Source organism: Oratosquilla oratoria, chromosome 20 (genome assembly GCF_046742065.1).
Source record: "Oratosquilla oratoria isolate Oo_2021 chromosome 20, ASM4674206v1, whole genome shotgun sequence".
Lineage (NCBI taxonomy): Eukaryota > Metazoa > Arthropoda > Malacostraca > Stomatopoda > Squillidae > Oratosquilla > Oratosquilla oratoria.
In genome coordinates, this window is record NC_134796.1 from 51513752 (window position 1) to 51585840 (window position 72089).

General features: G+C 43.8%; 1 protein-coding gene across 1 annotated transcript; it reads right to left on the reverse strand.

Moving 5' to 3' along the window:
• Positions 1–21650: 21650 nt before the first annotated feature.
• LOC143036573 (2-oxoglutarate and iron-dependent oxygenase domain-containing protein 2-like) lies at positions 21651–60393 on the reverse strand. Its single transcript, XM_076204101.1, has 7 exons — positions 60182–60393; positions 52845–52886; positions 52329–52439; positions 49351–49569; positions 49006–49191; positions 34139–34317; positions 21651–22173 (listed from the first exon to the last, which is right to left on the reverse strand). Exons 1-7 carry the CDS (start codon positions 60305–60307, stop codon positions 22026–22028), a joined length of 1011 nt encoding a protein of 336 aa, XP_076060216.1. The 5' UTR covers positions 60308–60393; the 3' UTR covers positions 21651–22025.
• Between the last annotated feature and the right edge of the window lie 11696 nt (positions 60394–72089).

A 72089-nucleotide genomic window follows, 5' to 3' on the forward strand; every position in this document is an offset into this window, starting at 1 on the left:
TTAATCAAGATATATTTCCATAAGGCATATCCCAGCGGGGTGACAATTATTGATACAGGAAATTGATTATGGTACACGTATATCCATAGAAAACGATTTCTTGAAGGCGTGACCTTGCTACAATTGTATGGGTAATATTGGGTCACATGAAGAATTGTTACCCCAGAACGCCCACATGAATGATCTTTACCCCATGAGATCCCACCTGAAGAATTGTCACGCCCAGTACGCCAAATATCAACAGTGCAATAAATATTAGGTTAGGTTAGGCTAGGTTAAGTTGAATGAGGGTTATACTTATTGTCATCAACGTATACAACCAAAGAATCGTAAACCAAGGATGGCCCACATGAAGAATTGTCACCCTAGGATACCCCACATAAAGAATTGTCACCCTGTCGAAGAATGGGGTAACAATTCGTCAAGTGATCCGTAATATTTCATGTGCATCTTCATACATTGAACCAATTGTATTGTAATTCCACAAATGAATGACCTCAATAGCGAGTCCAACAACCGAGAGAATCAATCACCTCTTTTAGGCCAGCAGCCAGGACAAGGACATTACCTGCCCAGTCCCGGCCTAGTAAGGCGACACCAGTTCTGGCGATAGTACCTCGTCCTGTAATTCTGTGCTGTTGCAAGAATCGCCTGATACAATGTTAAAGCTAAATTACCTGGCAACCACATGTACATCAAACGGAACAGAAACACAAGACTCATCTGGTATGTAATCTTCACAGTGACTAGGCGGGATCACGATGATCCAGCATAGGTGAGTTTCTGTTTGGTTTCGATGAGTGATGAAAGTAGAGTGTATGATGGACTGGGTCTGTGGTCCTGCATTGTTTGGCATTTTCATGTTGCGTGTTGTTGCCTCTGCCTAATGTAGTTACTCACCTTTTCGCCCAACTACACACTATTGGACATATCGAGTTTTACCAGTGTCTGATGATTGAAGTAACGTGAGATCCTATCGCCACCCTTGTAGTACTGCTTCGCGCTTCACATTGTCAGCCTTTGAAGTCTTTGGGGTGGTATTCCGTCCGTTATTGACGCACCTGAGGTGGATCTCCACTGAGGTCATCCAGCTCTGTTCCCTCCATAGTCCAGTGTAGTAAGATGATGCTGGAGTTAGAGTTTGAGTATCCTGGGGTGGGTGGTCGGTCCGGAATCATGGCCATCCATGCGTCCAAGTGGTATTTGAAAGTGCTGGGTGATACACCACTCAGGTTCCTGAGTTTTGTCGGGATGCAGTTGAAGAGTCATGTTATATTGTAGGTGAAAGTGGTGTATCAAGGTCCTAATTCTTTGAGATGTTCCAGGGGTGGTCCTGACATAACACAGCCTTCCTCTTCTTGGGTGGGTCTTTTCTGTAATGTTGACATTAGGGACCCTGTTTTCTAAACTCTTCCAGGTATGGATGGTGTTGTACCTCTCCCTGCGCCACTGGAGAGATGTAGTTTTACAAGTCATTCCCAGTAGCTAAGGTGTTCTATCCCTTGGATCTTGTGAAGGATCGCTGTGGGCCCTCAAGCTCTGTTATTTCTGAAATTTTGTGTGGGGACCAGAGTTGGCAGCAGTATTCAAGATGGGGTAGCACCAAAGATTTCCATAATTATGCACTCTTCACTTCTTGTGTGGAAAGTTCTTAGGATCCAGCCTGATCTGCCTTGCTTTCCCTGTTATTTTTGTGATGTATGAGAAGGTGGTATTTTTGCTCATATTCACTCCAAGGTCCTTTACCACCTCCTTTGCCTCAATATCTTTTTGGCCACAAATGTATTTTGTCGAGCATATAAAGTTTTCTAGCTTCCCATACCATATACACTCAAACTTCTCCCCATAGAGACCATGTTGTCTCCACCCAATTCAGGATCCTGTCCAAGTCTTGTAGTAATTACGAGTCTTGTTGTGAACAGATTTTCTTGGATATACTTGTGTTATCAGCAAAAGATGTAGAAGCGGAGTGCTCCAGGTCCTGGTCTATGTCCCCATTCATGATCAGGAAGAGCATGGGCCCAGCACTGAGCCCTGAGGGACTCCACTGACGACGCTGCTGGTGTCTGACAGTTTACCTTTCACAACTATATATTCATTGTTCTCTGTTGGAGAGGAAACTATGTAGCTATTGTCTTAGTTTGTCACATATCATGAGAGCTTTGATTTTGCGAAGGAGAATTCCATGGTCCACTTTATCTAAAGCTTTTGTGAAGTCGAGATATATGACATCATTGTTTTCTCCATCTTGAATATCCTGTAGTACTTTCTCGTAGTGAGTCAGCAGTTGTGAAAGGGAGGAAGATATCACTGTAAATGATGGGTCTACTGGCCCCATCAAGGTATGAGGTATGATGCAACAAAATAGTCATTTTTTTCCTTCACATTTTTATGCAATTTTTATGGATTTCTATGGTCTTAGGCAATCTGAGATGTCCTCAGAATCTCATTTTCGAATCATACTTCATTAGCTTGTAAAGAGTACATTAGAGAAGAGCATAAAAACCTTTTCAGCATGCATACAGTTTCTTAGAGGAGGCACAATCATCGCAAGACTTTAGATATCTACCCTCAAGGCCAACTTGGAAGTCAGCCTCTTTTCTTTTTATGATGCTTCCCTCTTGAGGTAATTCAGCTGGGCTGATATACTATTGCCGTCAGCTGCCCAAGGTACAGCTGCATGAGGAATAGGTGGCTCATCTGGGACCCCTTTCAGGAACTTTTTCAAAGCTCTCTTGAAGACTTCAGAACTACACATTCTCCCACATTCTTCCATTGTTCCCTGCATTTTTCTCAGTTGCTATCAGGCAGTATATGATATATATATGACATACAGGTAATCTTGCAGGTGACAGCAGCAGCAGCAAGGGAGAGCAGTGTTAGTGCCCCTGCAGAGGTGGTTCATCTGAGCCAGAACCCAGCAGTGCCCCTGTTTCCCACCCAGGCCCTGCTAATGATGCTCCTTAGTAAAGACCCAGGAGATGGACTGTAAGTGTTGCAAATTGTTATTTATATTGGTATACTGCCATCATGTACTGTGTCTTGCTGCATTACTTCTGACCCAGGTCAGTGGGCAGGAGACAGGGATGATTCTTCATCCACAAGAGTGGTGGATGGGAGTGGAATGGGTGAAAGATAGGGGCGACACTTCATCCATGGTGAGCTAAGATGAGAGGGAAACTAGGGTGGGAGTGGGTGCATATCTTTTAACATGACTACCTCCCTTATAAGGGGGTAAAAACCCTTGGTATATAGGTAGACTATCATTATCATAATCATCATCATCACCATCATCATAATCATCATCATCATCATCACCATCATCATCATCATCATCATCAGCCACAAACATTTCACTGCAGGACACATGCATCTCCCAAATTCCTCCACTGTTCACTATATTTTTCTTAGCTGCTATCAGGCAATGTAGGGTACCTATGTGACATATAGGAAATCTTGTAGGTGACAGCATCAAGGGATAGCAATGCCAGTATCCCTGCTCCCCATCCAAGCCACAGCAATGATGCTCCCCCGTAAAAACCTGGAGATTCACTCTTAAGTGGTGCAAATTGGTGTTATGTATACTTATATACTGTGTCTTGGTGCATTGCTTCTAACAATCTAATTATTTTACTATCTAACAATCTATATATCTAAAAACCTATCTGACAATCTAACAGTCTAAATATATATCCATCTAACAATCTAACAACCTATCAGTCTAATAATCTAACAATCTACCAAACAGTCTGTGGTATGAATGTGGTGCACGGAGTCAAACATCGCCATGTAGAAGGGGGCGACTGGACGTTGGCTGATGAATATGGTCAGTGTGCATGTGGAGAGAACGAGGGAAACAGGACTCCACAGCAGCCACGGCCGCCCTCGACTTGCGAGTGAGACGGTGGCTGAATTGGAGCAGGTGACCAAAATGACAAAAAAAAAAAAAAAAAAAAAAAAAAAAAAATCTCAAAGGGCACCCAGTAATTTTAACGAAAATCCGAAGGTCACCGATTTGACCCAGAGGTACCTTACAGAGAGAGAGTTGGGCACAGTGCATGGCGAGATAGACGCGAGTAGTCTGGGCCCAAGGGCGTGGCCTTTTCACCTATGCTTCACCTTTTGGCCTCTGACGCCCGTACTGTTGGCCTGAGCGATGTCCAAGTGGATTCCACAGCACCCCTAGCCACCCTCGACCTGTGAGTGAGATGGTGGCTAAATCGGAGCACATGACAAAAATTACCCAAAATCGAAAATTTTCAAGTAGAACCCAGCAATTTTGACAAAAATCCGAAGGTCACCGATTTGGCCAAAAGTTACCCCACAGGGAGAGAGTTCGATACAGTGCACGGCGAGGTAGATGTGATGAGCCTGGGCCCAAGGGCGTGGCGGTGGTGCCCACCAAATTTGGGCCTTTTCACATGTTTTTCATCTTTGGGCCTCTGGTGCCCGTGCTGTTGGCCTGGGCTGTGTCCAAGTGGACTCCACAGCAGCCCTTGCCGCCGTCGACCTGTGGGTGAGATAGTGGCTAAATCAGAGCAGGTGACCAGAATGACCCAAAATCGAAAAAATCTCAAAGGGGACCCATGAATTTTGCCAAAAATCAGGAGGTTGCTGATTTGGTCCAAAGTTACCCACAGGGAGAGTTGGGCACAGTGCACGGCGAAGTAGACGCGAGGAGCCTGGTGTAGTGTTCTATAGCCAACACGCATAGTGCCCCCTTAAATGACTCGTGACCACCAAGTACCAGGTCAAGACTATGGTCACCCCTTAGCACGGCACTTCTATCCATTTATTTTATATATTTATATATGTATGTTTTCACTCCAACAATGTCATTTCTCTTGTAGATAGAATAAAAAAAAAATCCGTATATCCTATAAGGATATATATGTATTGTACAAAGATTGTAAACTATTGTATACCAAAATCAAAGAATTAAGAATCTTATCACCATTGTTGTACATACTATCACTGGCATTTTGAATGGACAGAGAGAACCGAGCAAGTGGGGCTGCCCCACATCTATCATATCTCTAACTTCCTTCCGTTTCATTCTTTCCTTCCACTAAACCCCTAATCCCCCCCCCCTCCCATCTTATTTACCCTGCCCTCTAAATAATGGACAGAGATCAGTCATGGGATTGACTTTAAACATCCTAACTATTATTCTGGAAGATAGCTGTTCTTTAAGGAATAGTACCAGCCGTTAACGCCGAGCACGGAAGTGTTCATCCCAAGTGTGCGTAAAGGTAAATATACCGCGGCGAACTAAATGTTTTGACAGGTACATTCCAACGATAACACCAGCTGTCGCCACTGAGCACGGAAATGCTCATTCCAAATAAGGCCAAGGGAATCATACCACGGCGAGCTCAGTGGTGTGTTCTGACCCCCCTTTTGAAAAACTTCCCTTACTTTTCTCTCCCTGCCACTCGATTCAGGCTGGATACTAGCTTACTTCACACTGGACTCGAAGCAACATTGGCAACCTTGGAGCAGACCTACATTGTCGACCAGGAGAGGAGTCTACACCAGGCCGAAGGGCGTGGCGTTGGCACCAACCAAATCTGAGCCTTTTCACCTATTTTTTCACTTATGGGCCTCTGTCGTCCGTACTGTTGGCCTGAGCGTTGTCCAAGTAGACTCCACAGCAGCCCTGGCTGCCCTTGATCTGTGGGTGAGATGGTGGTTAAATCGGAGCACGTGACCAAAGTTACTCAAAACCGAAAAAAATTCTAAGTGCTTAACCCAGCAATTTTGACAAAAATCCGAAGGGAACCGATTTGGCACAAAGTTATCCCACAGGGAGAGAGGTACAGTGCACGGCGAGGTATACTTGAGGAGCCTGGGCCCAAGGGTGTGGTGGAAGGGCGTGGCGGTAGCGCCCCCACCAAATTCGGGCCCTTTCACCCTTTTTTCACTTTTGGGCCTGTGGCGCCCGTTCTGTTGGCCTGACCTGTGTCCAAGAGGACTCCACAGCAGCCCTGGACGCTCTCGACCTGTGAGTGAGGTTGTGGCTAAATCGGAGCAGGTGACCAAAATAACCCAAAATCGAAAATATCTCCCCACTTGGACATAGTGCACGCCGAAGTACACGTGAGGAGCCTGGGCCCAAGAGCGTAGCGGTGGCGCCTCAACAAATCTGGACCTTTTCACCTATGTTTCACCTTAGTACCTCTGGGCCCCATACTGTTGGCCTGAGCGGTGTCCCAATGGACTCTACAGCAGCCCTGGCCGCCCTCGACCTGTGAGTGAGATGTTGGCTATATCGGAGCACATGACCAAAATGACCCAAAATCGAAAAAAAAAGAAAAAAAAAAAAAGTCACCGATTTGGACCAAAGTTACCGCACAGGGAAACAGTTGGGCATTGTGCACGCCGAGGTAGATGTGAGGAGCTTGGGCCCAAGGGCGTGGCGGTGGCGCCCCAACAGTTTTGACGAAAATACAAAGGTCACCGGTTTGCCCCAAAGTTACCTCACAGGGAGAGACTTGGGCATAGTGCACGCAGAAGTAGATGTGAGGAGCCTGGGTCCAAGACGGGGCGAGGCGCCCCACCAAATTTGGGCCTTTTACCCTATGTTTCACTTTTGGGCCTTTAGCGCCCGTACTGTTGGACTGAGCGTTGTCCAAGTGGACTCCACAGTAGCCCTGGCCACCCTCGATCTGTGGGTGAGATGGTGGCTAAATCGGAGCACACGACCTTAATGACCCAAAATCGAAAAAAAAAAAAAAATCCCAAAGGGTAACCCAGGAATTTTGACAAAAATCCGAAGGTCATCGATTTGACCCAAAGCTACCCCACAGGGACAAAGGTGGGCATAGTACACGCCGAGGTAGATGTGAGGAGCCTGGGCTCAAAAGTGTGGCGATAGCTGGCGCCGCCCCAACAAATTTGGGCCTTTTCACCTATGTTTCACCTTAGGGGCTCTGGCACCCGTACTGTTGCCCTGAGCGGTGTCCAAGTGGACTCCACAGCAGCCCTTGCCGCCATCGACCTGTAGATGATATGGTGGCTAAATCGTAGTGGGAGACCAAAATGACTAAAAATCATAAAAATCTAAAGTTACCGCACAGTGAAAGAGTTGGGCACAGTGCATGGCAAGGCAGACGAGAGGAGCTTTACCCCAAGGGGGTCGCGGTGGTACCCCAACATATTTGGGCCTTTTCAGCTACTTTCCATTTTTGGGCCTCTGGCGCCTGTACTGTTGACCTTAGCAGTGTCCAAGCAGACTCCACAGCAGCCCTTGGCCGCCCTCGACTTGTGAGTGAGATGGTGGCTAAATCAGAGCAGGTGAACAAAATGACCCAAAATCGAAAAAAAAAAATCTTTAAGAATTTTTATGAAAATCCGAAGGTCACCGATATGGCCCAAAGATAACCAAATGGGAGAGAGTGGGGCATACTGCACGCCGAGGTAGATGTGAGGAGCCTGGGCCCAAGGGTGTGGCGGTGGCGCCCCACCAAATTTGAGCCTTTTCACCTATTTTTTCACTTTTGGGCCTATGGCGCCCATACTGTTGGCCTGAGCGGTGTCCCAATGGACTCGACAGCACCCCTGGCCGCCCTCGATCTGTGAGTGAGATGTTGGCTAAATCGGAGCAAATGACCAAAATGACCCAAAATCGAAAAAAAAAAAAATCCGAATGTCACCGATATGGCGCAAAGTTACCCCACAGGAAGAGACTTGGGCATAGTGCACGCCGAAGCACATGTGAGGACCCTTGGCCCAAAAGCGTGGAGGTGGCGCCCCAACAAATTTGGGCCTTTTCACCTATGTTTCACCTTAGGGCCTCTGGCGCCCGTACTGTTGGCCTGAGTGGTGTCCATGTGGATTCCACAGCAGTCCTTGCCACCCTCAACGTGTGGGTGAGATGGTAGCTAAATCGGAGCGGGAGACTAAAATGACCAAAAATCGAAAAAAAAACTCAAATGGGTAACCCATCAATTTTGACTAAAGACCGAAGATCACCGATTTGGCCCAAAGTTACCCTCAGTGGAAGAGTTGGGCATAGTGCACGCCAAGGTGAATGCAAGGAGCCTGGGCCCAAGAACGTGGCGGTGGCGCCCCAACAAATTTGGGACTTTTCACCCGTGTTTCACCTATGGGCCTCTGGCGCCTGTGCTGTTAGATTAAGCGGTGTCCAAGTGGACTCCTCAGCAGCCCTGGCCGCACTCGACCTATGGGTGAGATGGTGGTTAAATCGGAGCAGTTGACCAAAATGACCCAAAATTGGTTAACCCAGCAATTTTAACAAAAAAACGAAGGTCACCGATTTGACCTAAATTTACCACAAATTGAAAGAGTTGGGCATAGTGCACGCCGAAGTAGATGTGAGGAGCCTGGGCCCAAGGGCGTGGCAGTGGCGCCCCACCAAATTTGGGCCGTTTCACCCATGTTTCACCTCAGGGCCTCTGGCGCACGTACTGTTGGCCTGAACAGTATCCAAGTGGACTCCTCAGCAGCCCTGGCCGACCTCGACCTATGGGTGAGATGGTGGCTAAATCGGAGCGGTAGACCAAAATAACCAAAAATCGAACAAATCTCAACTGGGTAACCCAGCAATTTTGACGAAAACCAGGTTACCGATTTGGCCTAAAGTTACCCCACAATGAAAGAGTTGGGCACATTGCACGGCAAGGTAGACGAATGTCACCGATATGGCGCAAAGTTACCCCACAGGAAGAGACTTGGGCATAGTGCACGCCGAAGCACATGTGAGGACCCTTGGCCCAAAAGCGTGGAGGTGGCGCCCCAACAAATTTGGGCCTTTTCACCTATGTTTCACCTTAGGGCCTCTGGCGCCCGTACTGTTGGCCTGAGTGGTGTCCAAGTGGATTCCACAGCAGTCCTTGCCACCCTCGACGTGTGGGTGAGATGGTAGCTAAATCGGAGCGGGAGACTAAAATGACCAAAAATCGAAAAAAAAAACTAAAGACCGAAGGTCACCGATTTGGCCCAAAGTTACCCTCAGTGGAAGAGTTGGGCATAGTGCACGCCGAAGTATATGCAAGGAGCCTGGGCCCAAAAGCGTGGCGGTGGCGCCCCAACAAATTTGGGACTTTTCACCCGTGTTTCACCTATGGGCCTCTGGCGCCTGTGCTGTTAGATTAAGCGGTGTCCAAGTGGACTCCTCAGCAGCCCTGGCCGCCCTCGACCTATGGGTGAGATGGTGGCTAAATCGGAGCAGGTGACCAAAATGACCCAAAATTGGTTAACCCAGCAATTTTAACAAAAAACCGAAGGTCACCGATTTGACCTAAATTTACCACAAATTGAAAGAGTTGGGCATAGTGCACGCCGAAGTAGATGTGAGGAGCCTGGGCCCAAGGGCGTGGCAGTGGCGCCCCACCAAATTTGGGCCTTTTCACCCATGTTTCACCTCAGGGCCTCTGGCGCCCGTACTGTTGGCCTGAACAGTATCCAAGTGGACTCCTCAGCAGCCCTGGCCGACCTCGACCTATGGGTGAGATGGTGGCTAAATCGGAGCGGTAGACCAAAATAACCAAAAATCGAACAAATCTCAACTGGGTAACCCAGCAATTTTGACGAAAACCAGGTTACCGATTTGGCCTAAAGTTACCCCACAATTAAAGAGTTGGGCACATTGCACGGCAAGGTAGACGAGAGGAGCCTGGCCCCAAAGGGCGTCGCGGTGGTACCCCCAACAAATTTGGGCCTTTTCACCTATTTTTCACTTTTGGGCTTCTGACGCCCGTACTGTTGATCTTAGCAGTGTCTAAGCGGACTCAACAGCAGTCCTGGCCGCCCTCAACCTATGGATGAGATGGTGGCTAAATCGGAGCAGGTGACCAAAATGACCCAAAATCGAAAAAAAATCTCAAAGGGAACCCAGGAATTTTAACAAAAATCCGAATGTTTGGACCAAAGTTACACAGGGAGAGAGTTGGGCACAGTGCACGCCGAGGTAGATGTGAGGAGCCTGGGCCCAAGGGCGTGGCGGTGGCGCCCCACCAAATTTAGGCTTTTCACATATTTTTCAGTTTTGGGCCTATGGTGCCCATACTGTTGGCCTGAGCGGTGTCGAAGTGGACTCCACAGCAGCCCTGGACGACCTCGACTTGTGGGTGACATGGTGGCTAGATCGGAGACATGACAAAAATGTCCCAAAATCGAAAAAATCTCAAGGAATTTTAACAAAAATGTAAAGTCACCGATTTGGCCCAAAGTTACCTCACAGAGAGAGAGTTCGGAATAGTGATAGATGTGAAGAGCTTTGGTCCAAGGGCGTGGCGGTGGCGCCCCACCAAATATGGGCCTTTTCAAATATTTTTCACTTTTGCGCCTCTGGCTCCCATGCTGTTGATCTCAGCGTTGCAACCCCACAAAAGCCCTTGCCACCCTCGACGTGTGGGTGAGATAGTGGTTAAATCGGAGTGGGAGACCAAAATGACCAAAAATCGAAAAAATCTCAAATGGGTAACCTAGCAATTTTGACGAAAGACCCAAGGTCACCGATTTGGCTTAAAGTTACCCCACAGGGAGAGAGTTGGGCATAGTGCACGCCGAGGTAGATGTGAGTAGCCTGGACCCACGAGCGTGACGGTGGCGCCCCAACAAATTTGGGCCTTTTCACCTATGTTTCACCCGAGGGCCTCTGGCGCCCATACTGTTGGCCTGAGCGGTGTCCAAGTGGACTCCTCAGCAGCCCTGGCCGCCTTCGACCTGTGGGTGAGATGGTGGCTAAATCGGAGCAGTAGATTTTTTTCGATTTTGGGTCATTTTGGTCATGTGCTCCGATTTAGCCACCATGTCACCCATGGGCCGATGGCGTCCAGGGCTGCTGTGGAGTCCACTTCGACACCGCTCAGTCCAACAGTATGGGCGCGAGTGTCCCAAAGGGGAAACATAGGTGAAAAGGCCTAAATTTTGTGGGGCGCCAACACAACGCCCTTGGGCCCAGGCTCCTCACATCTACTTCGGCGTGCACTATGCCCAACTGTCTCCCTGTACTGTAACTTTGCATGTTGGCTACAGAACACTACACCAGGTTCCTCGCGTCTACTTCGCTGCGCACTGTACCCAACTCTCTCCCTGAGGGGTAACTTTGGGCCAAATCGGTGACCGTATTTTCGTCAAATTTCCTCTGTCATTTAGGTTATGTGCTCCGATTTAGCTAATATCACACCCACAGATCGAGGGCGGCCAGGGTTGCTGTGGAGTTCACTTGGACACCGCTCAGGCCAATAATATGGGCGCCAGAAGCCCAAAAGTGAAACATAGGTAAAAAGAACAAAATTTGGTGGCGCCACCGCCACGCTCTTGGGCCCAGACTCCTCACATCTACTTCGGCGTTCATTATGCCCAACTCTCTCCATGTGGGGTAACTTTGGGCCAAATCGGTGACCTTTGAATTTTCATCAAAATTGCTAGGTCCTCTTTGAGATTTTTTCGATTTTGGGTAATTTTGGTCATGTGCTCTGATGTAGCCATCACCTCACCCTAAGGTAGAAGGCATCCAGGGCTGCTGTGGAGTCCAATTGGACACCGCTCAGGCCAACAGTATGGGCGTTAGAGGCGCAAAAGTGAAAAATAGGTGAAAAGGCCCTAATTTGTGTGGGCGCCACCGCCACGCCCTTAGGCCTAGGCTCCTCACAACTAACTCGGCGTGAAACATGACCAACTCTCTCCCTGTGGAGTAACTTTGGGCCAAATCGGAGACCTTCGTATTTTTGTCAAAACTCCTTTGATATTTTTTTTCGATTTTGGGTCATTTTGCTCATGTGCTCCGATTTAGCCACCATCTCACCCACAGGTCGATAGGGGCCAGGGCTACTGTGGAGTCCACTTGTACACTGCTGAGGCCAACAGTACGGGCGCAAAGGCCCAAATTTGTTGGGGCGCCACCGCCACGCCGTTGGCCCCCAGCTCCTCGCGTCTACCTTGCCGTGCACTGTGCCCAACTCTTTCACTGTTAGGTAACTTAAGGCCAAGTCGGTTTTTTTGTTATTTTGGTCTCGTGCTCCGCTTTTGCCACCATCTCACCCATAGGTTGAGGGCTGCTGTGGCGTCCAGTAGGACACCGCTCAGGACAAACAGTAGGGGCGCCAGAGACCCAAAATTGAAAAATAGGTGAAAAGGCCCAAATTTGTTGGGAGCCATCACCACTCCCTTGGGCCCAGGCTCCTCGAGTCTACGTCGCCCTGCACTGTAACTCTCTCCCTGTGGGATAACTTTGTGCCAAGTCGCTTACCCTCGGATTTTCGTCAAAATTGCTGGGTTAAGTACTTAAGATATTTTTTTCGTTTTTAAGTAACTTTGGTCACATGCTTCGAATTAGCCACCATCTCACCCACAGGTCGAGGGCGGCCAGGGCTGCTGTGGAGTCTACTTGGACAACACTCAGGCCAACATTACGGACGACAGAGGCCCAAAAGTAAAAAATAGGTGAAAAGGCCCAGATTTGGGCCTGGTGTAGACTCCTCTCCTGGTCGACAATGTAAGTCTGCTCCAAGGTTGCTAATGTTGCTTCGAGTCCAGTGTGAAGTAAGCTAAGCGTCCAGCCTGAAACAAGTGGCAGGGAGAGAAAGATATGGAAAGTTTTTTTCAAAAGGGAAGTCAGAACACACCATTAAGCTCACCGTGGTATGATTCCCTTGGGCACATTGGGAATGAGCACTTCCGTGCTCAGTGGCGACAGCTGATGTCGTCGGAATGCACATGTCAAAACATTTAGTTCGCCGCGGTATATTTACCTTTACGCACACTTGGGATGAACACTTCCATGCTCAGTGCTAACGGCTGGTACTATTCCTTAAAGAACAGCTATATTTCAAAATAATAGCTAGGATGTTGAAAGTCAACCCCATGACTGATCTCTGTTTATTCAAAATACCGATGATACTTTGTTGTTAGTATGGAATAGTTTACAATCTTTGTATATTACATATATATCCTTCCTACGAAATATTCAGAAACATTTTTTATTCCATTTACAAGAGAAATTAAATTGGACTGAAAACGTACATATATATATATATCAGAAGACAGGGGTGAATGGAGAATGGTTGTATATGGATGATGTGAGGTAGTATGTGTGAGCAAAATTTGACGCAGCCCGAAGGGATTTCTCTCCGTCTTCTCCTTTTATGCATGGGGGGACGGAGAGGGGGGGAGGTCGCCGATTTAATGAAGCGGCCTTGCTGTGGATGTGCTGTGTCTTGCGACACTGCTTCTGACCCAGGGCAGTGGACAAGGTGCAGGGATGACCCGTCATCCAGGAGGTGCTAAGATGAGAGGGAGGGTGGAGGGGTGTGGAGTGTATTCAGGGATGGAAGGGGTGGGAATGATTTTATGCCTTTTCTTTTTTGGCTACCTCCCTTGTATGGGGGAAAAACCCTTGGTATATATTTCACTTCCCTCCACCCTCTTATCTTGGCACCTCCTGGATGACGGATCATCCCTGCATCCTGTCCACTACCCTGGGTCAGAAGCAGTGTCGCAAGACACAGCACATCCACAGTAAGGCCGCTTCATAAATTCGGCGACCCCCCCCCCCCTCTCCGTCCCCCCATGCAGAAAGGGAGAAGACGGGGAGAAATCCCTTCGGGCTGCGTCATTTTCTTTTCTTTCTTTTTTTTCTTTTTTCCTCATACATACTTCCTCACCCCCCATCCCCCACCCACTCCCCCTCATGCATCACAGCATCATCTATACACAACCCCTCTCCATTCACCCCTATCTTCTGTCCTCTCCCGTCCTTCCTCAACAGACATTCCTCTCTTTTGTAATGCCCCTTTCACCCCATCCATCCACCTCATCCTAGGACGGCCCCTCATATTCATTCATTCCACCTCTGCCTTCCACACTTCTTTTACTAATCTTTCTTCACTCATTCTTTCCATGTGTCCAAACCATCCTAATACCCTTTCATCAACCCTATCTCCCAGTTCCCTTTCCACCCCTGTTCTCCTCCTCACCTCATTTCTCACTCTAGCCTAGTAACCCCTATCATACTTCTCAGACTTTCATCTCAAACACATTCAAACTCCTCTCTTCCTCTCTCATGTTCCATGTTTCTGCCCCGTACAATGCTGTTGGCGCAATCACTCCTTCATATAACCTCCTCTTAGCATCCATTCCCAGATGTCTATTTCTCATTACACTTTTCAATCCACCAAGGCATTTACTCGCTTCTCTCAATCTACATTCTACCTCCACCCCCACTCCTCCCTTTCCTGCCACATTTGCACCCAAGTATCTAAAATTATCCACTTCCTCCAGTCTTTCACCCTTAATGCTCACCTCCAGCCTGCTGTCACTCTGTCCCCTTGTACATCTCATCACCCTACTTTTACCCACATTTATCTTCAGCTTCCTTCTTTCACACACCTTCTCAAACTCTGTCACCAACTTCCTCAATCCCTCCTCTGATCCTGCTACAAGCGCAGTGTCGTCAGCAAACAACAACTGGCTCACCTCCCACTTTTCTCCATTTTCTTTAATCATCTCCAACCCCTGACCCATTACCCTTGCATTCACCTCTCACACCACCCCATCCATGTAAAGATTGAACAGCCAGGGCGACATAACACATCCCTGACGAAGTCCCACCTTTACCTCTAACCATTCACTCTCCCCATTTCTAATCCTAACACAAGCTCTACTACTCTCGTAAAAACTCTTGACTGCTCTTAACAGCTTTCCTCCTATCCCATATATCTGCAGTACCTTCCTGTCTACCCTGTCATAAGCCTTTTCCAGATCCATAAAAGCCAAAAAAACATCCTTACCTTTTCCTATAGTTTTCTCACATATCTGTCTTACCACAAAGATCTGATCTACACAACCCCTACCTGTCCTAAATCCACACTGTTCCTCACCAATTACTCCCTCTGTTCCTCTCCTAATCCTCTCAATCAAGACCCTCCCATAAGCCTTCCCAACTACACTCAATAAGCTGATCCCTATGAAACAATTACACTCACACTTGTCCCCCTTTCCCTTGTAAAGCGGAACTATACAGGCACTCCTCCAGTCCTCCGGCACTCTACCCTCTCTCAAATAAACATTAAACAACCTCACCAGCCAGTCCACCATCACTGTACCTCCTTTCTTCAGACATTCTGCATGGCATCCATCCAGACCAGGTGCCTTACCTGCTCTCATCATCTTAACAGCTGCTTTCACTTCATCCTTCCCTATTTCTCTTCCATTTTCCTCACTCATCACTCTCATTTTCTTAGCGCTTCCCACTGCAACTACCTTTCCCTCCCATATATATGAAATAAATGGATACAAGTGCCGTGCTAAGGGGTGACCATAGTCTTGACCTGGTACTTGGCAGTCACGATTCTTCTAAGGTGCACTTTGCATGTTGGGTACAGAACAATACAGAACTCTTCCCCTAGTGACAAGGTAGGAGGAACGGTATCTGTTTCTTCTTTGTAGTCTGCTTGTGGTTTGTAACTTGTGTGTCCGGTGCCGGAAGACTACCAGGATCTTGTGTGTTGTCCGAGAGGAGGTATGCAGGCTTGGCACGATCCATGATGATTACATCAGTGGTTGCGGCGGCGGTGGTGATGGAGGCGGCGGTGGCAGTGGCTGTGATTACAGCTGCAGTGGCAGCAGTGGCAATGGATGCAGTGGCGGTGGCTGCAGTTGCAGTTGCGACAGCGGCGGTGGCTGCAGCTGCATTGGCGGCAGAGGCGGTGGCTGCGGCTGTAGTGGCAGTAGCAGCGGTGGCTGTGGCTGTACTGGTGGTGGCTACGGCTGTAGCGGCGGTGGCTGCGGCTGTAGTACCATTAGCGGCGGTGGCTGCGGCTGCAGTGGCGGCAGCACCGGTTGCTGCTGCTGTGGTTGCAGTGACGGCAGCACCGGTTGCTGTGGCTGTGGCTGCAGTGGCAGCAGCAGCGGTGGCTGCAGTTTCAGTAGCGGTGGCTGCGGCTGTAGTCACTATGCCCAACTCTCTCCCTGTGGGCTAACATTGTCCCAAATTGGCGACTTTCACTTTTTTTTTTTTTCCAATTTTGGGTCATTTTGGTCATGTGCTCCGATTTAGCCACCATCTTACCCACAGGTCAAGGGCGTCCAGAGCTTTTGTGGGGTCTAGTTGGACACCACTTAGGCCAACAGTATGGGCACCAAAGGCTCAAAAGTGAAATATAGGTGAAAAGGCCCAAATTTGGTGGGGCACCACGCTCTTGGACCCAGTCTCTTCTCATCTACCTCGGCTTACACTCTGCCCAACTCTATCCCTATGGTTACTTTTGGATAAATCGGTATTGCTGGGTCCCCTTTGAGATTTTTTCGATTTTGGGTCATTTTTGTCCCCTGCTCCAATTTAACCACTATCTCACCCACATATCGAGGGCGGACAGGGCTCTAGTGGAGTCCACTTGGACACCGCTCAGGCCACCAGAGGCCCTAAGGTGAAACATAGGTGAAAAGGCTCAAATTTGTTGGGGCGCCACAGCAACGCCCTTGGGCCCAGACTCCTCCCATCTACCTCACTGTGCACTGTGCTCAACTCTCTCTGTGGGATAACTTTGGGCCAAATAGATGACCTTCAGATTTTTGTCAAAGTTGTTTTTCTATTTTAGGTAATTTGGTCATGTGCTCTGACTTAGCTACCATTTCACCCACAGGTCAAAGGCACCCAGGGCTGCTGTGGCGTCCACTTGGACATCGCTGAGGCCCAAAATTGAAACATAGGTGAAAAGGCCCAAATTTGTTGGGGTGCCACTACCACGCTCTTGAGTCCAGGCTCCTAACATCTAAGCCCAACTCTCTCCCTGTGAGGTAGCTTTGGACCAAATCAATGACCTTCGGACTTCCATCAATATTCCTGGGTCCCGTTGAGATTTTTTTTTTTTTTTTTTTTTTTTTTTTTTTTTATTTTAGTCATTTGCTCCGATTAAGGCACCATCTCACAGGTCGAAGGTGGTCAGGGTTGCTGTGGAGTCCACTTGGACACTGCTCAGGCAACAGTATGAGCACCAGAGGCCTTAAGGTGAAACATGGGGGAAAAGGCCCAAATTTGTTGAGCTGCCACCGCCACGCGTGTAGTATGCCCAACTCTCTCCCTGTGGGGTAACTTTAGGCCAAATCGGTGACCTTTGGATTTTCGTCGAAATTACTGAGTTTACTCCTTTTAGATTTGTTCAATTTCGGAGTCATTTTGGTCACCTGCTCCGATTTATCCGTAATATGACACAAAGGTATGGGCGCCAGATGCCCAAAAGTGAATAGTAGGTGAAAAGGCCCAAGTTTGGAGGGCCACCACTGCCACACCCTTGGGCCCAGGCTCCTCGCATCTATCTCGCCGTACAGTGTCCAACTCTCTCCCTGTGTGGTAAGTTTGGGCCAAATTAGACACCTTTGGATTTTCGGCAGAATTCATGGGTTTACTCCTTTCAGATTTGTTGGATTTTTGAGTCATTTTGGTCACCCGCTCCGATTTACCCATCATCTGACCCACAGGTCGAGGGCGTCCACAGCTCCTGTGGAGTCCACTTGGACACCATTGAGGTGCCACCGCCATGCCCTTGGGTCCAGGCTCCTCGCGTCTATCTCGCCGTGCACTGTGGCCGTCTCCCTGTGGGGGTAAGTTTGGGCCAAATCAAACACCTTTGCATTTTTGGCAAAATTCATTGGTTTACTCCTTTGAGATTTGTTGGATTTTTGAGTCATTTTGGTCACCTGCTCCGATTTACCCGCCATGTGACCCACAGGTTGAGGGTGTCCAGGGTTCCCGTGGAGTCTACTTGGACACCATTGAGGCCAACAGTATGGGCGCCAGAGGCCCAAAAGTGAATACTAGGTGAAAAGGCCCAAGTTTGGAGGGGCGCCACTGCCACGCCATTGGGCCCAGACTCCTCTCGTCTATTTCGCCATGCACTGAGTCCAACTCTCTCCCTCATGGGTAAGTTTGGGCCAAATCAGACACCTTCGGATTTTCAGCAAATTTCATGGGTTTACTCCTTTCAGATTTGTTGGATTTTTGAGTCATTTTGGTCACCTGCTCCGATTTACCCACCATCTGACCCACCAGTCGAGGGCGTCCAGGGCTCCCGTGGAGTCCACTTGGACACCACTGAGGCCAACAGTATGGGCACCAGAGGCCCAAAAGTGAATAGTAGGTGAAAAGGCCCAAGTTTGAAGGGGCGCCACCGGCAACCCCTTGGGCCCAGGCTCCTCACGTCTATCTCGCCGTGCACTGTGTCCAACTATGGGGTAAGTTTGGGCCAAATCAAACACCTTTGATTATGGGTCATTTTGGTCATTTGCTCCGATTAAGGCACCATCTCACTCACAGGTTGAGGGCGGCCAGGGTTGCTGTGGAGTCCAATTGGACACCGCTCAGGCCAACAGTATGGGCTTCAGAGGCCCAAAAGTGAAACATAGGTGAAAAGGCCCAAATTTGTTGGAGTGCCACCACCACACTCTTGGGCCCAGGCTCCTCACATCTACCTCAGCATGCAGTGTACCCAACTCTTTCCTTGTGGGGTACTTTGGGCCAAATTGGTGACCTTCGTATTTTCTTCAAAAAAAATTCGATTTTGGGTTATTTTGGTCATATGCTTCAATTTAGCCACCATCTCACCCACAGGTTGAGGGCATCCAGCGCTGCTGTGGAGTCCACTTTGACACTGCTCAGGCCAACAGTATGGGTGCCAGAAGCCCAAAAGTGAAAAATTTGTGAAAAAGCCCATATTTGCTTGTGTACCACCGCGACGCCCTTGGGGCCAGGTTCCTCTCATCTACCTTGCCGTGCACTGTGCCCAACTCTTTCACTGTGCAGTAACTTTAGGGTAACCCAGGAATTTTGACAAAAATCCAAAGGTCACCAATTTTTCCAAAGTTACCCCACAGGGAGAGAGTAGGGAGCACACCGAGGTAGTTGTGAGGAGCCTGGGCCCAAGGGCGTGGTGGTGGCACCCCAACAAATTTGGGCCTTTTCACCTATGTTTCACCTGAGGGCCTCTGGCACCCGTACTGTTGCCCTGAGCGGTGTTCAAGTGGACTCCACAGCAGCCCTGGCTGCCCTCGACCTGTGGGTGAGATGGTGGCTAAATCAGAGCACATGACCAAAATGACCCAAAATCAAAAAAATCTCAAATTCTCAAATCCCTGGAATTTTGACAATAATACAAAGGTCACCGATTTGGCCCAAAGTTACCCTTGACCTGTGGGTGAAATGGTAGCTTAATCGGAGCACATGACCAAAATGACCCAAAAAAAAAATAAAAAATAAAAAAAAAAGACCCAGGAATTTTTATGAAAATCCGACGGTTACCGATTTGGCCCAAAGTTACCACATAGGGAGAGAGTTGGGCATAGTGCATGCCGAGGTAGGTGTGAGGAGCCTTGGCCCAAGAATGTGGCAGTGGCACTCCAACAAATTTGGGCCTTTTCACCTATGTTTCACCTTAGGGCCTCTGGTGCCAGTACTGTTGGCCTGAGCAGTTTCGAATTGGACTCCACAGCAGCCCTGGGTGCCTTCAACATGTGGGTGAGATGGTGGCTAAATCGGAGTACATGACCAAAATGACCCAAAATCGAAATTTTGACAAAAATACAAAAGTCACTGATTTGGCCCAAAGTTACCCCACAGGGAGAGAGTTGGGCATATTGCATGCTGAGGTAGATGTGAGGAACCTGGGCCCAAGAGCATGGCAATGGTGCTAAACAAATTTGGGCCTTTTCACCTGTGGTTCACTTTTAGGGGCTCTGGTGTCCATAGTGTTGGCCTGAGCAGGGTCCAAGTGGACTCCATAGCAGCCCTGGGCGCCCTCAACCATTGATTGAGATAGTGGCTAAATTGGAGCTTGTGAACTTCTATCTATGACAATCTAATAATCTAACATTTTATCTCATATCAAACAATTTATAAATGTATCTAATAATCTAACAAATTATTTAACTAACAATTTATATCAATAACAATCTAATCTAACATATCTAACAATATGTATCAATCTATCTAACAATCTAATCTTCTATCTGAGTCTAACAAATTATCTACTCTAACAAGTTATCTAACAACCAATCTGATAATTTAAATATAACCATCCAACAGTCTAAATATCTAACAATCTTTATCAATCTATTTATCTATCAGTCTAATAATATAACTAATAATCTATCAATCTATCTAACAATCTGGTAATAACAGTTTTTGTTCTTGTATGTTACAGAATAAATGAAAGCACTGTAGGCCTGAGTGTTGCTATGGCAAAACATCATATCCTCATAGACCCAGCTCAGCTCTGTACATCCAAGCAATCAAGACCAATCCCAAGGACTGATTGGGAGCTTTGTATTTTTTTCCCCAGAGACAGAGGAACCTTTGTAGCACCCACTAAGATCAATCATGAAACCGAGTGGTGTTGGCTTTGCATCAGTGACAGAAGATCTCCAGTTTAAGGGATTTGGCCACATACCAATAAACTAGCTATATAAATATATATATTTATATATATTATATATATATATATATATATATAATTTAAAAATTATTTCAGACAAATGAGAAATGGGTGGGGAAGGGCAAACGAAGATGTGTTGGGAATAGAGTTTATTGCCCTAACGTTTCGACCAACTTGGTCTTCTTCAGAGGACATGTTGCATTACAATTAGACCGCATGTCTTATACTCGCAGCAAGAGGGAACCTGGCCAGCTAATGATTTAATTATCAAGACACTTGCTGTTTTTGAAAAGCATTTAAATCCGTCTCTGTCATTGTTATTTTCCCTGGTGGCGATATGTGCAGCTTCCACAGTTTTTCTCATTTTCTTTTCAAGACCCTCGTGTAGAATTTCCACGTAGAAATATATATACATATAGATATATACATACATACATACATATACCAAGGCTTTTTCCCCCTTCCAAGGGAGGTAGCCAAAAAGGGAAAGGCATAAAAACACTCCCACCCATTTCATCCCTAAATACATTCCACACCCCTCCCACCCTCCCTCTCATCTGAGCACCTCCTGGATGACGGGTCATCCCTGCACCCTGCCCACCGCCCTGGGTCAGAAGCATATATATATAATGTGTGTCTGTGTGAGAGCATATGTGAGGTGAATGGTGAGAAGGTGTGAATGATAGAAACTCAGTAGAAGAGAAATGCAGACAAAACTTAGGTAGAGTAGGATTGATAGGTGATACTAGTGAAAGAGTAACTAGACAAGTGTCATATTAAACAAAGAAAACGAAGAAGCACAAAGGAACTAATGAGGACAAGGTAAGTGATACATGGCTCCATTACTACATACTCCTGACAGTATGACACTTTCCAGTAGAGTGTCCCAGTCTCGGATCTACAAGTGTGATACCCCTTCGGTTGTTTCGATGACAGAATATTCTGCATTTCACAGATAGTTGCCACCTTTAGAAAGTTTGTAAGTGGTGCCAGCAACCTCTCCTCCCTCTACCACTTTAAGCTGGCGACATAGAAACAAGCCCGAGTTCAAATCTAAATATGATAATTGGAAATCAAGGATATAGATTAAGTTGGAACTGTACATGAATTTGAAGCCAAGTATACTACAATTAGGTACATACACTAATGCTGCACAGACATCCAAACTTTGTTCCCAGGGAGATCTTTGGGAGGGCACAAGGACTACCAACCATTGCAGGAGTATGGATTTTCCACGAGGTGAAAATAGGGGCAAAAATTAATTGAAAATTTATTCAAGTTTCCATACCTTATATTATATAAATAACTGTCAAAATACTTTTAATACAACTGAATCAATTACTATTACATTACATATCTATGATAAATCCATAATCATTATTTACAAACTTGTATATAATGTTAAAGAAAACCAAAGACACACACACACCACTCTGAGTAGAATGATTTTAGCACCTCATAAGAACCTGAAAACGTGGTAAACAGAATTATTCACATACTTTATGTTCTTCCACCGTTTTTCAGAATATGATGGAAAAACTGAAAACTAAATCACTATTGAACAAGTTTCCTTTGAAAACAGTAAGGAAAACACATTACACATTCTATAAGATTTGCACAGGTCAGGTCAGGTCAGCTCAGCGTGCAGACTTGGGTGGAGACAATGGTGAAACCATCCCCATAGCCATTCTCAACTGGAGTTAAGTTTGGCACATCTCCACACATGGGGCACTCTACATTACGAACACTTGATGACCGCATCCATATGATCAAGTTGTACCTGAAAATGGGAAAAATACACTTACAATTATACATACATACATATACCAAGGCTTTTTCCCCCTTACAAGGGAGGTAGCCAAAAAGGAAGAGGCATAAATCATTCCCACCCATTCCATCCCTGAATACACTCCACACCCCTCCACCCTCCCTCTTATCTTAGCACCTCCTGGATGACGGGTCATCCCTGCACCTTGTCCACTGCCCTGGGTCAGAAGCAGTGTCGCAAGACACAGCACATCCACAGCAAGACTGCTTCATTAAATCGGCGACCCCCCCTCTCCGTCCCCCCATGCATAAAAGGAGAAGACGGGGAGAAATCCCTTCTGGCTGCATCAAATTTTGCTCACACATACTACCTCACCCCCCATCCCCCCACCCATTCCACCTCATGCATCACAACATCATCCATGTACAACCATTCTCCATTCACCCGTCTTCTGTCCTCTCCCGTCCTTCCTCAACAGACATTCCCCTCTTCCCCAAAGCCTCCTTCACCCCATCCATCCACCTCATCCTAGGATGTCCCCTCATGTTCACTCCCTCCACATCTGCCTTCCATACCTCTTTTACTAGTCTTTCTTCACTCATTCTTTCCATGTATCCAAACCATCCTAATACTCTTTCATCAACCCTATCTCCCAACTCCCTTTCCAGGATTGTGGTACTCCCCCAGGTAGGCGTAGCTCCTCCTTGGGGATCGGTGCCATCTGCGTAGAGCTGATGGCCAGGGGTGGTTGCTGCTGATTGGCCCCCAACTCTTGGGGTTGGGGGGTGGTCCCACGACGTAGACGTTGCAGCTCCAGTGTCCTATAATGGCCAATCATCGCACATCAGAAACATTAAGAACGGAGTACCACAGGGCTCAGTTCTATCCCCCACATTATTTAATCTATACATGCATGACTTACCCACGCCAGACACCTCAGAAATACAAATCTCTTCCTACGCAGACGACATAACAATCACATGCACACATCGTAACACAGACAAAGCTGCAGAAATAATCCAGCCTTACCTTGACACACTCAACACATGGTTCATCACAAACAGACTCAAAATAGCTCCAACCAAATCTACAGCAACACTTCTCACCAACTGGACAAAAGAACACAAATACATACCTCATCTCTACATCAACAACACTCTAATACCACACACAAACACACCGAAAATTCTTGGTGTAACATACGATACATCCATGTCTTTCAAACAACACCTCACAAACATAAAAAACAAATGCACACCTAGACTTAACGCACTTAAGTCAATCACTGGAACAACATTTGGACAAAACAAAGAAACTAATATAACAATATACAAACAATGCATACGCTCAGTGATGAATTATGCGAGTCCTGCATGGGCTCCTAATCTCAGTGAGACACACCACAACACCCTTCAAATCATACAAAACAAAGCCCTAAAAACAATTACAGGCTGCACAAATACATCACCTACAGACCATTTACACCATGAAACAAAAGTCCTCAAAGTCAAGGACCACCTCGACATGAGAGGCACACAAACACTTGCTGCAGCCACCACAAACACATCACACCCGCTACACTACATAGCAGAACACCCACACACACCAAGAAACATTAAAACTACACCCAAAGACCTTTATTACGCACAGATACTCTCTTCTCTTCCTCCACAACCACCAAATACCAGCCTCCAGAAACATATTCATAATCATATCACTCACCGCTCCATTAACACACTGAAAGACAACACACTGCTGCATGCCAGACCCCCTGATATCCACCCTTCTGAATCCTCTCTCCCACAAAAGGACAGAGTCCACTTGGCCAGACTGCGATGCGGTCACCACCCAGCACTTCTAAGCTACCAGAAGAGGCTGGACGACCGTGTTGTGAACAGCTGCCCAGGATGTAACACTTCACCCCATACCATACAACACATAATGGAAGACTGCATTATACACAATCATGCACGCAAACAACACAACATACACTCTATAAAGGATTTGTGGGAAAACCCAGTTTCGGCTGTGGCCTTCCTTGGGGAGACGGGACTGCTCGGACAGACAGTCTAGGGAACGACAACAACAACAACAACTCCCTTTCCACCCCCGTTCTTCTCCTCACCTCCTCATTTCTCACTCTATCTAGCCTAGTAACCCCCATCATACTTCTCAGACACCTCATCTCAAACACATTCAAACTCCTTCTCTCTTCCTCTCTTATGTTCCATGTTTCTGCCCCATTATAATTTGCATTATTGTGTACCTCAGCCTTTATCCTCAAGATGAACTGAATGATTAAACATTACAAACTCCCCTACTTGGCATGAGTATCTCTTTATTAAAGAGTGCAAGCAACTTTGGGGAGATAGTGAATGGATAAAAGAATGACATGTCCCATAGTAGTTCTCATATGTTCTATATTATTTGGAGTGGAAGGGGTCATCACCATAAAATAATCACTCCATCAGTCTGTTGCAGCACCAATTGTTTCTTGTATGAGATCCACAGCTCCCAGGTAACTAGTAACAGCCACTAGACTATATGATCAAGTAGTGATAGATAAACTAACTCTTGCTCTTAGGCACAGCTGTGAAATTGTTGTCCCAGATGCCCAAAAGTTAAACTTGGGTGAAAAGCCCCAACTTTGGCGGGGCACCACCACCACCTTGGGCCCAGACACCACTCACTGAGTCTTAATTGTGTGGTGCTAGAGGCCCAAAAGTGAAAACTGGATGAGAGGGCCCAAATTTGGAGGAGCGTCACAGCCGTGAACTGTGCCCATCTCTCTCCCTGTGGGGTAACTTTGGGCCAAATTGGTGACCTTCAGATTTTTGTCAAAATTCCTGGGTTCCCTTTGAGATTTTTTTTATTTTGTGTCATTTTGGTGTCTTGCGACACTACTTCTGACTCTGGGCAGTGGATTGTATGCAGGGATGACCCGTCATCCAGGAGGTGCCAAGATAAGAGGGAGGGTGGAGGGGAGTGAAATATATAGGAAATGGAAGGGGTGGGAGTGGTTTCTATGCCTTTTGATTTATTGGCTAACCCCCATGTAGGGGGAAAAAGCCTTTGGTATATGTATGTATTTTGGTCACCTGCTCCAATTTAGCCACCATCTCACCCACAGGTTGAGGGTAGCTAGGGCTGCTGTAGAGTCCACTTGGACACCGCTCAGCCCAACAGAACAGGTGCTAGAGGCCCAAAAGTGAAACATAGTTGAAAAGGTTCAAATTTGGAGGGGCGCCACCACCACGACCTTGGGTCCAGGCTCCTCTCATCTACCTCTCTGTGCACTTTGAACAACTCTCTCCCTGTGGTGTAACTTTGGGCCAAATTGATGACCTTCGGTTTTCGTCAAAATTCCCTTTGAGATTTTTTTTAATTTTGTGTCATTTTGGTCACCAGCTCCAATTTAGCCACATTTAGCCACCATCTCACCCACAGGTCGAGGGCAGCTAGGGCTCCTGTGGAGTCCACTTGGACACTGCTCAGGCAAACAGTACAGGCGCCAGAGGCCCAAAAATGAAAAATTGGTGAAAAGGCTCAAATTTGGTGGGGCTCCACCGCCACACCTTTGTGCCCAGGCTCCTCAAGTCTACCTCGCCATGCACTGTGCACAACTCTCTCCCTGTGGGTTAACTTTGGGCCAAATCGGTAACATTTATATTTTCGTCAACATTTTTTCAATTTTGGGTCATTTTGGTCACCTGCTCCAATTTAAACCACCATCTCACCCACAGATCGAGGGCTGCTAGAGCTGCTGTGGAGTTCACTTGGACACCACTCAGGCCAACAGTATGGGCACCAGAGGCCCAAAAGTGAAAAGTGGATGAAAAAGCCCAATCTGGAAGGTGCCACTGCCACACCCTTGGGTCCAGGCTCCTCGTGTCTACCTCGCCATGCATTGTGGCTGTCTCTCTCCCTGTGGGCTCTAATTTACCCACCATCTCACCCACAGGTTGAGCAGTGTGACAGGGGAGAATAGTAACCTTCATCCATTAGCTAATATGGAAGCATTAAATGGGTCTTAATTATGTGGAGTTTTTGTGAGCCTTTACTTTACCACCTCCTTATGCAGAACAAATGAAATCTTGTTTTATGGAAGACTGCTACTGTTTGCATGTTGCAAGTGTAGGCGGCAGTGAAACCAAGGTAGGATGATTTACGCAATCCTTAATAGGTAGGTTATGCATACAGAAGGGTGCGTTATGCATGTAAAGAATCTAGGGTGCGTTATGCGCGTAAAGAATCTAACAAGTATCTGCTGGCGTGGGCCCCAATGAGGCACGTCTTTCACTACACAGCTTGTAACTGTACCTAGCAGCTACATGATCTGGGTGCAGTTACATGCATGTGACATCAGCATGCTTGCGAAAATCTGCACTTCTACCTACATTCCATCTTGTCCCTAACAGGTGCCTGTTTAAGTGGTCATTCATGTCTATGTGGCAGCATGGTCACACCTGGTATGTATAGCCCTGATTGACCCTCTTGCATTGCTGGCCATATGAGAAGGGGCCTTGTTGGCTGTATGAAAGGGCCCTTGTACGAGAAGCATCACTGCTGGTCAGGGCACGCCACAACACTATTGTACAGCACATCGTGCCACAGTACACTTTGCCACAGCTACCTGATCGATCCCATGGATTGTTAACAATAATAATAGTTGCCTCGAATTTGAGAAAGAAAAGGAGTACAAGAAGAAGCAGAGAGTAGAGTGGGAGGGAGTGAAGAATAGAGTAGAACTAGGAGTGGAGGAGGAATGAGGATGGTTCAAGGAGGGAGTCACAAGATGTGCTAAGATGGTGTGTGGAACAAGGAGGACAAGAGGAAATAGAAGGAAGGGTAGCGAGTGGTGGGGTGATGAAGCAAAGAAGGTTGTGGAAGAAAAGTAATGAACATTCACTAATTGGTTGCAAAACAGGATGGCAGATTCATAAGATAAAGGAGGCAAAAAGGATAAACGTGAAATAGGGGAAGAGTATGACAGAAAAAATTAAAGTAATAAAAAGATGTTTTGGAAGGTAATTAAGAGAGAATAAGGAGCCAAATCAAGTAGAGAATAAAAGGTAAAAGGTGCAGATGGAGAGATGATAATGGAAGAGACAGGGGTAAGAGGAAAATGGGCAGAGAATATGACATAGGAGGAAAGGTAGTTGCAGTGGAAAGCACTAAGAAATGACAGTGATGAATGAGGAAAATGGAGGAGAAATAAAAAAAGATGTGATAGTAGTTATTAAGATGATGAGAGCAGGTAAGGTACCTGGGTTACAGTGGTGTCATGTGGAGTGTCTAAAAAAGAAAGGTACAGTGATGGTGAACTGGCTGGTGAGGTTGTTTTATGTTTGTCTAAAAGAGGGTAGAGTGCCTAGGACTGGAGGAGTGCCTGTAGTATAGTTATGCTTTACAAGGGAAAAGGGGACAAGTGTCAGTATAGTAGTTTCAGAGGGATCAGTTTGTTGAGTGTAGTTGGGAAGACTTATGGGAGGGTTTTGATTGAGAGGATTAGGAGAGGAACAGAGGGAGTAACTAGTGAGGAGCAGTGTGGGTTTAGGGCAGGTAGGGGTTGCATAGATCAGGTTTTTGTGGTAAAGTAAATCTCTGAGAAAGTTTTAGGAAAAAATAAGGATGTTTTTGGGCCTTTATGGATTGGGAAAAGGCTTGACAGGGTAGACAGGAAGGTACTGTGGGAGGTATTGCAGATATATGGGATAGGAGGAAAGATTTTAAAGAGCAATCATGAGTTTTTACAAGAATAGTACATACATACATATACCAAGGCTTTTTCCCCTTTACAAGGGAGGTAGCCAAAAAGGAAAAGGCATAAAATCATTCCCACCCATTCCATCCCTAAATACACTCCACTCCCCTCCACCCTCCCTCCCATCTTAGCACCTCCTGGATGACGGGTCATCCCTGCACCTTGTCAACTGCCCTGGGTCAGAGGCAGTGTCGCAAGGCACAGCACATCCACAGCAAGGCCGCTTCATTAAATCAGCAACCCCCCCTCTCTCTCAGCCTGTATTAGAATTGGAAATGGAGGGAGTGATGTGTAGTAAGGGTGGGATTTTGCCAGGGATGTGTCATGTCCCCATGGCTATTCAATTTATACATGAATGAGGTGGTGTGAGAGGTAAATGCAAGGGTAATGGGCCAGGGATTGGAGATGGTTAAAGAAAATAGGCAAAAATAGTAGATAAGCCAGTTGTTGTTTGCCGAAAACATTGCATTTGTAGCAGGATCAGAGGAGGAATTAAGGAAGTTAGTGATGGAGTTAGGGAAGGTAAGTGAAAGAAGCAAGTTGAAGATAAATGTGGGTAAAAGTAAGGTGATGAGATGTACAAGGGGAGAGGATGGCAGCAAATTGGAAGCAAGTATTAAGGGAGAAAGGCTGAAGGAAGTGGATAGCTTTAGATATTTGGGGGCAAATGTGGCAGGAATAGGAGTGGAGGTGGAGGTAGGAAGTAGATAGAAAAAAGCAAGTAAATGTCTTGGGGAATTAAAAAGTCAAGGGATAAATAGACATTTGGGTATGGATGCTAACCTCTCCAGCATGATTCAAATTCTTGCACACGGCATCAGCTGCCATATGTAATTTATATCACACTACTCGCATTATAAAATTTAAAGTCACTGCTGTATTACTCAATCTCTTTTACCCTGAGTAATAATAAACACAGAAAGCATTATCAAACCAGTTTACAGAATCCATTGGTAACATATTTACAACTACAAAAAATATATATATATATATAATCAAGATGCTGACGCCAGTATCCTTGTGTACCCACTCGTGCCTCACGACAGTTACATAGGCATCATCATACCGAAGTGGCTAAGAGGAGGTTGTATGAAGGGATGATTGTGCCGACAGCACTGTATGGGGCAGAAACATGGGACATAAAATACATACACATACATATATCAAGGCTTTTTCCCCCTTACAAGGGAGGGAAGGCAGATGTGGAGGGAGTGAACATGAGGGGATGTCCTAGGATGAGGTGGATGGATGGGGTGAAGGGGGCTTTGGGGAAGAGGGGAATGTCTGTTGAGGAAGGACGGGAGAGGACAGAAGACAGGGGTGAATGGAGAATGGTTGTATATGGATGATGTTGTGATGCATGAGGTGGAATGGGCGGGGGGATGGGGGGTGAGGTAGTATGTGTGAGCAAAATTTGACGCAGCCAGAAGGGATTTCTCCCTGTCTTCTCCTTTTATGCAAGGGGGGGACGGAGAGGGGGGTCGCCGATTTAATGAAGCAGCCTTGCTGTGGATGTGCTGTGTCTTGCGACACTGCTTCTGACTCAGGGCACTGGACAGAGTGCAGGGATGACCCATCATCCAAGAGGTGCTAAGATAAGAGGGAGGGTGGAGGGGTGTGGAGTGTATTCAGGGATGGAATGGGTGGGAATGATTTATGCCTTTTCCTTTTTGGCTACCTCCCTTGTAAGGGGGAAAAACCCTTGGTATATGTATGTACAAGGGAGGTAGCCAAAAAGGAAAAGGCATAAAATCATTCCCACCCATTCCATCCTGGTCAGAAGCAGTGTCGCAAGACACAGCACAACCACAGCAAGGCTGCTTCATTAAATCGGCGACCCCCCTCTCCATCCCCCATGCATAAAAGGAGAAGATGGGGAGAAATCCCTTCGGGCTGCATCAAATTTTGCTCACACATACTACCTCACCCCCCATCCACCCGCCCATTCCACCTCATGCAATCACAACATCATCCATATACAACCATTCTCCATTCACCCCTGTCTTCTGTCCTCTTCCGTCCTTCCTCAACAGACATTCCCCTCTTCCCCAAAGCCCCCTTCACCCCATCCATCCACCTCATCCTAGGATGTCCCCTCATGTTCACTCCCTCCACATCTGCCTTCCATACCTCTTTTACTAGTCTTTCTTCACTCATTCTTTCCATGTGTCCAAACCATCCTAATACTCTTTCATCAACCCTATCTCCCAACTCCCTTTCCACCCCCATTCTCCTCCTCACCTCATTTCTCACTCTATCTAGCCTAGTAACCCCCATCATACTTCTCAGACACCTCATCTCAAACACATTCAAACTCCTTCTCTCTTCCTCTCTTATGTTCCATGTTTCTGTCCCATACAGTGCTGTTGGCACAATCACTCCTTCATAAAGTCTCCTCTTAGCATCCATTCCCAAATGTCTATTCCTCATTACACTTTTTAATCCACCAAGGCATTTACTCGCTTCTCTCAATCTACATTCTACCTCCACCTTCACTCCACCTTTTCCTGCCACATTTGCACCCAAGTATCTAAAACTATCCACTTCCTCTAGTCGCTCTCCCTTTATGCTCACTTCCAGTCTACTGCAACTTTCACCCCTTGTACATCTCATCACCTTACTTTTACCCACATTTACCTTTAGCTTTCTTCTATCACATACTCTCCCAAACTCTGTCACCAACTTCCTCAATCCCTCCTCCAATCCTGGCACAAGCACAGTGTCATCCGCAAACAACAGCTGGCTCACCTCCCACTTTTCTCCATTTTCTTTAACCATCTCCAATCCCTGACCCACTACCCTTGCATTTACCTCCTGCACTACCCCATCTATGTATAAGTTGAACAACCAGGGCAACATAACGCATCCTTGACGAAGTCCCACCTTTACCTCGAACCACTCACTCTCTCCATTTCTAATCCTGACACAAGCTCTACTACTCTTATAAAAACTCTTGACAGCTCCTAGAAGCTTTCCTCCTATCCCGTATATCTGCATTACCTCCCACAGTGCCTTTCTGTCTACCCTATCATAAGCCTTTTCCAGATCCATAAAAGCCCAAAAAACATCCTTCCCCTTTCCTATAGGTTTCTCACATATCTGTCTTACCACAAAGATCTGATCTACACAACCTCTACCCGTCCTAAATCCACACTGTTCCTCACCAATTACTCCCTCTCTTCCTCTCCTAATCCTCTCAATCAAGATCCTCCCATAAGCCTTCTCAACTACACTTAACAAACTAATCCCTCTGAAACTACTACATTCACACTTGTCCCCTTTTCCCTTGTAAAGTGGAACTATACAGGCACTCCTCCAGTCCTCCGGCACTCTACCCTCTCTCTAGCAAACATTAAATAACCTCACCTGCCAGTCCACCATCACTGTACCTCCTTTTTTAAGACATTCTGCATGGCATCCATCCAGACCAGGTGCCTTACCTACTTTCATCATCTTAACAACTGTCTTCACTTCATCCTTTCTTATTTCTCCTCCATTTTCCTCACTCATCATGGTCATTTTCTTAGCATTTCCCACTGCAACTATCTTTCCCTCCCTATCCTCCTTCACATTTAGCAACTCCCTAAAATATTCTGCCCATCTTCCCCTTACTGCCTTCTCTTCCATTAGCATCTCTCCATCTGCACCTTTTACCTTTTCCCCTCTACTTGATTTGCCTCCTCTTCCTCTCTTAATTTCTTTCCAAAACATCTTTTTATTACTTTCAAAATTTTGTCATACTCTTACCCCATTTCACATCTGCTCTCCTCTTTGTCTCCTTTACCTTTTGCTTTACTTCTCTTTTTGTTTCTTTGTACCTCTCATATGACTCCCTCGTCCTATTTTGTAACCAAACTGTGAAAGCTCGCTTCTTCTCTTCTACAACCTTCTTTGTTTCCTCATCCCACCATTCACTACCCTTCCTTCTATTTCCTCCTGTCCTTCTTGTTCCACACACCATTCTTGCACACTTTGTGACTCCCTCCTTGAACCATCCCCATTCCTCCACCACACCTAGCTCTACTCTATCCTTCACTCCCTCCCACTCCTCCTTCAGCTTCTTCTTGTACTCCTCCTTTTCCTTTTCATTTAAAGAGTTCACTCTAAGCACCTCCCTAACTTTTGCCCCTTTCCTCATTCTTCATCTATCCTCCACTCTCAACTTACCTTCCACCAAAAAATGATCTGATATTCCCCCACCCTCTCCCCTCAGCACATGTACATCCTTAACTCTTCCTATCATAATCCTATTTACCACTACATAATCCATCAATGCTCTATCTACCACCCTTCCATCCACCACCCTCTCCCATGTGTACTTATGCTTAACTTTCTTCCTAAACACTGTATTTGCTATCATCAACTCTCTTTCTAGACACATTTCCACCATCAACTCTTCACTACGATTCTTTCCTGGAACTCCACATTTCCCAACCACTCTATCAATTGGACCATTTTCTACCCTAGCATTAAAGTCTCCCAGTACTATTACATTGACATTTCTCCCTAAATTCTCTATGCACTCATTTAAATCCATCCAAAAGGCCTCCCTTTCTTCTACACTCTTCTCACTGCCAGGCCCATATGCACTTACAAAGAACCATATCTCCTTTCCCAGTTTCACCTTCATCCACATTATCCTTGAGGAAACCTCCTTCCACTCCACTACATGTTTACCTATCTCTTCACTTACTAGAATAGCCACCCCTTCCCTCCCTCGCCCTCTCTTCACTCCTGATAACCTCCCACTTACACTCCCAAACTTACACTCACCCTTCTCTTTCAACTTAGTTTCACTCAAAGCCAACACATCCATCTTTCTTCTCACAAACATACTACCTATCTCTTCCCTTTTACTCTCATCTGTACCACATCCACGCACATTAAAAGACCCAAACCTTAGGGTGCTGGTCGGAAAACTCCCAGACCCTCTTATGCCTTTACTTTTTCTTTTAGGAATGTCCCCTGTGGGGTTACAAGGAGAAGGATGCCTAGTCCCAATCCCCGTCCCTTTCTTCTCGCCTCTTACGATCCAAGTGGAAATACTTGGTGGCAGTATTCTTTTCCCCCACCACAGAAAATGAATACTCAGAGAAATGGTACAGGACAGCAAACAAGGGGTTGGGAGACAGCATAACGGAGGGACAGTCGTAGGTATTGGCTGGTTGTTATTGTGGCAAAGTAGCATGCAGTTGATACTTTAGGGGCTATATGGGGCGCTCCTACAGATCAGAGCCACACATCATTTTGTCTATGATAGAGGAAAACTCTGTTCATAGAGAAACGATGACACTTTTATACATAAAAAAGGAAGAGTTTAAATGTGTTTTGAGATGAAATGCCTGAGAAGTATGGTAGGGGTTACAAGGCTGGATAGAGTGAGAAATGAGGTGAGGAGGAGAATGGGGGTGGAAAGGGAGTTGGGAGATGGGGTTGATGAAAGAGTATTGGGATAGTTTGAACACATGGAAAAAGTGTGGAAGGCAGATGTGAAGTGAACTTGAGGGGGGACCAAGGATGAGATGGATGGATGGGGTAAAAGGGGTATTGGGAAAGAGGGGGATGTCTTTTGAGGAAGAGAGAAGACAGAAGATAGGGTTGAGTGGAGAATGGTTGTGTATGGATGATGTTGTGATGCATGGAAGGGAGTGGGTGGGGGATGGGAGGGTTAGGGAGTATATAAAAATGATATTATGATGCAGCCTGAAGGAATTTCTCATCATCTTTTTTTCTGCATGAGGCCACCGAGAAGGGGGGGGGGTGTCACCAATTAAATGAAGCACCCTTGCTGTGGATGTGCTGTGTTCTGGTGCATTGTTTCTGACCCAGGGCAGCGGGCAAGATGCAGGGATGACCTGCCATCTAGGAGGCGCCAAGAAAAGAGGGAGGGAGGGGTGGTGAATGGGAGTGGAGTATGTGGGGATGAAATGGGTGGGAGTGGATTTATGCCTTTGACTTTGGCTACCTCCCTTGTAAGGGAGGAAAAGCCCTTAGTATGTGTATGTATGCCTCAAATTTTATTGACTGCAAACTGGCACCACCCACAGTTGTTTGCATTGGTCTTTGGGCCTTGCCACAGTAATCTGAATACTGTAATCATATCACCTTTCTTCTTCATCTTTCAAAGTTGGCAGACCCACCGTTTTTAACCCAAAACAAGTCATTTCAAGTGTCATTATGTCCAAGTTTAAAAGATAAACTATCAAGTCATACCTTTCACCATGAGTGATTGGAAGAGCCCCATGCATGTGTCTGCCTCGATGAAAAAGACCTCGACCCAGTTGATGTGAGTAGCCACCTTTCACACGACCAGTCTCCTCCTCTCCACGCATGCCACCAAAGTAGATATCTCCTTCACTATAGTTGTCATTAAGAGCAACATTTAGAGTCACCTGAAATTTAAAAGATTACAACAGCTTCTTCATAAATTTCAAGGATGTTGTGCACCAACTGAAACCCTCCTGACTAAAATAAATTATTCTGTGGATGAATAACAAAAAAATTAAATATGGAGAAAAAATAAAATTTGAAATACAATAGACCCTCCATTTAATGGACCCCAATGCAACAGATCCTTAATTTAGTGGACAAAAAATCCTGTCCGTTATGGAGCTGGATGATGATCCAATCATCCATTGCTGTGTACAGTTGTCTGATCCAAGTCTGGGCCACCATCACCAGGCCTGTTATGTGTGTTAAAACTAATCAATAATACAATATTACCATATTATTTTCAGGCAGAGTAAAAGAAACCAATAAATGTATACCGTACCAAATTGCCAACATCAGTTATTTGTCCATTATTTACCGATCTGGTCCATTCTGTTTACATTTGGCAGGAACGGACCTTTCCTTGCACGTACAGTCAACTCTCAATTAACACGAGTTTAATTAATGCATTTTCGATTTAACATGATTTAATTTTTAAGGAATTTTTTTTTAAATAACAAAACAATTTTGATTTAACACAATTTGAATTTGGCAGTAAGAGCACTGAGAGAGAGGGCCTCCGCATGGTCAGGCTCCTGCACTGTTTTGATCTCAGTCTGAAGCTAGCCCGCACTGTGAGTGGAAGTGTCTGAGTACAAATTTAATATGGCACCCAAGCGCCCTTCCACCTCACAGGAAAATGCTCCTAAGAAATCATAAAACCTTGAAAAATTGTTACAGAGAAATGAATAATTTAGTTAGTGATTGTAAACTCTCGTTTTCTGTTCTACACCAAAACAAAAAAGAAAACAGTGTCACCAACCCACAATTAATGGTAAACTCATTTTCAAATGTATGGACCATGATTATAAGTCATAAAAGCTTGAAAAATTGTTACAGAGAAATGAACAATTTTGTTAGAGATTGTAAACTTTCTTTTTCTGTTCTACACCAAAACAAAAAAGAAAACGGTGTCATGGCTGACATAAACTGCTACAAAATCATGTTAGCTCAAAAGAAAAAAGTGACAACGCCAACAAAACTAAGTCAGTTCTTCAAAATTAATCCAGTGAAGGAAGAGGAAGGAGAGCAGGTTGAGGAAGGACAGTGGGGTGAGCAAGGACAGCAGGAGTCTGAGGAAGAGGCAAGTGAGTCAGAGAGTGGCTGGGGACAAGAGCAGCTGGTGATGAGTGCCCGGGAGTTGGAGGAAGAGGCGAGTGAGGCGGAGAGTGGCTGGTGATGAGTGCGCACATAGAATAAATAATTGTGTACTACAAATAAATACAAAGAACATGTGTTTTTGTTGTTTCTGTAACCTACAAATGTATTAATAATGTGTTTGTTCAAGTTCAGAGTAACAAAATCCCAAAATAGGCAAGACTTTCCCAGTGTCCAGAAACCTAACCCTCCCCCCCCCATTACCATTATTTCCTATGGGAAAAATATGTTTAACTAACGCGATTTTGATTAACACAATGTCTCCAGGAATGTAACCCTCTCGTTAATTGAGAGTTGACTGTATTCGTCCGTTAAATGGAGGGTCAAGTGTACTTTTAAAACACGAATTGGGAGACAGGGAATCAAGGATTATTTAGTGTAAAGTAATACCAGCCTAACCTATAATTTCACCACACCAGTAATGAAGGGGTTGAGTAATTAATGACATTTATGAAGATTCAGAAATAAGTCAATACATATGCTGACATCTTGAAAACAAACATGGAATGACAGTGCAAGGCACTCAAGAGCTAAGTATGAATCGACAATAATTACCATCTCATTTTGCTGACTGGGAGTCAATATATCAGTAGAACAAAAAATTACCACTGAACCTACACATGTACATTTTGTTGATAATTATAACCATGCCCAATACATTCTTAGAAAAAAAAAATGCCAAAGCATAAGTACAAATAGTTGGGGACTAGCAGCGGTTTGAATACTGATTACTTTTGCATAATAAAATCCTGTTCTTATTTTGTAAGTACAGTATCTATTGACAAACTTCGATGAAACTTGACTAGAATGACTACAATGATGAGCATGACTTTCAGTAAAAAAAGAAAGTCAGCTTCCTAGCTGTTCCAAATTGGAACAGGATAGAGATGCTCCACAAAGGTCTAGGGAAAAAGAAAAGAAAAATAGAGGAGGCAGCCTACATAACTTCCCACCCCTGCATCAACCATGGGGATGGGTTTATAAAATTAGCAGGAGCATCAAGCACTTTAATCATCAAGGAGGTCAAGAGGATGATTGAGAATGGAGGGAGAAGCAGCATGGTCAGAGTCACCTAAGAAATATTGAGAATGGATGAGGGTATGGAGGCAGATGGAGGGAGAGGAACATGATAAGGATGAATTATATAAGCTGTTCATTTTCTGAGACTGTATGTACTTTGAAAATGTCCCGGTAAGGACGAAACGTCAGTGAATAAAACTCCAACTGTTCTCTGTGTTTAGCTCACCACCCTTACATTCATATATATATATATATATATATATATATATATATATATAATATATACATATATATATATATATATATATATATATATATATATATATATACATTATGCAGTTAATGTCAGCATATGAGATTAATAATATTCAGCAGTGCTAAAATGACCTTAACATAGAAGAAAAAATTACAAACAACACGATGAAGTTATAGATAACAATACAGCAAAATGAAATGTGATTACAATAATATATTGTACTGTTAATATATCAATAACATATCAAGTGTTAACTATAGATGGCAAAACTCAAATCTAGCTGTCTGTCAGAATTATCATGTCAGGCAATTACAATCAGCACCCACCAAATTGCAAGTGATGTGGAAGTGCACATAAATTGTCATCAACGAGCAAATATTTACATACATCTATGATGGTCTATGGGGATTAACTCAGCCACTGTCAGGCATTCAAGGCAGTGATGCTGAAGGCTATTAGCATTGGCCAAATCACACAGTTTACAAGATGAATATTGTGGTACTCCCCCTGACTTGTTCACCTGCCACCCTGGCCTGTAACCTAAGGCGGGTGGGGAACTAGTCTGGGGGTATAGGTTAGAGGACTAGGGTGTTTGTGCTAGGCTAAGGGGCTATGCAGGAAGACTAGGAGTGGTAGGCCATGCACTGTATTTTTCATTGCAATATCCACTGTGGCATATTCATGTGCACTGGCCATTGCAATACAGAATACATATCAATCTATTTAAATGTAAATTTACTTTTTATATTACTAGGTGCTCATGTGGCTGTTGTGAGTTATCCAAAACACCGAAGGAAAATATGTGTTGTTCAGAGAAACCATCTGTATGTATACATATTGTCTCCAAATTTGCTGGTGATACAAAATTGTGCAGAATGGCAAATGATCACTTAAACCAATTAGATATTCAAGAAGATTTATATAAACTACAGCAATGGTCTGAAAAGTGGAAAATTAAATTTAACACAAGTAAATGCAAGGTTATGCACAGAGGTACAGCAAGTACAATTACAAGTTATTTGGAAATTCATTAACAGTGAATAGTGTAAAGGATCTCGGCGTAATTATCAGTAACGATCTCAAATCATCTAAACAGTGTATTTCAGCCTTTGAGGAAGCGAATAAGATTCTTGGACTGATTGCATGATCTTTTGACTTCAAAGGTCCATCTCTCATTAACAAGCTATATAAATCATTAGTTCGTCCACATTTGGAACATGCTGTTTCTGTATGGTCACTGAATCTCATTAAAGATATTGACAGATTGGAAAAAGTACAATGGCGAGCCACAAAACTGATTCCAAATATCAAAAATAAATCATACGAAAATTGACTAAAACATACATGTTTTCCCTAAAAAAGCAGACTCAGAGGTGATTTGATACAGGTCTTTAAGATTCTAAAGGGAATTGAAATCAAAAGTGACAACATTTTCACACAGAGTCTGACAAGAAATAATTAAACAACTTCACCAACCATGTTGTTAATGAATGGAATAAACTTCCTGCAAAAGCTTTAATATTTGTTTAGATAAACACCTAAGCAAGATACTGTAATGCCTGCCCTTTATTTTATATTATTTATTTATTTGTCTATTAGAGCACCTGGGATTCCATTCAAATTGTCTTAATGTACGAGTTCTACAAAATATTTACGATCACTTCAGAGTCCAGTACAATAAGCAAGTTGATGGTGAAACAAGGGAGTATCACATCTATGTTTACAAAATTGCTTACTTGTCAATATAATGTCATTTATATAGAAAATGACTATGTAAAGTCATATAGATATTTTCATGACTTTTCACATATGTAGATCTGTAAATATATATTTCTATATACATACATTTGGTATATGTATGTATATGGAAATATATATTTACAGATCTACATAATCATGTGAAAAGTCATGAAAATATTTATATGACTACATAGTCATTTTAAAGATTTTGAAGGAAATGCAAGTATATATTTTGTTGGAAAGATAGCATGGCTAATAAAAGATTGTTTAATTTTCTGTATATTTCCAACATAACTTTTCCAAACACTTCAGAGTAAATACAAGTTCAAACACAATTGTAAACCACACTCAGACACGTTCTTGTAGAAATATAATTTAGTCACATGAGTTAGTTCACAAGTTCCTGTAGCACTAGGTCAACGCCCTCTCTCTCTCTTGTCTGTCCTTTGATTAAGCACTCATTGAGTACCTCATTTCTATGTTCTATTTCTTCTACTTCCTAACTGACTTTGTACTTTGTCACCAATGACTTTATCATCATATGATCTATGATACTTTATTTTTATTAGTTTATCTTTGTTATACTTTATGATTAATTCTACACTGTAACTTCTGATTTTGGCATTCTGAGTTTTGCATCTTCCATATTTGTCTGTTACCATAGCTTATCATCCTGCTGAGTGACTACCTTAATGTGTCATCACTTGTGATATAATTTGTTCCTTCACACTTTTCTTATCTCTGGGACCCGTATTTTAGAGTATGGGTTTCTCTATTCTATCCCACAATGCAATACATCAAGTCAAACAAATTATCTTCTTGTGACTTGATATAGATCACTTCTTTACTGCAGGAAGTATCACTACAGAGCATACAGATAGTATGATGGTGCTGGAATATTTTGGGAAAGAAAAATTGTGTGCCTCTGCCAGCATGTGCCTTAGAACAAATCAGGACGGATTTCCTGTAGTGGGTGATCTTATTGGATTCAAGTATCCAACCTTGCAATAATTCAAGTTTTGACTTTTTTGCACTATTGCCTGTAGTATGTGAAGGGTGAACATAATTGTGACAGATTTGCAGGTGTGTGACCAGTTTCATCTTGAGGAAGAATGTTCTCAGAACATCTCACACTATCAGTCATCAACTTGCTCACATATTCTGCAAAAGAAAACACCTGGGACTCATTTTTGTTGTTGTACATACATACATATACCAAAGACTTTTTTCACTTTACAATGGAGGTAGCCATAGTCAAAGGCATAAATCCACTCCCACCCATTCCATCCCCACATACTCCACTCCCATTAACCATCCCTCCCTCCCTCCTTTCTTGACTCCTCCTGGATGACTGGTCCTCCCAGCATCTTGACCACTGCCATGGGTCAGAGGCAATGCAGCAAGATTCAGCACATCCACAGCAAGGCTGCTTCATTAAATCAGTAATCCCCTCTTCTCTGTCCCCTCATGCAGAAAAAGAGAAGACAAGGAGAAATCCCTTTGGGCTGCATCAAAATATCATTCACATGTATTCCCTCACCCCAACCCACTCCCTTCCATGCATCACAGCATCATTCAGACACAACTGTTCTCCAATCACCCCTATCTTCTGTCTTCTCCCTTCCTTCCTCAACAAACATTTCCCTCTTTCACAATGCCCCTTTTACCTCATCCATCCATCTCATCCTTGGTCACCCACTCATATTCACTCCCTCCACCTCTGCCTTCCAAACTTCTTTTACTAATCTTTCTTCACTCATTCTTTTCATGTGCGTCAGCACAATCCTCCCTTGACACAATCTCCTCTTAGCATCCATTCCTAAATGTCAATTATCATTATACTTTTTAATCCCCCAAAGTATTTACTTGCTTCTCTCAATCTATATTCTACCTCCACCTCCACTCTTTTTCCTGCCACATTTGCCCCCATGTATCTAAAGCTATCCACTTCCTCCAGTCTCTCTCCCTAAATACTCACTTCCAATTTCCTTCCATCTTTTCCCTTTGTACATCTCAAAACTACTTTTACCCACATTTATCTTCAACTTCCTTCTTTCCTAAAATCCATCACTAATTCCCTTAATCCCTTCTATGATCCTGCTACAAGCACAGTGTCATCAGCAAACAACAACTGGCTTATCTCCCATTTTTCTCTATTTTATTTAACCATTTCCAATCCCCGGCCAATTACCCTTGCATTTACCTCTTGCACCACCCCATCCAGGTTCTATTACTCTCATAAAAACTCTTGACTGCTCTTAACAGCTTTCCTCCAATCCCATACATCTGCAATACCTCCCACAGTGCCTTCCTGTCTACCCTATCATAAGCCTTTTCCAAATCCATAAAGGCCCAAAAAACATCCTTATCTTTTCCTAAAGCTTTCTTACAGATCTGCCTTACCACAAAATTCTGATCCACACAACCACTCTGTCCTAAACCCACACTGTTCCTCACCAATTACTTCATCTGTTCCTCTCTCAATCAAAACCCCCACATAAGCCTTCCCAACTACAATTAACAAACTGATCCCTCTGAAACTACTTCACTCGTACTTGTCCCTTTTCCTTTGTAAAGCATAACTATACAGGCACTCTCTAGTCCTCCGGCACTCTACCCTCTTTTAGGCAAACATTAAACAACCTCACCAGCCAGACCACCATCACTGTACCTCCCTTTTTTAGATGCTCCATATGACACCCATCTAACGCAGATGCTTTACCTGCTCTCATCATTTTAATAACTGTTTTCACCTCATCTTTTCTTACTTTTTATTTTCCTCATTCATTACTGTCATTTTCTTAGTGCTTCCCACTGCAACTACCTTTCCCTCCCTATTCTCCTTCACATTTAACAATTCCCTAAAATACTCTGCCCATACTCCTTACTCCTGTCTCTTCAATTATCATCTCTCCATCTGCACCTTTTACCTTTTCTTCTTTACTTGATTTGCCTCCCCTTTCTCTCTTAATTTTCTTCCAAATCATCTTTTTACTTTCAAAAATTTCTGTAATACTCTTACTTCATTTCATATGTTGGATTGTGTATGTACATATATTTTGACTTCAGTCATAAATACACTGACAAATTTTAGAGTTTTGTCATTTTGTTTTCAGCATTACTAATTAATGCCCATTAACCTGAAATGTTGCTTAGAGATTTATTTTTTATCAATATTCAATTGACCACAGACTTTACACCTACTTTTAGCTTAATGCCAGACATCATAACAATGATCAATGTCAGGAAGATTTTACTGATGCCATCAGTAAAATCACAATCAATATGATCATCCTTATCAGGTTCTGTTGGTGATTGTGGTGGTTTTACAGTCTCCAGCACTTGTCTGTAGTCAAGCATCAATTATCTGAAAAAATGCTAATTCAGTGAATTAGGAAAATGTTTTAGACCTCCTTTACTACATGTACTACAGACAATTGGGATGGTTTGAACACATGAAAAGAATAAGTGAAGAAAGATTAGTAAAAGAGATGTGGAAGTCAGAGGTGGAAGGAGTAAACATGAGGGGGTGACCAAGGATGAGATGGATGAATGGGGTAAAAGGGGCACAGAAAGAGGGGAATGTCTGTTGAGGAAGGATGGGAGAAGACAGAAGATATGGTAAATAGAGAATGGTTGTGTATGCATGATGTTGTGATGCATGTAAAGGAGGGGATGGGCAATGGGGGGGGGGGTGAGGGAGTATGTATAATAAAATGACAAAACCTGAAGGGATTTCTCCCCCATCTTCTCTTTTTCTGCACGAGGAGGTGGAGAGTGGGGGTCGCCAATAAATGAAGCAGCCTTATTGTGGATGTCCTGTGTCTTGCTGCACTGCTTCTGACCCAGGACAGTGGGTGAGATGCAGGGATGACCCATCATCTAGGAGGAGCCAAGATAAGAGGGAGGGAGGGGGGTGAATGGGAGTGGAGTATATGGGGATGGAATGGGTGGGAGTGGATTTTATGCCTTTATTTTTTGGCTGCCTCCCTTGTAAGGGGGAAAAAGCCTTTAGTATAAGTATGTACTACAGACAATCACAAGTCTCTATGAGCAACAATTAAAAAAAAAAATTTTTACTCACAGACATCATGAGCATGTAGTATAAAACATAAATACAAGGTAACTCAAGCCCAATGGATATGGCCCTATAATGACTAATGTGTGAATGTCTTGGATGTCGGGACAAGTAGGCCTAGTAGTAGGATTTACCCATGCTACTAGGCCATGCTACTAGGACAGGATGCAGGGATGACCAGTCATCAAGGAGGTGCCAAGATAAGAGGGAGGGAGGAGGGTGCAGGGGAATGGAATATATAGGAAATGGAATGGATGGGAATGGTTTCTATGCCTTTTTCTTTTTGGCTACCCACTGTGTAAGGGGGAAAAAGCCTTTGGTATATGTATGTATGTATGTACTAGGCCTGCACTGTGCTGTAGGAGGGGGAGGGGTAGGATAGACCTATGCATGGTATGGGTGGTGTTAGCACTCCCTCCACTGTAGGGCTGGCCTAATAGCTAGGCCTAAAAAAATATTACAAACTTACCCTCCTGTGCTCCCTCTTGGCAGCTGCTGGTTTTCTTGGGGTAGACTTGACATTGTGTCTGCCAATGGAGTAGATTGTAACAATGATCCTGGCCTGGGATGAGGTTACAGCTACCCTATCAGTGGAACAGTGTTTGGCGCCAATTTCCATTGTGTATTATCATACGGATTTTTCTCTTGTAGTAGGTGGATTTCTGTTAGATCTGTAATTGATTCCTTGGAGAACTAGTTTGCACCCTTTTCATCAATCATTTTCTGGAAACTGTCTTAAATTTGATATAAGGTAATTTGCATCACTCAACAAAACCACAATGTCAACCAAGACGAACAAACTATTGTAATCTTGTGATGTCATGGCTAAGCAGAGGGCACCACAAGTTTTTTGGTAATACCAGCAGCAGATGCTTTTTATGGAGCAGACATGAATTCAAATTGCAATACAGACGCTCCTCTACTTACGTTCATTCTTTTTACGTTTTTTCGATTTTACGTTTGGACACTGTAAAAAAAAATTGTAATTTTTATTTTTGAGTGAATTTTTTAGTTTAGCGCGCTCTCCGTAGTTCAAACAATACTTATGCATGACGCTGCATCCATTGTTTACATGGCACAAACGACAGACTGAACGTGCCTTGCCTCCTCCTCCTCCTCCCCCTCCTCCTCCACCATCTCAATTTATGTTGCTTGAATTTAATTTATTTGAAATTAATGTTATCATTTTACAATGTTATGTGTATAATTAATGATTTAGGGGTGTTTTATAAGATACGGTAATAGAATTTACGGATGTATGGTACAGTAACAACTTACGTTCATTTTCAACTTGCATTCGGCCGTTCGGAACGTAACTAAAACGTAAGTTGAGGAGCGTCTGTATATAATAAACAAAAGAGTTTTTAAGTAATTGATTTTGCTAATACTGACTTTCATAAGTACATACATATACCCAAGGCTTTTTCCCCCTTACAAGGGGGGTAGCCAAAAAACAAAGGCATAGAAACCACTCCCACCCATTTCATCCCCAACATACTCCACTCCCCTCCACCCTCTTCCCTCCCTCTTATCTTGGAACCTCCTGGATGATGGGTCATCCCTGCATCTTGCCCACTGTCCTGGGTCAGATGCAGTGTCGCAAGACACAGCACATCCACAGCAAGGCTACTTCATTAAATGGGCAACCCCCCTCTCCATCCCCTCATGCAGAAAAGAAGATGGGAAAAATCCCTTTGGGCTATGTCAATTGATTTCTCACACATCCTTCCTCATCCCCCATCTCCCAACCACTCCACCTCATGCATCACAGCATCATCCATATACAACCATTCTCCATTCATCCCCTATCTTCTGTCCTCTCCCCTCCTTCCTTAACAGACATTCCCTTCTTTCCCAATGTCCCTTTAACCCCATCCATCCATCCATCTCATCCTAGGTCACCTCCTCATGTTCACTCCTTCCACATCTGCCTTCCATACCTCTTTTACTAGTCTTTCTTCAATCATTCTTCCCATGAGTCCAAACCATCCCAATACTCTATTATCAACCCCATCTCTCAACTCACTTTCTACCCCCATTCTCCTCCTCACCTCATCATTTCTCACTCTATCTAGCCTAGTAACCCCTATCATACTTCTCAGGCACCTCATCTCAAGCACATTCAAACTCCTCTCTTTTTCTCTTGTTTCATGTTTTTGCCCCATACAGTGCTGTCAGCACAATCACTCCTTCATACAATCTCTTCTTAGTATCCATTCCCAATTGTCTATTTCTCATTACACTTTTTAATCCCCCAAGGCATTTACCCACTTCTCTCAATCTACAATCTACCTCCACATCCACTCCTCCCTTTCCTACCACACTCGCACCCAAGTATCTAAAACCATCCACTTCCTCCAGTCTCTCTCCCTTAATACTCACTTCCAGTCAGGTGCCACTTTCTCCCCTTGTACATCTCATCACCTTATTTTTGCCCACATTTATATTCAACTTGCTTCTTTCACACACCTTCCCAAACTCTGTCACTAACTTCCTTAATCCCTCTTTTGATCCTGCTACAAGTGCAGTGTCATCAGTAAACAACAACTGGCTTATCTCCCACTTTTCTCTATTTCCTTTAACCATCTCCAATCCCTGAACAACTACCCTTGCATTTACCTGTTGCACCACCCCATCCATGTATAAATTGAACAGCCAGGGCGACATAACACATCCCTGATGAAGTCCCACCTTTATCTCAAACCACTCACTCTCTCCATTTCTAATCCTAACACAAGCTCTACTACTCTTGTAAAAACTCTTGGCTGCTCTTTAAAATCTTTACTCCTATCCCATATATCTGCATAACCTCCCACAGTGCCTTTCTGTTTATCCTATCATAAGCCTCTTCCGGATCCATAAAAGCCCAAAAACCATCCTTACCTTTTCCTTTAGCTTTCTCACATATCTGTCTTACCACAAAAATCTGATCTACGCAACCCCTACCTGTCCTAAGCCCACACTGTTCCTCACCAATTACTCCCTCTGTTCCTCTCCTAATCCTCTCAATCAAGAACCTCCCATAAGCCTTCCCAACTACACTTAAATTGATCCATCTGAAACTACTACACTCGCACTTGTCCCCTTTTCCCTTGTAAAGTGGAACTATACAGGCACTCCTCCAGAACTCTAACCTCCTCTTAAACAAACATTAAATAACCTCACCAGCCAGTCCACCATCACTGTGCCTCCTTTTTTTTCAGACATTCTGCATGACATCCATCCAACCCAGGTACCTTACCTGCTCTCACCATCTTCACAACTGCCTTCATTTCATCTTTCCTTATTTCTCCTCCATTTTCCTCACTCATCACTCATTTTCTTAGCACTTCCCACTGCAACTACTTTTCCCTCCCTATCCTCCTTCACATTTAGCAACTCCCTAAAATATTCTGCCCATCTTCCTCCTACTGCTTTCCCTTCCATTATCATCTCTCCTTCTGCACATTTTACCTTTTCTTCTCTACTTGATTCGCCTCCTATTCCTCTCTTAATTCTTTCCAAAACATCTTTTTATTACTTTCAAAAATTTCTGTCATACTCTTACCCCATTTCATATCTGCTCTCCTCTTTGCCTCCTTATCTTATGCTTTACTTCTCTTCTTTTTTCTTTGTACCTCTCATATGATTCCCTCATCCTATTTTGTAACCAATCTATGAAAACTTGCTTCTTCTCTTCTACAACCTTCTTTGCTTCCTCATCCCACCACTCACTACCCTTTCTTTTACTTCCTCCCTTCCTCCTTGTTCCAAACACCATCTTTGCACACTATGTGACTCCCTCCTTGAACCATCCCCATTCCTCCTCCACTCCTGATTCTACTCTACCCTTCACTCCCTCCCACTCCTCTCTCAGCTTGAGAGGATTAGGAGAGCAATAGAGGGAGTAATTGGTGAGGAACAGTGTGGATTTAGGACGGATAGAGGTTGTGTACATCAGATCTTTGTGGTAAGACAGATATGTGAGAAACCTATAGGAAAGGGGAAGGATGTTTTTTGGGCTTTTATGGATCTGGAAAAGGTTTAGGATAGGGTAGACAGAAAGGCACTGTGGGAGGTTATGCAGATATATGGGATAGGAGGAAAGCTTCTACGAGCTGTCAAGAGTTTTTATGAGAGTAGTAGAGCTTGTGTCAGGATTAGAAACAGAGAGAGTGAGTGGTTCGAGGTAAAGGTGGGACTTCGTCAAGGATGCGTTATGTCGCCCTGGCTGTTCAACTTATACATGGATGGGGTAGTGCGAGAGGTAAATGCAAGGGTAGTGGGTCAGGGATTGGAGATGGTTAAAGAAAATGGAGAGAAGTGGGAGGTGAGCCAGCTGTTGTTTGCGGATGACACTGCGCTTGTGGCAGGATCGTAGGAGGGATTGAGGAAGCTGGTGACAGAGTTTGGGAGAGTATGTGATAGAAGAAAGCTAAAGATAAATGTGGGTAAAAGTAAGGTGATGAGATGTACAAGGGGTGAAAGTGGCAGTAGACTGGAAGTGAGCATTAAGGGAGAGCGACTGGAGGAAGTGGATAGTTTTAGATACTTGGGTGCAAATGTGGCAGGAAAAGGTGGAGTGAAGGTGGAGGTAGAATGTAGATTGAGAGAAGCGAGTAAATGCCATGGTGGATTGAAGAGTGTAATGAGGAATAGACATTTGGGAATGGATGCTAAGAGGAGACTGTATGAAGGAGTGATTGTGCCAACAGCACTGTATGGGGCAGAAACATGGAACATAAGAGAGGAAGAGAGAAGGAGTTTGAATGTGTTTGAGATGAGGTGTCTGAGAAGTATGATGGGGGTTTCTAGGCTAGATAGAGTGAGAAATGAGGAGGTGAGGAGAAGAACGGGGGTGGGAAGGGAGTTGGGAGATAGGATTGATGAAAGAGTATTGGGATGGTTTGGACACATGGAAAGAATGAGTGAAGAAAGACTAGTAAAAGAGGTATGGAAGGCAGATGTGGAGGGAGTGAACATGAGGGGACGTCCTAGGATGAGGTGGATGGATGGGGTGAAGGGGTCTTTGGGGAAGAGGGGAATGTCTGTTGAGGAAGGACGGAAGAGGACAGAAGACAGGGGTGAATGGAGAATGGTTGTATATGGATGATGTTGTGATGCATGAGGTGGAATGGGTGGGGGGATGGTGGGGTGAGGTAGTATGTGTGAGCAAAATTTGATGCAGCTCAAAGGGATTTCTCCCCGTCTTCTCCTTTTATGCATGGGGGGATGGAGAGGGGGGGGGTCGCCGATTTAATGAAGCGTCCTTGCTGTGGATGTGCTGTGTCTTGCGACACTGCTTCTGACCCAGGGCAGTGGACAAGGTGCAGGGATGACCCATCATCCAGGAGGTGCTAAGATAAGAGGGAGAGTGGAGGGGTGTGGAGTGTATTCAGGGATGGAATGGGTGGGAATGATTTTATGCCTTTTCCTTTTTGGCTACCTCCCTTGTAAGGGGGAAAAAGCCTTGGTATATGTATGTGTGTATGTTTTGGTATATATTTATCCACTCCTTCATTATAGATCTCATTCAAAATTGTCCATTTCTCTTCCACCTGTGCTTTTTTATTATAGAATTTTCTCCAACTCTCTTTTTGAAAGAAATTTCTAAGTTTCCCAAAGTCTGTTTTGTTATACATCAGTCTTCCTTTTTTGTGTTTCTCATTTCTCCCTATACATATTTCCTCTTTTAGTTCAACCTCAAGTAGTATGTGATCACTCTTCCCAATTGGTGTCTTGTATTCAATTCTATCCACAATTTCAGGCTCTGATGTAAATATTAAATCTACTCTCGACAGTTCTTTGTTATTTCTATATCTGGTATTTTCTTTTACCCACTGAATAGCAATGTTTCACTATTCACGTCACACTCACAAATATTCCAGACAATGGCCAAAGCCGTTTATAAAGTGCAGAAGAGTTATTTAAAGTTGAAAATAGGCTTTTTTATTGTCTAAATTCACATTTATTACCAAAAATATTTCATGGGAATGGTCAGCAATGCTTGGAGTTTTGAAAAAGTGTCTTCCATTGTGGATCCTGACCTTTAACAGAATTTTGAAAATGGACAGCTTTGTTGTCCATCTTGCAGGACCACATGCAATTGTCCATCACAAATACCTGGAGACTTGTGATATGCCAGTCCTGTGTTAGTACTGTTTTAAACTGTTTTGATACTGGGTAGCAATCTGAATGTAGGCATGCCAGTGCAACTCATATTTATTTTCGGAACCATGTCTCAGTTGGGTGGATTTCTGGGAGAGTTTGGTAAAATGTAAAATAAGGTATTATAATGTAGCATGCCTTACAACTTAAATACATGTTATTTTGATTACCCTTGAATTATGGCGATCTTACCTCAGCATTATCATAGTGATACCCAAGGTCTACATCCTGGCCTTCTTTGTACACAACCACAAAGGCTTTATGAGAATCCAAAGAGTCTCCCACCCAATCAGGATAGAGGACAGTGGCAACCGGCATCAAATATTCAAGTCGAAGAGTTGATATAAAGTCGTCAAATCCCAGTTCTCCTAAGTTGATCTGTTTTGAGAAATTTGTTAAGTAGTTTTAATACATATCTAGCAAGGACACCTGTATTCTCATTCTAATGTACACTACATGTTTTCATATTAAAGCAATCAAACCTTAATCTACAAAGGAATGGTTACTCGTTTCTACAAGACTCCCTTAATCACGTACTCCATAACTATTCATGGTATTGGGCCGTCCTTTAGGAAGTGGAGAAGCTTCAAAATGCTTTAATTCTTCCACCAAAAGTTTACAAAACGCAGGTGTGAAAACAGGTATGGAGTAGATACGGTCCCCATGATTTGTTAAAAAAGACTTCAGGCTATCAACTGATGACGTATTCTTACTCTCTTCAACAAGCTTCAAAAACTCAGGAGCAAAATAGGAGGGCTGAAATGAAATAAATATTGAAATACAATGTTTCATTTTATTCAAATAAAGATTTAATAATTTAAATGTTTTGGAAAGAAATTAAGAGAGGAAGATGAGGCAAATCAAGTAGAGAAGAAAAGGTAAAAGAGGAAGATGGAGAGGTGATAATGGAAGAGAGAGCAATAAGAGGAAGATGGGCAGAGTATTTTAGGGAGTTGCTAAATGCGAAGGAGGATAGGGAAGAAAAGGTAGTTGCAGTGGGTAGCACTAAGAAGATGACAGTGATGAATGAGGAAAATGGAGGAGAAATAAGGAAAGATGGGGTGAAGGCAGTTGTTAAGATGATAAGAGCAGGTAAGGAACCCAGGTTTGATGGGTATCATACAGAATGTCTAAAATAAGGAGGTACAGTGATGGTAGAATGGCTGGTGAGGTTATTTAAAGTTTGTTTAAGAGAGGGTAGAGTACAGGAGGACTGGAGGAGTGCCTGTATAGTTTCGCTTTAAAAGGGAAAAGGGGACAAGTGTGAGTGTAGTAGTTTCACATAGATCAGTTTGTTAAGTGTAGTTGGGAAGGCTTATGGGAGGGTTTTGATTGAGAGGATTAGGAGAGGGAGTAATTGGTGAAGAACAGTGTGGGTTTAGGACAGGTAGGGATTGCGTGGATCAGATTTTTGTGGTAAAACAGATATGTGAGAAAGCTTTAGGAAAAGGTAAGGATGTTTTTTGGGCCTTTATGAATTTGGAAAAGGCTTATGACAGGGTAGACAGGAAGGCACTGTGGGAGGTATTGCAGATATATGGGATAGGAGGAAAGCTGTTAACAGCAGTCAAGAGTTTTTATAAGAGTAGTAGAGCTTGTGTTAGAATCAGAAATGGAGTGAGTGAGTGGTTTGAGGTAAAGGTAGGACTTCACCAGGAATGTGTTGTCTCCTTGGCTATTCAATTTATACCTGGATGGGGTGGTGCGAGACATAAATACAAGGGCAATGGGTCAGGGATTGGAGATGGTTAAAGGAAATGGAGAAAAGTGGGAGATAAGTCTAGTTGTTGTTTGCTGATGACACTGCACTTGTGGCAGGATCAGAGGAGGTATTAAAGAAGTTAGTTACAGAGTTTGGTAAGGTGTGTGAAAGAAGAAAATTGAAGATTAATGTGGGTAAAAGGGGTGAAAAAGGATTTGGGAGATAGGGTTGATGAAAGAATATTAGGATGGTTTGGACACATGGAAAGAATGAGTGAAGAAAGACTAGTAAAAGAGGTATGGAAGGCAGATGTGGAGGGAGTGAACATGAGGGGACGTCCTAGGATGAGGTGGATGGATAGGGTGAAGGGGGCTTTGGGGAAGAGGGGAATGTCTGTTGAGGAAGGAAGGGAGAGGACGGAAGACAGAGGTGAGTGGAGAATGGTTGTATATGGATGATGGGGGGTGGGGGAGTATGTGTGAGTAAATTTTGACGCAGCCCGAAGGGATTTCTCCCCGTCCTCGCCTTATATGCAAAGGGGGACGGAGAGGGGGGGGGGTCGCCGATTAAATGAAGCAGCCTTGCTGTGGATGTACTGTGTCTTGCGACACTGCTTCTGACCCAGGGCGGTGGGCAGGGTGCAGGGATGACCCGTCATCCAGGAGGTGCTCAGATGAGAGGAAGGGTGGGAGGGATGTGGAGTGTATTTAGGGATGAAATGGGTGGGAGTGTTTTTATGCCTTTCCCTTTTTGGCTACCTCCCTTGTAAGGGGGAAAAAGCCTTGGTATATGTATAAAAGTAAGGTAATGAGGTGTACACATGGAGAAAATGGCAGCAGACTGGAAGTGAGTATTAAGGGAGAGAGACTTGAGGATGTGGATAGTTTTAGATACTTGGGCGTGAATGTGGCAGGAGAAGGAGGAGTGAAGGTAGAATGTAGATTGAGAGAAGCAAATAAATGCTTTGGTGGATTAAAAAATGTAATGAGAAATAGACATTTGGGAATGGATACTAAGAGGAGATTGTATGAAGGAGTGATTGTGCCAACAGCAATGCATGGGGCAGAAACATAGAACATAAGTGAGGAAGAGAGGAGGAGTCTGAATGTGTTTGAGATGAGGTGCCTGAGAAGTATGACAGGGGTTACTAGGTTGGATAGAGTGAGAAATGAGGAGGTGAGGGGGAGAATGGGAGTGGAAAGGGAGTTGGGGGGTTGATAAAATAGTATTGGGATGGTTTGGACACATGGAAAGAATGAATGAAGAAGGATTAGTTAAAGAGGTGTGGAAGGCAGAGGCAGAAGGGACGAATATGAGGAGGTGATGGATGGATGGGGTAAAAGGGGCATTGGGAAAGTGGGAAATGTTTGTTGAGAAAGGGCAGGAGAAGACAGATGATAAGGGTGAATAGAGAATGGTTGTGTATGATGCTGTGATGCATGAAAGGGAGTGGGTGGGGAATATGTGTGAAAAAATAAGTTAACACACCCCAAAGGGATTTCCCCTTGTCTTCTCTTTTTCTGCATAAGGGGACAGAGGTGGGGGTTGCCATTTTAATGATATGGATGTGTTGTGTCTTACAACACTGCTTCTGACCCAGGGCAGTGGGCAAGATGCAGGGATGACCCATCATCCAGGAGCCAAGATAAGAGGGAGGAAGGGGGGTGAACTGGAGTGGAGTATGCGAGATGGAATGGGTGAGAGTGGATTTTATGCCTTTGTTTTTTGGCTACCTCCCTTGTTAGGGGGAAAGAGCCTTTGATATATGTAAATTTCATTTATGCTTTCAATTTTTTGTCACAATTCATATTACCTTGACCCTCCATAACTGTGGATGAAGTCTATCATATTCATTTACTATTGATTCTCTTCTTGCCCAGCTATCAGTGTGATATTGTTTGCGCCTCTGAAACTCCTCCTCAATCTGTTGATATCATAGTTTCATTAATTTAGACACTTAACACAAAATTTTCAGTCAATTATTTTATCAGAATCAGAAGAAATTGTATATATTAAAGAAGAGAAATGTCAATACAGAAAACAATACAAGGAAACAATGATGTATGCTAATGTAGAGGGTCCATTTTTTAAATCATATGTACAAGGAAAAAATAAATGACAATGTCCAATATAAAACCATGAGTAAATTCTAAGTTAGGTTTTAAATCCATAAGTAAATTCTAAGTTAGGTTTCATCAAGGGAGAAAAAGACTGGGCCCCACAAGTGTAGCTCCTTTCTTGTATATTACAACTGGGGAGATTGAATTGTGAAAATATCACAGGATAAATCAAATCAGTGATACAACCTCCTATGGCAAACTGTACTTACCTCAGGAATAGCCCTTTCTGGGTCAAAGTCAGGGATGTTTACCTGCAAACAAAAATAGAATACTTCTAAATATGCTTATAAATACCTGGGTATTTCCCCTCACAAAGTGGTGAGGGGAAGAGGGGGTTCTTACCTTTTGAGAAAACCATGGACTTCCCTTAGCTAAATGAAATTATCTGGCAATGGTCAAAAAGATCCAAGCTGATCTACAAATATGGTGGTTTGAATGGAAAATGTCTATACAAAACAATTTTCATCACTTGTACTACCTTTCACTAGTACACATCAGACTTCTACTTCACAAATGCAAATAAAAATAACCCTGATGTGTATAACAAAATACAATCCCCCATGGAGCAATACAACTGTACCATTCAACTTTTTTCCAAGCGGATCTCCCCACTCCAAATCCAGATCATAACACCAAAGCACTAATGAATGATGAAGACCTGATAAAAATATCCCAGCACAGCAACTACAAAACAGTTGCTAAGAACACCCTAAAAGAGGGCGGAGTGCCAGAGAACTGCAGGAGTACCTGTATAGTTCCACTTTACAAGGGAAAAGGGGACTACTGTAAGTGTAGTAGTTTCAGAAGAATCAGTTTGTCGAGTGTAGTTGGGAAGGTTTATAGAAGGTTTTGATTGAGAGGATTGGGAGAGGAACAGAGGGAGTAATTGGTGAGGAAGAGTGTGGGTTTAGGAAAGGTATGGGTTGTGTGGATCAGACTTTTTGAGGCAAGGTAGATATGTGAGAAAGCTATAGGAAAGGGGAAGGATGTTTTTTGGTCCTTTATGGATTTGGAAAAGGCTTATGACAGGGTAGACAGGAAGGCACTATGGGAGGTATTGAAGATATATGGGAAAGGAGGAAAGCTGTTAACAGCAGTCAATAGTTTTTACAAGAGTAATAGAGCCTGTGTTAAAATTAGAAACGGAGAGAGTGAGTGGTTTGAGGTAAAGGTGGGACTTTGCCAAGGATGTGTCATGTCACCCTGGTTGTTCAATTTACACATGGATGGGGTGGTGTAAGTGGTAAATGCAAGGGTGATGGGCTGGAGATAAGAGATGGTTAAAGAAAATAAGAGAAAAATGGGAAATAAGCCAATTGTTGTCTGCTGATGACACTGCACTTGAAGCAGGATCAGAGAACAGATAAAGAAAGTTAGTGACAGAAATTGGGAAGGTGCATGAAAGAAGGAAGTTGAGGATAAGTGCAGGTAAAAGTAAGGTGACGAGATGTACAAGGGGAGAGGACAGCAGCAAGTTGGAAGTGAGTATTAAGGGAGAGAGACTGGAGGAAGTGGATAGCTATAGATACTTGAGGCTTCTGTAGCAGGAAAGGGAGGAGTGGAGGTGGAGGTAGAATGTAGATTGTGAGAACCAAGTAAATGCCTTGGGGGATTAAAAAGTATAAAGAGAAATAGACAGTACTAGATTGGACAGAAACATGGTACATAAGATAGGAAGAGTTTAAATGAGTTTGGGATGAAATGTCTGAGAAGTATGGTATGGGTTACTAGGCTGGGTAGGGTGAGAACGAGGTGATGAGGAGCAGAACAGAGGTGAAAAGGGATTTGGGAGATAAGGTTGATGAAAGTGTATTGGGATGGTTTGGACACATGGAAAGAATGTGTGAGGAGAGATTAGTAAAAGAGGTGTGGGAGCCAGTGGTGGAAGGAGTGAACAGAAGGGGGTGACCAAGGATGAGATGGATGGATAGGGTAAAAGGGGCATTGGGAAAGAGGGGAAAGTCTGTTGAGGAAGGAAGGAAGAAGACAGAAAATAGGGGTGAGTGGAGAATGGTTGTGTATGGATGATGCAGTGACGCATGGAAGGAGTTGGGTAGGGGATGAGGGAGGGGGGGAGTATGTGTGAATGATATTTTGATGCAGCCCCAAGGATTGCTGTGGATGTGCTGTGTCTTGCTGCTTTGCTTCTGACCCAGGGCAGTGGGCAAGATGCAGGGATGACCCATCATGCAGGAGGAGCCAAGAAAAGAGGGAGGGAGCAGTGGTGAATGGGAGAGGAGTATGTGGGGATGAAATGGGTGGGAGTGGATTTATGTCTTAGACTTTGGCTACCTCACTTGTAAGGGGGAAAAAGCCTTTGGTATATGTACAAACAAATTTCAAAAGCTACCCCTTGTACTGTGAGCCACCTCTTAAAGTATGTCCCAAAATGAAATTGGAATTTTTTAGGTTAGGTGTGGTAAAATTCGGTAGGTTAAGATATAACTTGTGCTAACCACTAAAGACTTTAAAAGGTAATTTGAGAGTAATTTACAACACTTGTAGAGATGAAGAATTTTGTATAGTACAAGTATGATGTATATGACGAAAAAAATATACACCAACTTTCATTGTGGAATTCAGTTTTAAAATATAGAGCTAGAATTTTAAGAGTGAATTTACTATAAAAGGAGTAGCCTTTGATAGTTAGGGATAAAGGGTCTTGGAAAGGTAAATACAGTCGTACCTCGGTACTCGACCATAATCCGTTCTGAGGTGGTGGTCGAGCACCGATTTGTTCGAACACCGAAACCAATTTTCCCCTTATCACTGTCTTTCTTTGGACCCATTATTAAGGGCTAGAGCAACACGAAAAAGTTTAAATCTGGGAAGAAATACTCGAACAAACTGCGTACGTCTTACTCCGCTGGCGGTCTGAGTCGAACTGACGCTTACCCGCTGTTCGAGCTAGTCGAGTACCGAAAATCTGTTCGAGGTCCGATGCATTTTCTACTCGAATTTTTTGGTCGAGCACCGATTTGGTCGAGTATAGAGGCGGTCGAGTACCGAGGTACGACTGTATAGTGCAAGTGAAAAAAAAATTGCCTAAAATTTTTCATATTTCATTATATTTTATGAGAAATAGTTTGCAATTATAATTTACAGAGGTAACAGCCTCGAGATTACTTAGCATCCCCACATATGCAGTTTCACAATGGCTTTGCAGTAATCTACAGCATTATGTGCCTTGCTTGAATGAATTTAACAAGGTGTTAGAAGTACTTATGCGATAGAGCAACAGAAAATTAAATATCAATTTGGTAAATTAAAGTACAAAATAATCTGTTTTTCTTGGTGGAAATATATATTAAAAATATTTTGCTAAGAGTGATACACTACCAAATGAAGTTGTGACTAGAGCTTTGAGACACCATGTTTGTGTTGTCTGTCCAGTCCCCTTAATGTCAGTTTGATGATGGTGATGGCTACCTTGTGCACATCTAAGTTAAATATTAACTTCGCACATTAAACTACATCAATCTTGGCAGAAATCAATAACAAAAATTTCCATCAATATCCCTGAAAACCTTGATGACTTCTAGGTCATGCATACCCCGTAGGAGATGAGGTGAGGTTAGGTTAGGTTAAGGTAGGTTAGAACAATATAAATATACTTCAATTTCTTTAAATTCCACATCCATCAAAAACATGCCATCTTAAGGATCTCATTGCAGCTCCATTTGATGGTGTAGTGACTTTTAGCAAAGTTTTTTCATTAGTCATTACTTATATCTACGAAAACTGTATATTAAGTTGATGTATTATAACTTAAAAGTTAATACTTAACTTTCTAATGCTATTTAATATTTTCAATTTTGTTTATGTGTCCACTTCTTTAGATTTACCTTTAATAATTTAATGTCCATAACCGCTTCCATACTTTACTTACTTAGTTTACTTAGTGAAGTTCTGAGGTCGATCCTCACAGCCGTAGTGGACTACCGCTGCTGCCAGTCCTGTTGTCCTTCCTTGCGAGGGTCAGTTGGTCTGGTAGTGTGTTTTGAGAGAACCTACTTATGGCAGTGTAGCCTGGCACTGGAGGCTCGTCTGGCACCTTCCGCAGGAACCTGTCCAGTGCATGTTTGAAGCTGTCCACCGAGCATTTAGTTTTCTCTCTCACCTCCTTTGGGAGGGCGTTGAAGATTTTTGGACCCTCATGGCCTAGGCTGGTTGCCAGTAGGGTCTTAATCCTCGCCGGGGCTCTTGATGGGAGAGTTCGCCTCTCACATTTGCGCCCATGCCTTATACTGTGGTATGGCTTGATTGTAGAGGGCGTGGGGTCCGGAACAAGTCCCTCAAGGATTTTCCATGTGTAAATGGCCCTGTATCTTTCTCTCCTCCTCTGTTGAGAGTATAGGCCTAGTGCTTCCAGGCGATCCCAATAGTTGAGATCTTGCATCCCTTTGATGCACCTGGTGTAGTTCCGTTGGACAGCTTCAAGCATCTGGATGTCTCCGCGTTTGTGTGGTGACCAGAGTTGGCTACAATAGTCCAGTATCGGTTGGATAAGCGACTTCCAGAGGGTAAGCATCACTTGAACCTCTCTTGAGGAGAAGGTCCTTAGGACCCAGCTGGCCATCCCTCTTGCTCTATTTACTGAGTGCATGATGTGGTGTTGGAAAGTGGCATCATCACTTAAGTGAATGCCCAGGCTTTTCACATGGGCTTTTGGTGTGATTTTCATACCTCTCTCCGTGTGCAGCTCAGTGTCGTCTTTAATGCCTTGATTTGTGCCATATCTCAAGACCTCGAACTTCTCTTCGTTGAATTGCATGTTGCTGTTGTTGGCCCATGCATAAACTGAGTTGAGATCGTCTTGTAGATGTTGCACATCCCCACTTTCCCGCACAGCATGGCTGATGTGGGTATCGTCGGCAAAAGACAGGAGGGTTGAGTCCACCCTACTATTTATGTCATTCATATGGACAAGGAATAGGAGGGGGCCAAGCACAGATCCTTGTGGTACTCCGCTTATTACCTTGGATTCGGTTGACTTCACACCATCAACTGCGACTGCTTGTGTACGGTCTGTCAGAAAGTTGAAGAGCCAGACTCCTAGCTTCCCTGAGATTCCTAGATCCCTTGCCTTATGGAGGAGGACACCGTGGTCCACCTTGTCGAAGGCTTTAGCAAAATCTAGGAATACTATGTCAACATTTCTCCCCTCCGACAGGTTCCGTAGTAGCCAGTCATAGTGTGCCAGTAGGTTTGAAAGGCATGATCGACCTTTCCTGAAGCCATGTTGATTCTCTTTGATGAGGTTATTCACCTCAAGGTAAGTGAACAGCTTGTCCCTTACACATTTCTCAATTACTTTGACAATATGTGATGTAAGGGCGACAGGTCGATAATTTTTTGGCAAGGTCCGGTCTCCTCCTTTATATATTGGGCTTATGATGGCTTGTTTGAGCAGTGCCGGGATCTCTCCTTTGTCAAAGGAGGCTAGCCACAACATATGTATTGGAACTGCCAAGACCTCGCAGCATTTTAGGAGTAGGATTGCTGGTACACCGTCTGGTCCTGCTGCCGAGTTACTCCTAAGCTCCTTTATCGCCTTTTTGATGTCCTGTTCAGTCACTCGAATGTTGGTAAGCTGGTTCAGGTTCTTGGGCGTCTGGTTGAAGAAAGTTGTGGGATCAAGGATTTCCTTCTGTGTCTTAGGTATGCTGAACACACTGTTATATTGGTGTGCCAGCATCTGGCAGGTTTCCTTTGGGGCATCTGTTATAGTGCCTTGTTCTGTCACTAGGGGCCCAATCTGTGACTTGGTTTTGAGGAACTTCTTACAGTAGCTGTAGAAGAATTTCGGGTTGTGCCTTATGTTTTCTATAGCTTGGTGTTCCTCTGCTCTTCTCTGCTCCTCGTGTGTTTAATTTTCTGCTCTATGTCCTCTATTTTTGAGGAGATTATGAGCCTTTGGGTCTCATTGGTATTGTTAACGAGTTTAAGGTTGAGGTTGGCACGTTTTCGCATAAGGATTTTTCTGTCTCGCGGGATGGAGTATCTGCGATCCTTTTTGTTGCTTTTCCTTGGCACATAAGCAGTACACACCTCCAGCAGAATCCTCAATAGTGTGTTGAGAGTGGTGTTGGGATCAGATCCCTGCAGTTCCAGTTTCCAGTCAATCTTCCTGAGGTCTTGTTGTAATTGATCCCAGTCTACCTTTTGACTGAAGAAGTTGAAGCTGGCGAAAGGTGTCATGTTCGGAGGAGTCATGGAATCCTGCGGTGTCTTACTTTTGATGTAAGTTGTGTTGATGTAAACTATATTGTGGTCAGAGAAGATTGTTTTCTCTGACCTGCAATTGCTGACCGACTCTTGATTATTGGTAAAAAAGAGGTCCAATATGTTGTTCCTTCTAGTCGGCTCCATTATGTGCTGGTTTAGGAACAGTTTATCGGCGATCTCTAGAAGGAGTTTTGCTTGGGCTTGATCTTCTAGAGTACCCCCATTGGATCTGCCATCAGGCCAGCATATAAAGGGGAAGTTAAAATCACCACAGATGATGACATCTGTCATGGCATGTGGGGTGGTCTCTAGCACTTCGTTCAGTTTTTCCAAAGCTTTTGAGAAGCTTTCGAGATTGCACTGAGGTGGGCGGTAGCAGTTTACAATTATTAGATTTATGTTGGTGATGTGTACGACTAGGAGTTCTATCACCCCGTTTGAGTGGGATAATAGTGTCTTGGTGTGGGCAGCTAGATCGTGCCTGAGGTAGACCATTACACCACCAAGGCTTCGTCCCTCTCTGTGAGCTCTATATAGGGTGTAGTTGGTTATTCCTATCTCAGAGTCTTTCACGTTAGTAGCCAGGTGAGTCTCCGTGAGGGCAATAAACATTGGGTCCTCTTCTAGCGTTAGTTCCTTCAGGAAGGAGACTTTGCTTTTGTTGCTTTTTGGGTAGAGGCCCTGTATGTTACCCATTAGTATGGACTCTAGTTGGTGTGAACAACGGGTGCCCAGGGGAATGCCGGATGGGCCTGGAATGGTGGCCAGTTCCTGTGATTCCCTTGCATCAGGGATACTATTAAGCCCTGGGTCTCTACAGCTTTGGTTAGTGTATTCATGGTGGTCTGTAGAGCTGTCGCTAACTCTAAAAAAGGTGAGTGAGCGTTTGTGCTTGTGTTTGAGGGGGGGCCTGTGGGTGTCCCTGATGCTGCCTTGTGTCTGGTATTTCCTGGTGTGCACTAGACTAATGTTATAAATGTAACTTTTCTGATAACTTGTGCCTTGTGGGTACTGGGTAATTTAATTTTCCATGGTATCCCTTTCCTTTGAGCTTTGAGTTTGAGTTTGCCAGCAAAATCGTATACATTCCTTCCCAAAGGCCAAAGAATATTAGAAAATCAAAGAAATTACAAATTATAACACAATTATTCAACAATTAGAACGATCAATTCAAACTTCAATATAGTTTAATGAACACCCTATTTGTTAATAAGGGAAGTTATTTTTTTTCATTTCACAGGCTAACACTGTCAAGAATGCCGCCACAGTACTGCGAAGTTTCATGCATTTGACATTTGCGATTTATATTAGTACTTACCTTGTCTTTAGAATATTCTTGAATAAACTGACTTTTGTTGATGTATGTAACATGAAGACTAAATCTTTTCAGGAAGAAATTGTGGGTTAAAGAGCACCTACAGGTACAAAACTGCGTGTGTAACATCTTGCATACAAGGTCCTGCAAAGGACATTTTTAAATACCATAGTATGACGAGATCCAACCAGCTGACAAGTGTGTTTTGTAATATTGTAGTCGATACAGCAATGACAAACTCTGTGATAGAAACACACTTAATCATTTGTGAGAATTGTCTAGAAAGACTGCTATATTTATTAGTTCTGATGATATCATATCTTGTTTAATTATCTCTTCTTTTGGTGGTAAGTAAATAGGCACAATTTTTAAAGAAAATTGCATTAGAAGTAATTGCCACTACAAAAGTGTATGGTCGGTCATTCAGAGAGAAAATGCAAACATTTGTTTACAATAAATTTAGGATCAAGACCGCATAGTGACAGGCGGTTTTACCTTTTTTTAGATGCTTTTTGTTTTTGTAAAATAATCTAATACTACTTACGTAATCGAGCTACTGGCATGTTGACAATATTGTATTTGGGTTCTGAACATATAATTTAAGCTACAAAAAATCGTTCAAATAAAAAATATATAAATAAGATATAAACGGTGAAATATCATGTATCAGTCTTAACCAAAAAATTACCCTCTTAAGTAACAATCATGATAGATATGGAGTAGCAACAACTCTCTTATTACTATCACAAATTAAGATTTTGAAGAGCAAGTTCTGAACGATATATGTTATGTGACCGCGTAATGTACTAGTTTACCGACACGCCTGAACTCTGAACGCTCCCACAAAATGTATATAACAAATAAATGTAATATCCATTAATGCTACATGGTAGTGATAAATCACTATTTCGTGACTCCATTATCGATTTGTATCAACGTGACTGATGTCCATATAATATGATTCACCTGAACCCCATGCAGAACAGTATAAGTATTCTGTGAACCTAGCAGAATCTCTAAAATTTGTAGATCTGTATCCGACCCGATTTTGATGACGAGCACAGAAATTCTATTATCGGTGTATTGGACTACGGTGTAGGTGACCACAACATTATATTTTGTAAACGTAAGTAACTAAAACACAAACTAATCAGTTTGTTAGCATTCGCTATTACTATGGACAATTTCAATGCAAAGTTGTCTATTCTTGGTTAGTAGTACTGAATTGTATGGATGTTAAGGCCTGGCAAATATCCAGGATTGTATTTGCAGCAGTTCTAGATAAAGTAGGCCCAACCGAAAATGTTAAGTTAAAACAAAGGACTGAAGATTGGATGTCCAGTAAAATTTTAAGTCACATCCATCTAAGGAACAAAGTACTGAAACAGTTTAGTGTCAAAGGATCCTGAGAATTATGATAGGTATAAGAGAATTAGGAACACAAAAACTCTTAAACAATGCTAAAATATTCCGTATTATCATAAAAATTATGAACTGTCAAGTATGGTAAAAGATGTTAACGTAGGTCTAAACGTGAATGGTTCAGCAAGTTTAGAGAAAAATGTCGGAACAAATATTTTTTACACTACTGTGGCTACCAAGTCGTTTAAATAGTTATATAAGGCAAGTGACATGCATACTGTAAAACAGGTTCGTGTATATTATAGATCTAAAAGTGTCATTTCATGCAAACTAAAAATGTCAGTGTTGAACAAATCCGTAGTGTTCAAAGCAATGTCAAAGTGTAAAGCAACTGGTTTAGACTTAACCCCAGCATTATTTAGCAACGATGGTGCCAATGGTATTGAACATGTAATCCCCCACGTTACAGATTTGTCACTTGATCAAAGTGTGGTGCCTAATTCTAAACAAGCACGTGTTGTTCTTCAAGCAAAACAAGGGTGATAATTACATGCCAGTGTCTATTCTTAGTGGCATGTCAAAAATCATAGAAAGAATGGTGATCAATTGTACAAGTATCTACAGAAAAACAACCTACTCTCCAAATTTCAGTCCAGATTTAGTAAATCGTATTCAACGGAATCATGCGTCCATTTGAGAGATTGCATTCGATCAGAGCTGGATAAAGGCACCTGTCATAGTATGGTGCTACTCGATCTACAAAAAGTATCTGATATCGTACCCAGAAGAATGTCATTATTTAAACTCAAGTTCACATTTTCACTTTTATAGAACAAGCTCGGTGTGTCAACCCAAACAAATCAAAGTTATATGTTATTCAAAGTATCTTGTAAGAATTTTCTTTTTGATGCTTATTTGTCTAGTAGTCATAGCAGTTATACTTAGTATTATTGATGTCCAGTCAACTTTTGTTGTCTTCAATTAAGTTGATATTTGTGTAAAACTACTAAATGTATTTAAAAAGTACTTTAGTTCGAATTCTTGCAAGCAGCGAGCATACACAATGGCAAGTGCCTCATGAATAATGTGCTATTCATGAGGGTTATATCCACTATCCCTCATACTTCCATCAGCCCGTGTAGGCTTCTAGTGTGTACTTATATATTCAAAACCCCTTTTGTAGCTTTACCTACAACACTGGAATCTTTAAATACGAAGGTAACCATATAACTACCGCACAATCATGTGACTGACTACATATATATGTATTTTCTACATGTTCAGTGCTGCATCCCTCGACGTGCAAGTAGGCACGCGTACAATCAACAATTTCCTTGTATTTCATCACTTGCGCGGCGCACACAAATGTGTTCGTTCGTGCATTTGTATGTTTGCCCGCTAAGTACGTACCGTGACTAGCATCATGTATAGTTTTCTTTAACAGAATTGTATGTACTGTATGCTACATCATGACCACATAATGTCTGTAGTAATGGTATACGAATGTACACTGTAGCATATTATAATGATATCGGTGTGTGCTGTAATATAATGTTGGTTCTGTAGGATCCAAAGACCCAAATGACCTTGGAGAAAATTGATGACTCACGCAACCGGACTCGCCCCCATAACTCTACGTGGTATTTCGCCCGAACTCGCGTTTCACACACACGTACGTAGTTGCGCGCGTGCACGCGCTTAAGGAACAGAGAAGACGTGACTGAAAATGACAGCAGGGGATATTTGTCCGCGCCAAAATCGAGCCACTCAGGCAAGTTGGGACAGTTGCTCAATAGAGCCGGTGTCAAGATTACGATCAGCACGGGAACGAAAATAGGAGACATTGTTAAGAACAAGGTCAAGGTCAACGGGGAAGAAAATAGGATCGTCTACAACAGTGGTTCCAAAACTATCTTAGCTGACGCCATTACCCTTTTTGCTTCCAGTAGACCCGCACGCCCCCACTCCCTCTTTTGTTCATGTAAAATAATTCTTGCATTTATTTCTTAGCATTGTTCAGGAAAACAGATTTCTGTTTCTATTAAATTTTAATAATGAAAGCCATTCAAACAAATAATAGTACATTCCAGAAACATTTTTCTAAGTAACTAAAAACGAAACATTTGGTTCAAAGGGAGCGAAAAAAAAAGTTTGAACATTAGCAAATTGTGGTTGGTATCGGTGACGTGTCCAAAACGTGTAAGGAGAACTAGCTTAATAGAAAACGGGTTGGAGTGACTGCTATAATTATACTTTGCATGTATGTAATGACAGGTATTTGTTCTTTGAATTATTTTATTATTCTAATTAAACAAATATTTTTGAGCAGATGACTTCACGCCCCCCCCCCTTGTATCCTCCTCACGTCTCCCTAGGGGGGGCACGCCCCCTAGTTTGGGAACCACTGGTTTATAAGATACCGTCTGGAAACTGTCCTATGAGTTACTACGGGGAAACCAGCAGAGGTATTAAAAAGCAGACAGCTGAGCACAGGAATGACGTCAAGGCACACCGAGTATCCAACTCGCTAGTGGTTCATGTAGCTACTCATGGCCACTTACCAGACTGGAACAGAATAGAGGTGCTGCAGAAAGGACTTCCTAAGAAAAGAAGAAAAATAACTGAAGCAGTTTACATCGCTTCCCATCCAAACAACAAACACCGCGTTTGATACTTCGCGAGGTAGAGCGGAGGGGGACGAGAAATCAGGTCGATCATGACGGAACGCGGAGAGCCATAAACATAATCCTAATGACCTGCTATTCAATATGGGATCCAACGAAGGTAAACTAGACCTTATGTTTACAACCTAACAGTCCTAGGTAGTCGTAGGGGGACAAACGCACCCATCTTGTCACTGCGGACCGTGAGGAGTTGGCCCAGGCGGTAACTCTTGACTCAGGGCGTGTCTAACTCAAAGGTCGGGGAGCTCAGCCGGTTTATCTTTCCTAACCAGAAGGGGATACTCGTTCTGGTCTGAATGAGGAGCTCAAGAGGCGAGTTCCTAACCCTAAGAGAGCGCATCAGCACAACCACAGCACTGGGTCATCACCCAGATTCCAAGACTCCTGTCTCCAAGGCCTGCGGGGACGCCACGTACTGCAAACGTGTGGGTATGTGACCTATAACGAAATTAGATGGCCATTGACTTTTTTTTTTCAATCTTGCTGTTCAACGGTTCCTCCTCACTGGCGAGAAACCAGCATAGAAGCAGATTTAGTCGCCGACCATCCAACAATGCCACTAGAAAGGCAATTGTGCCTGACCTGGTGATTGATTGATTGATTGATTAATTCGATTTAACGTCGCGAACTCCCCCTATTAGGAGGCTAAGACGGTACCCCTTAAAGACGGCTTTGTAGTGTGGGATTTGATGAACCATGCCCTTGGCCCATCTCGCTTGTGGCAAGGTTCAAATATACATATCTATGCGACCTTCGCCGCAAGTAGCGGCGCTCTAACCCGCTTGGCTAACGAACATCCTGATGATGCATAAGGATTGATAGGGATTGATATATTAAAGATCTAAGCATACAATCTTAATATACTTTGTATCGAAGCTTCTAATGATGTAGCTGCAGCCATCAATACCCATACATATAATAAATTAGGACCATACGACAGGGGAAGCGTTACTCCACTCACACGTCGATGTCAATCCCCACAACTTTTCCTAGCAAGTTCCTATCCAGCCGCCCTTCTCATTCCAAACAGCTCTCGGCAGGATCGACCGACCTCTTCCAGGGGCGAGTCCTAAAGGGCGTCCACTTCGTTTGTTCCTCTAAGGATCTTTAGTAGGATGGGATAGGATCCCTGTGAGCGGGATCAATGTTAGGTAACCGTGCTACAAATCCATATAACCTTTAAGATTCTAAAGGGAATTGACAACATCAAAAGTGACAACATTTTCACACTGAATGAGAATCCGACAAGAAATAATGGTCTCAAACTGTCAGGAAATAGATTTAATTTGGAAATGGGTAGAAACAACTTCGCCAACCGTGTAGTTAATGAATGGAACAAACTTCCTGCAGAGGCAGTGCAATGTACTGTAGTTCAGTTCGAAGCTCTTGATTCGTTTAGAATTTAGATAAACACCCAAGCAAGATGTTGTAATGACTGCCACTTATTTTATATTATTTATTTATTTGTTTGTTATCATTTGTTTGTTTATTATTATTTGCTTGATTTTATTTATTGTTAGTTATCTGTCCATTTATTATTATTTACTATTTACCTGTTTGTTTATTATTTAACTATATGCATTTATTTATTCTATTTATTATCATTTATACTATTATATTTTTTATTTATTTTTCTTTTATTTATTTATCGTTATTATATATATTTTTCGCATCCGACCTAGTTATGGACCAAAAGGTCTCCTGTTGACATGCTCTTCCTTTGTAATCCTTTGTAATCTTTGTAATAACCGGAGTCGACGTCCACGAATTAATTATGTTGGTCACAGGACGTGACTTGAATTGCACGGAGCAATCGCTAGTTTGATGCAACGTCACATCAGCAACATCACATAGTTATCCAAGGTTACTTGGTCTCAAAAACGTCGAGATGTCTCTTCAGGTCAGCATTCAGTGACCATGTTTTACAGCCGCAAAACAGAAAGTACAAGCGACTTGAAGATTCAGATCTTAGTTGTAGTTTTAAGAGAAGACAATTTTATGGATAGAGATGACAGGTGGTAAAGGACATGGAACTCCCTAGTGTAAGCCTTATGGTCTCTTGCAGTCTCCTCCATTCCTATGTTCTTATGTTTTGTAAAAATATCAACAACATCTTGTACTCAGGTTGAGCGAGTCCATGGCACAACGTGCTATGCTAACCCTCCGAGGGACCTTCTGGCATGACCTACCACTATTGTGCACTACACTACCAAGGTATGTGAAGCTTTCCAGGACAGTGTCCTTGCCATGGAGATAGACAGAACGGACTGTTCCAGTAAGTTCCCAAACATCAGAGCCTTGATCTTGGCCCAGGACGCCTGGAGTCCCAGCTGCCTCGCCTCCCTGGGCAGTGAAGATGTGTTTCGTATATTGTCTATATTTAGGTGGACGGTAATTGGATGGTGATACGTATGACATGGTCATCTAATCTATATTTCACCAGATAAGAGGAAAACAATTATAACTAATCAGCTGATTAGCTAGAATTGTTGTCATACAAACTCGTTTCTTTTCTAATACGCAATTAAACAGAGTTGTTGTTGTTGTTGTCGTTCCCTAGACTGTCTGTCCGAGCAGTCCCGTCTCCCCAAGGAAGGCCACAGCCGAAACTGGGTTTTCCCACAAATCCTTTATAGAGTGTATGTTGTGTTGTTTGCGTGCATGATTGTGTATAATGCAGTCTTCCATTATGTGTTGTATGGTATGGGGTGAAGTGTTACATCCTGGGCAGCTGTTCACAACACGGTCCTTCTGCTTAGAAATTAAACAGAGTAGTTCAATTCGTCTGTCTCTCTCTCCATCTTTCTCTCTCCATCTCTGTCTGTCTCTATCCCATCTCTCTGTCTGTCTGTCTCTTCATTTTTCTGTCTGTCTCTATTCCCATCTCTCTGTCTGTCTCTCTCTCCATTTCTCTGTCTCTCCATTTCTTTGTCTCTCTCTCTCTCTCTCTCTCCATCTCTGTCTGTGTCTCTCTCCATTTCTCTGTCTGTCTCTATCCCCATCTCTCTGTCTCTTTCTCTCCATTTCTCTGTCTCTCTCCCTCTCTATTTCTCTGTCTGTCTCTCTCTCTCTCCATCTCTCTGTCTCTCTCCCTCTCTTTATTTCTCTCTCTCTCCATCTATTCTACCTTTCTCTCTATTAAAACCATATCTCGGGAACGCTGAGTACATACGATAAGAGAAAGTGGGGGAGGGAGGGAGGGAGGGGGAGGAGGGCTGACTCAGCACCTGCTTGGTTCTTGAGTTCGTCTATCTCTCCGTCAGGAGATCCGCTGACGATGATTCAGATGGCTGACACCACTTGTGTCTCGATTGACACCCTCAACACGGTCACGCACACTGCGTACTTTCTGTCTCGCCTCTCTGACTAGTAAAAATGTGTTTCATATATTGCCTGAATTTGGGTGGATGGTAATTGGAGGGTGATGCGTGTGTGTGACGTGGTCATCTAATCTGTATTTCACTACATAAGAAGTAAATAATTCTAACTAATCAGCTGGTTAGCTAGATTAACTAGCTGGACTCCGGGCGATTTCATTCAGCTGAGTGACCTCGATTGGTGGTGACCTCGTTTCTTTCCCTTAAGTGAATAGAGTCGTCTGTATAGGAAGTTCTTAGCCACCACCTTTGCCCTACGTGTTCGGACTTCCAGAGCGAGCAAAAGTCACCAGTAGGTACTGGACTCGAACACGGGCCTATGTCGTGATCAGCGTGGCAGAAATAAACACGCTATTCGGCACATACATGCACACTCACAAACACACACACACACACATACACTCACACACACACACACACATACACACACACACACACACACATACACACAGGCGGGACACCACGAGCGTAGCTCACCTTCCCGTAAGACACAACTAGGTAGCCTAAATACACACACATGCAGACCAGTATACAATATAAAAAAATGCATTGTACTGGAAATGGGTGATGGCTGCAAAAGACCATTCTTAAACTATTCCTTAGGAAGTAAACCCAATACAAAAGCAAAACGGAGAAAGATTTGGTAGAGTTGACAAAAAGACAAATTGCCACTTGACACGCATACCAGCAGGATTGTGGGAGAAACATATGGCCTATTGCAGAAGATCAAAGTGGCGTTTCACTATATGGATGAAGAGATGATAAAAAAAAACAAATATGGAAATCCTGATCCGTCTAAAACTGGAATATGCGTGAGTATTATGGTCCCCATACAGAGCGAAGGGTATAAGCAAGATCGAGAGAATACACATGGCAGCCACCAAACTGTCCCCAGCCTGACAGATAAACCGAAAGACTAAAAGCACTGGGTCTGCCAACTTTGAAAGATCGAAGAGAAGGAGGTGATATGATTAGTGTTCAGATCACAAATGGGGAAATATTACATAATCAAAAGAGATTAAAGATAGAAGGGTTCTAAGAGGCCACGAGAACAAATTAAGAAAAATTACATGTCTAAAAGATGTGAAGAAATAAAAATAGAATTTCCTTATAGATGCATAAATACGTGGAATAAGTTAGGTGATATAGCCCAAGCTGGGGCAATACACGAATTCAAATATAAATATAATCGGAAATCAAGGATACAACTAAAGTTGGAACTGTACATGAATTTGAAGCTAGGTATGATAAATTGAAGAATAGGAGACGGGAGCCAACGAGTGTTGTTCCTCACAGATTCTAAACCGTTAAATTATTTTGTTCAACTGGACGCTGAAGGTCCCATTTATGTCGGAGTCCATCACTACCCCAAACCCTGAGTGGCCGTCGTGTTGGCTTGGGGCAGTCGCTCCCACACAGGGCGAAGGGGTGGGGGTGGGGGTGGGGGGGTTGTCGCCAAGTCATACTTCGATGGTCTAAGCCAGTGAGGATCTTTCTCTCTATTCCTATGGATATTTTTTTCTTCGTTTTCGTCGTCTTCTTGCTGCCCCTCTTTATCCTCCTCCCGCACTTATTTCCCTTTTTCTCCTCTCCATCTTCATATTCACCATCTTCCTCTTCATCCTTTCCCTCCTACTCCTTTTCCTCTCCTGTCTTTCTTCTCTCCCTCCACCTCCCTCCTTCATGATCCTCGTTCTTCTCTTCCTCGCTCTTCTTTTTTCATCCCCATTTTCTTTGTCCTCTTGTTGTTTTTACTCCAGTTTAATGACATTGTTATTATTATCATTATTGTTGTTGTTAATTAAACAACATTTGAGCGATAACAAGAAATACATCGACGCCTCCGATGACGTCATGTCGCTTGAGTCGGTAATCCGCGATAACGGTCACAGGGTTTGAAATGTTCACGTCTCGCACTCTCTGGGTTTTGTTTGCTTGTTTGTGCTTAACGTCCCGGTGTCTTGATCCGATTTGGGGACGGAAGTACTGGTAAATGGCAGTAGGTAGGATTTCTATTTGAGGTAACAAGAGACAGGGATTAAATACATAGTTCCAAGAGGTTTTGGGGGACAATTTGGGGTTCGTTAGAGACGTATTTGCCTGGGTAGGTCAGGGGTTGGAGGGGTCATTTTATTTGAAGGCGATTAGTATAGGGTGAGGAGGTGAAAATAAAGCAAGAGTTCATCCGTTGGAAGTTTACATGAAGAGACCAACGGGGGAGGAGATGAATAGACGGAAGCTCCGATGAGGGTAGACTGGTCTGCCGTAAGGAGGCCTTCGATGGATCCGAAACTGGTCCGTAGAGGGTGGAGGTGGTTGTCTAGTGCCTGGCATTGAAAGAGGCAATGGGAGAACGAGACGGATGCCGCTTTGCAAGCACATGAGGTAGGGGCGTTGCGGGTTCCCCAGTGCCCTACTCGTGGTCGGGAAAGGAGGTTGGCTTCATGCGGGCGTAGCCTAAAGTTCTGAGGTGTGGAGGGCTGGGAAGCTTTGTTTATCCTTCGGCAGATGTCGCTGGCCGTGATGTTTAGTGGTATACGGTCCTCTTCAGGAGCAAGAGCACCCCACTTGGCGGCTTGATCAGCCATCTCATTACCGTGGATACCAACATGAGCTGGCAGCCATTGGTATGTGAACCAAACGCCGCGTTTGGAAAGGACAGTTGTAAGGCGGAAAGTGTCCGTGAGGATCTCTGGTCTCATTGGGCAACACGGAGGGCATGGATGAAGGCTAGAACTTTTCTGGAGGCGCCAAGCTCCGCTGTGAGAATTGTAGTTGGAGGGAGGGCTATCGATCTAGACTCTTCGGTGACTGCTACGTAGTAGCCGGTCCTCGTACTGTTGTCGACGAGGACAGAGCCATCAGTGAAGATCTGGTAGGCATGAGGGTATTTGGAGGCAAGCATCTCACGGGCTCCTGAGGAGAGGGTTTGGGGACTGTCTTCTTTGGTCAACCCCGGGATGTCGGGGTAGACTATGGGGATATCGCGTTCTAGGATGGGCAGGAGTTCACCTGGTGTTGGGAGAGGCGGACGCGGTCATGGGTGGGGACCCCTGCAGTTTGACAGAACAAAGTCACTGAGTTTGGAAGGCCTTGGTTCGTGTGGGTGGGGATTGACGGGAGCCAGTCAATGTCCATTTCTTCATCAGTGGAGCTGGGGTACCGGGCCGACTTGAAGAGGTAGTGGCAGCCATCTTTTTTGAACCGGTGCCAGAGAGGGGAGATCTCTGCTTCGTGGAAGACTTGTTCCTGGGGAACAGATTGTGGCAGGCCGAGTCCTGCTCTAAGCGTTTGGCATTCCACTGCAGCCATGGTTCGAATGATAACGAGTGGGACTTCGTGGAGATCCTGACACCCATATAAGAGCCTTGAGTGGACTAGACTCTTGGTGAGGTTTACGAGTATTTGTTTGTCCTGTCCCCAGGGCTCGTGTCGGACGGAACGAACTAGGTTTAGGGCACGCCTGGCTTTAGTTTAACCTGTTTAAGCCTGTTTAACCTGTTTGGTTCAATGGCCGTTGTGCTGGAAAATGACCCCTAGATATTTGACTGAAGTAGAGGAGGGATTGGTGTTCCACACACTGTGATGTGATGTCAATTTGGGTAGGAATCTATGGTGTAGCCTGGAATATGGACCGGCATGTATATTGATTTGGTCGCTGATAGTTCGAAGCTGAGATTGTGAAGATGATTTGTGACTAGGTTTACTTGGCTCAGGAGGATGGTGACCTCTATTTTGTGGAGGGAGAAAGACTTCTTTGGTCGGTGTACTCTTGTCTTCCTTCAGAGGGTAATGTCGTCCGCGTAGGTGGTAAGGATGGTATCGCGGCGAAGTCTTTTGCCTATGTCTACTAGTAGGAGGGTGAAGAGGAGAGGAATGGTGACTGATCCTTGTGGAACCCCCATGTTGATGGGAAAGCTGGAGCTCTGGAAGTCCTTTCATTTTACGGTGATGGTTCTGCGGTGAAGAAGGAGCGGGCGAAGGCGTATATGCCTGAGAGGACACCAATGGATTTTACTTTGGTGAGAAGCTTGGCATGCCAGACAGTGCCAAAGGCCTGTGCGATGTCCAGGAACACAGTTTGGAGCACTCGTTTTTTTCTTTGTGCTTTCTGGATGTGTTCGGCTAATCGCACTATGTGGTCTGTAGTACTTCTACTCTTTCGGAAACCTGCTTGGTGCTTCGGGAGGATGTTCTTCATTTTGATGGAATGGGTAAGTGAGATTAGCCTGTAGTTGATTAGGAGGTGTTTGGGCTTGTTATGTTTGGCGATTGGGATAATTGTTGCCTCCTTCCAGACGGAGGGAAAGATGCCCTCTGACCAACATCTGTTGAAGAGGGTGAGCAGGTTGGTGAATAGTGGGGAAGGAGATGGGGGAGTTCGGGTGGGGAGAGAAGTGAAGTTCATGTCGATTTCTCCAAAGAGGTGAGAGAGTTTTTTATCTTTCGTGACATGGGCGGAAGAGCTGGCCTTCCCGAAATGGAGGA

What these genes read in the sequence shown, in the direction of transcription:
- LOC143036573 (XM_076204101.1), bottom strand. Translation starts at nt 60,307, where the DNA reads ATGTTACACACGCAGTTTTGTACCTGTAGGTGCTCTTTAACCCACAAT. An exon ending in ATCACTATGATAATGCTGAG is followed by an intron (nt 34,318 to 49,005) that starts GTAAGATCGCCA and finishes TTTAAATTTCAG; the next exon opens with GTGACTCTAAATGTTGCTCT. An exon ending in CCAATCACTCATGGTGAAAG is followed by an intron (nt 22,174 to 34,138) that starts GTATGACTTGAT and finishes TCCCATTTTCAG; the next exon opens with GTACAACTTGATCATATGGA.